Source organism: Sabethes cyaneus, chromosome 1 (assembly GCF_943734655.1).
Source record: "Sabethes cyaneus chromosome 1, idSabCyanKW18_F2, whole genome shotgun sequence".
NCBI classification, from domain to species: domain Eukaryota; kingdom Metazoa; phylum Arthropoda; class Insecta; order Diptera; family Culicidae; genus Sabethes; species Sabethes cyaneus.
Window position 1 is genome coordinate 152,062,321 of NC_071353.1, and position 72,089 is coordinate 152,134,409.

At 40.9% G+C, this 72,089-nt stretch overlaps 1 protein-coding gene across 1 annotated transcript; it reads left to right on the forward strand.

The window, feature by feature from the left end:
* Positions 1–2,145: 2,145 nt before the first annotated feature.
* On the forward strand, positions 2,146–12,271 carry LOC128732316 (uncharacterized). Its single transcript, XM_053825561.1, has 2 exons — positions 2,146–2,175; positions 9,857–12,271. Exons 1-2 carry the CDS (start codon positions 2,146–2,148, stop codon positions 12,269–12,271), a joined length of 2,445 nt encoding a protein of 814 aa, XP_053681536.1.
* Positions 12,272–72,089: the final 59,818 nt, after the last annotated feature.

A 72,089-nucleotide genomic window follows, 5' to 3' on the forward strand; every position in this document is an offset into this window, starting at 1 on the left:
TAGTTTAAAAGTTATGCTTAAAAAACCTGTTTTGACAAGGTAATAATTATCGCCTGTTTCTTAGAGACGGCCAAACCGATTTATGCGCTATTAGTCTCATTTGAAAGATAATATATCCTAATAGATCACTATTGAATGATTTTTTGATTGGACGTTTAATTTGAAAGTTATGAGCAACCGTATACACCACACCAAAATTAACAATAATATATAATGATTTTAACCAAGATAAATTACCTAATCTCAATTATTTTAATATCATACGAGAGGTTTTGACGCTACGAATATATATGCAAAATTTCATAAGAATTGGTTTTACCGGTCAAAAGATATTAATCCTCGAACACTCGCGCCAACTTTTATAACACGGTTACTCGCGCGCACAATAGCCCCAAACCAAAGAAAACGTGTGCACTGGGGTTTTGACTGGGAAAACTTGGTTTTAGGTTTATCGAACCTTTGGAAGAGTTTCTTGAAATTGAAAGCTCTATCGTCTGGTGGAATTTAAATTTTGATTAATCCCCCTAAAAGTAAAATAAAAAAATATTTTTCTTCGTTGACATTGTGATGTGTTTTGCAAAGTTATAGAGCCTATTATTACAAGAAATTTTGCTAAAGACAGGAACCTTCTATCTCTGCAGCGAAGATAAAAAATCTTATTTATTGTATATGAATTTGTAAAATCAGTTTTTCTATTTTTGCTCTTTTTGTAATTTTTCATGTTGTAGTACATGTACAATGTACAAGTAGTAAAAATACACAACTTTGCTGAAATACCTGTATGTTTGCTTGTTTACGAACTGTAGAACTTTGATTATAAAGAATACCCTAATTTTGACTCCGAATTACTTGACTACCAGCAGACAGATACATTTTAAACATTTTACATTTGTTGATAGTTTTGCTGCATACATTTTCCCAACCAGGCTTGTTATTTCCTCACTCATTGTGCAAAAAGTGCAACTTTTTTTGTTCAACACAATGAGCAGAACTGCTTTCAGAAATGAGAAATAAATCCACACAATGAGAAACAGACTAAACACAATGAGAAAAACTGACGCGCAGAAAAACTTCTTAATGCGCTCTTTAAATGAGCAACTTTCGGTTTTGCTCCCGGTCCTCTCGGTAGCTACAGCAGTAAACGTGGAAACAAAACAACCGGTGCGCGTACAGCAACTATAGACTCAGAGGCGTCAAGACAATCAAAAGTCGTTATATTTTGAATCTTAGCGGAGAATTGCCTTTGTTTATAATGGGACTTTCCTGTTGGTACGCGTCAAGAAGCAAATGTATGGGAATTCAAATGTTGCCATATCTAAATAACATTTTTCGCACTGTTGCCGTTGTGACATGCCTAACCATATGATGCAGTTGCGTTCACGGGAAGCCAAACTCAACTGAATATACTAAATGTAAGAATCAACTGTAATGTAATGTAAGATTCAACTGCATTAATGGATTAATATTTTTCTGATGGCAATGACCGCTACTGACAATCGTCGTTTTTTCTCAACGCACTACCCATGTTAAAACTACCCGTAGTTGTCATACGTCAGCGCATCGCATCAACGTATTCAAAGTGTATTAACCAGGCATTCAATTTATCCTCTCAAACGCGCGATAATCTATGAATTTTGCCTACTACGAATAAAAACTGAACAAATGTGAAACGAGAATGTTTTATACCCATGTATAGTCGTTCGTGAGCATGGGCTACCAAGACTTTCATTTATCCCAAGGAATACACGATCATGATTTGTTTAATTTTTAAATTTTCGTAACACGAGCTTATCCTCTCTTTGTGTGAGAGGATAAAGCTGTATCAGCCTTTTTCCAGAGACGAAAATGCACAGGTTGCTATTGAATTTACCAAACAACCAGCCAACAAGAGAGTGAAATAAAACAACCGAGTTTATGTATTTGAGTATCACCATGGTTTTCTGTTATATACCTATTATTGCATTAGATTTTCGCGCCAAGTCTACCTGCGATATTTATTTATCATGCCTTTAGTGAGAGAGGATAAATGTTTTTCAGGGAAAAATGAAACGAAATATTATCAACTCTCTTTCTTTAGCGGAAAAATGTTTTTCTTCCGCTTTATACGAACAGATAACTACAACATCTAGTTGTCATGTGAGAAGAATGGGTGAGCGAAATACGTTTATCCTACATGTGAGTGAAAATTTTATTCCCTGGTATTAACATTCTCCTCAATGAGTAGCACAGTGTGCGGTTGCTCATACAACTGCGTTCAGCAAGAAAGAGCACAGTTAAAATGAAACGGAGCAGAATAAATCGCGTTGAAGACTGAGCACAGTTTGAATTTTTCTCTTCTCTTTTTTTCTTCTGAGGAGGTGCCATCCCTGTTCCCAACAATTTAAATTATTAATGCATTGAATAATTATGATATTTTGCTCACAATAAGTTTGTTGAAGAATAGGGTAACGACCCCAGAATTCGCCCCTTTTATCAAGTTTTTATGCTGTAAAATGAATAAATCACCATATTATTATAAAATCAGCCCTGAACTCAGACAAGTAGGACTATATATTAATATTCTATCTATTTTGGCTATTAGGAATCGCGAAAATTGAAATTTGATAGCAAAAAAGCCAATTTTGTGCAGGAACCTCTAGTACCACATTTCGCCCATAGCGATCCAAAATTCGTCCCCCATGTGACCCAGATTTCGCCCACTTGTTATTTGTTGCAAATTTCCCAAATAACCTCAATTATTTTGTTAGAATTGTTGTTACTATTATTTAACTTTAAGATTATGTCTATCCAGTGCTTAATATGGCAATCAATTTGTATCAGGAATTCGTTAAATGTTAATCTAAATTGAAATAAACTGATCATCATCACCTCCTGATACCTGATTCAGTAAAACTAAAAAACACAGAGAAGGTGGGTTTTTACTAAATGTTTATTTTCATTGCAGTAAAATAAGGCTTTTGACACTCGTCAAAGATATTTAAAATGAATAGTGCTTTTTCTGGTCCTTTGTTGATTACTTATATCATTGTTTAGTAATTTTTTGGGAAAGAGTAAATGTTTACTGTGAACAATAAAAAATTAGTTGAACTGGAAAATCTTGATATTCGGCTATATATATTGACTAATCGAAGGTGAGACTCGAGTCCACAACCTAACCTCTTCCCCAAGAAATAACTAAGCTTAACTGCTTAATATAGTCAATAAAAAGATGAAGAAAAAAAATTGTTTAGTAAATCACTGTCTGTAACTGGGTATGTCGGTTTACAGTATTAAATATTCCTGGTAACTGGTAAGCATACCCATCTTACCTACTCAACTAGGATATTTTTTGACATAACTTGGAATTCTTAACTAGCATTTTTGGTTAGACCGGGTTTGTAATGCTAAGCTATTAGAATTTTCATGATATTATCGAAATATTCTATTTTATCAACACGATTATTTCTTTGTTGTCTGCATTGCACATTAAATACTTTTCAAAGTTTTATTCATGACAGATTTATTCTCATGACAAGAAAAATTGTGATTTTTGAGAATATTATGCGCGTCTTATTAATTCGTGCGGTTTTAATCTTATTATCAATTTCGATGTCGATTATTGCTAATTCAACAGTTCGTTTGGTAGAAACCCCATTAGCCCATGTTTAGCAGGTAATTCTTTTGTTAGACGAATTCAAATGAAGATATGATGTGCTTTCTGCATCAAAATATTATTTATTCTTTACTTTTTACTCACCATTTTGATAAACATAAATCAGCGAACAAACTAATCGATTGTGACTTGCATTTGCTTATGTGTGGCATATTTGCATATATTTGATAGATGAGGGCGAAAACTGGTTCACGCAAGTAAGTTCGGCTAAGTATATACAGATTCGACCCGGGCGAATTTTGGAACTCATATGATTTACAATACCCAGTTTTCGCCCAGTGCATTTATGTTCTATTTTCAGCAGAATTGCGATAAAATATCAAAATAAAAGCACAATTATGAAATTTGAAACAGATATAACCAAAATGATGCGAAAAAAGTGCAAAGAGATACGATTTTCCATTACTTTTCCTCAATTTTATTTTTCGTGCTCGTTCTTGAAAATGGAAAAATCGCGTCTTAAATACATTACCTATTTTTCAAACCACATTAAATCATTAAAATACATAAAACAACACAACGAATTCTATTCAAATAACTGAAAACTGAGTTAAAATGAATATAAATTAAACTAACAACTTATATTTCAACTATATATTGAGTTAAATCACGGGAATACCAATGGGAGGGCGAATTGTGGGGTTCTTACCCTATACGTTAGTTAAACAACGATTTGTAACTTTATAACAATATGGCGTTGAAAAACCTACACGTGATGTATAAAATACAACAGCGTGAGTAACCGAAAGTTAATCAAAATTAATGAAAATTATTCAAGAAAACTCTATTGATGTGATTCAAATAGAATGGCATTACAGGAAACTATGCATAGTTCAAAAACCTATAAATTAGACCTTTACTAGACAATTCATACGCTAAAGGATAAGATTTCCTCTTACAACTTACTTTTATTTGCACTTACTCAGATTAATAACAACTTACTTATCCTTACTCAGCAATTTCATGAAAAAAGATCTATCAAAATTTAAGTGTTCCTATTTTGTTCAAATTTTCTAAACTTAATCAATTTTCAAAAATTTTATGTAAACCAACGCACTACGCAACGTTAACCGATAGATGAATTATGTTCAGAAGATGTGTCGATTTCTATCTCAAATAGCAAGTAAGACCGTATAACAAAGGTTCCTTTCACCACTAGGTGGATTAAATCGGGTTTTTCCCCTTGTAAGAGACCGTCTCCCTCTTTTGTCGACCCCCCGAATAGTTTGGTGTTTGTTCACAGAACCTGTTTGTTTTGGTCAAGTAACCCAAGTAACACACAAAACAAGTTAGAAAATAATCTTCATGGAAATTAGTCGTTTAAGAGTACTATAAGCGTACTTTGAAAACATGTGTCGTTATTATTAAGGTTTTGAGATGTTTTGTGATAACATGAATTTATTTGACAGCTCATATCAAATGAATAATGTTTGTTTTTGTCAACATGTCAATACGAAGTTTTTATTATGTCTCCATTACTAAATTTAAACTACTGGAAGAACAAGATGTAGCTTATGCTATAATAACGTTTTAAAATGGTATGAAATAACTTGATACAAACTTCTTTCAATTGTTGTTTCATTAGACTTCAATTTTTTGCGTTTTTCTGGTAATAGAGAAGTGCTGATGTATGTAACGTTATACTATTCTATAACAAGCTGTGTTGCTTGGGAAAGTTCATGCTATTTTATTCTGGCAATCTTAATTAGGGTAAAATAACTAATTTTGCAGCGATTAAATGTCCTGCAATCGGAATCTACATAAAGCTAACTTTCTTCAGACGAAAAAAGATCGATTTTATCGCAGCGGGTTCCAGAGTTAGTGATCAATACATCTCTGTATTTCTAGACAAGTAGGGTAAAATTCGTTTCATTTGGCCAAAACTGCTAGATAGGCACAGATACTTTTCTTTAGACATCAAAATATTGAATGCAGTCCAGCGGCATTTGAAGATATTGAGATAAAGGACTTTTTTTTGCAAAAAAAATCCCCACTGTGCAATGGTTGTACCGAACCATTTCATCCATCTATGGTCGTACCGAACCATATATTTTAGTCAACAATGATTTGGTTTACATGCTAACACCAACCACAAGCGGAACAATGAACAACGGAAAGAATCTGAACTGCCTTCCAATATGACGGCGTTATAGTAGCGAAGTCAGTCGCAGATTTTACCGACTTTTTTTTCGCACGCATTTCGGTAGCGTTTTCTCCAATGCCGCCACAAGTAACGTTACTCGTTTAACCGTTTCCAATTTCCTGTTCAACGTTACTAGCGATGTGGTAATCTCTGCTGGGAAACATTTGAAATCCACAACTGGATGCTGTCTAGCTGGCATTCTTTTCGTAGTCATGAAACGCTTTCTAAATACTCTTGGGTTACCGTTAAAGTTTTCGATATCTCATTGACGACGGAGGTTTTTTTTCTGAGTGCTGGAAGGATTCCATTGTTTTCCCTTTGCACAAAAAGGGGGTGTAAACGATCCTTTGCTGATTACCGTGGTATTGCTGCCTAAAGTGCGGTCTCTAAATATTTGAGCTAATTGGCTGGCCGGTGTTGATTTATGCCAAAGCGCTCGATGACAACCAATTTAATCGCCTTTACATCGTTTATCATCCGTGCAATGCCTAAAAAGGGAATCAAGTTGACGCCATTTGTACGGACTTTTCTGCAGCTTTCGACCATATAAATCACGAGATGTCACTAAATGTCTCCAAGTGCTTGGCCATCTTCTTCCTTTGGTTTCCAAAATGAAATTCATTGGTACTTTTTATGAGGGAGTGTTTTTGTGAAGAACGAACATGGGAAGAACTGGGAAAATGATATGTGAACTGTGAAAAATAATCGACTGTTTAGGTAAGATTTAAAGCCACAACTCTCAATCTCGCGTCGAGTGCGATTCCAATTACAGCACCGGCCAGTTTTCATTGGATTGAAGCGGTTCAGGGTAAATTTATTCGGTTTGCTCTGCGACTCCTACGCTGGCGCGACGCACGTAACCCAACGAGTTACGAAAACTGTTACAAGCTGATTAATTTAGAACCGCTGCTACGAAATGTTTGATTTTATTGTGTCTCGTGAAAGAAATAAGCGTTGTTAGTTTAGTGCATATGTTCATATGTTTTAATTAGATAGTTATCATTGAAATCACACTTTATCTCTAGACTATAATAAATAAATAAATTGATTTCGATCGGTAAATTATTAACTTTGTTCGTACCTAGTTATTTTACTTATCAAATATTGTACCGAACCATATACTTTATTCAACAATAAATGTACCAAAATATTTGATTTGTCTATGGTTCATCCGGACCATTCAATTCAGTGGCATACAGAACTACACTCAAGTCGCTTTTTACGCGAAGGATACGTTCCGCGTAAATCAAGATCGCGTAAATTCCAAAATTCGCGTAAAAAAACCGAAAATTCGCGTAAAAAAACTTCGTGGATTACGACACTACGCGAAAAAATAGTCTAAATGAGCACATCCGCGTGAATTGCAAAAATCGCGTAAAAAACCGCGTTAATTCCGTAATTCGCATGAAAAAACGGAAAATTGCGAAAAAAAAACCGCGTAAATTCCGAAATTCGTGTAAAAAAAATCGCGTAAAAAAGCCGCGTAAAAAGCGACTTTAGTGTATTTTATTTATCAATGCAATGGTTGTACCGTACAGTTTTAATTAAATGCCATGCAGAATCATTTTATTCATCAATGGTCGAACCGAACAATTTCATCCATCTATGGTCGTGCCGAACCATATACTTCATTGAACAATAATCGTACCGATTCATTTTACTTATCAATGATCGTACGTCGTACCGAATGCTTTAATTGATCTATGGTCGTACCGAATCATATACTTCATCACCAATGATTGTACCGAATCATTTCAGTTTGTGACCATATAGGCATGTTGTGGTAACCATGGGTCGGTAAATGGGTCATACGGAATCATATCTTTTAATTTAGCTATAGTCGCAACGCACCGAGCCATTTATATTCGAAGTTTGGAGCATCTGTGGACGAATCATTTGGACGAAATATTTCGTCGAAAGGGTTGAAAAAATGAGAGAAAGCAAGGAAATAAACAAGCATTATAAAAAAGCTACTTTACAAGTTCAGTCATTCAAGTTCAAGTATGGAGCATCCTATCCCTTTTTTTTGTTGTATGGACTCATCCCTGCGAGCCAGACCTTAGATCTATTGTGATATTGCCCGGATGTTTGTTGTAACGTGCACTACATTTTTTTTGCTGCTATCACTATTGAGTGAGCGATAAGATTATAAATATTTTATGCAGGTTTGCGCGTATTGGGTTTATCCTTCTTAAATGCTTACTCTACTTTACCCATCTCGCTCCACATGCCAGTGCTGTCCTCAATTATAGCTATTCCTAGCGCAGCTAAGCAGTGCATTCCCTATAAGAGTCATTTTTGCACTGTTAATAGACTTCTTCGGGATAATAGTGTATTCAACATTGAGAAAGGGTGGTGAGGGGCCCATGCTAGCGTCACTTTGACATTCGACCTGATTCTACTATGATTCCAACCCACGACCACGCGCTCGATAAAACAGACTCGAAGCAGACTGTCCAAACAAATAAATAACTAAACGGGAAAAAAGCGAAATATATTCGTTTCTATTTTTTCACAAATTTTGACAGTTCCTAATGTGATTTCTGTAGTGCGATAAAACTTTAAATTGCATTATTGCTGTCAAGCAAGAAGGGTTGTTCTTTATTATCAAGTAACTGGAAAACTTCACACTTTTTACGCAACGATTGAAAGCTGTTTTAAGCCTCAGAACACACAGCAAAAAGACGATGAAAAGATGACTAAATTAACGGACTAAAATACGATTAAAAGTCAACGAAAACATGGCGAACGACGACTAAAATACAACGAAAATAATATGGAAATACGACAGCGTCAAAAAAATGAGCATAAAAAACGGCAAAAAACGCAAGAAGACATTTTAAAAGCGTCAAAAGGCGACAAAACGTACAAAAAAGACAATGAAGAGATGACGAATATATGACAGACAGATATCAAAACGACGACGAAAATACAATATAAACTAAACGACGAGAAAATGGCAAAAAATACATGATGAAATTGAGAGAAAAGACGACAAAATTACGACCAAAAGATATCAAAACAACAACAAAAAAAAGTATTATTTTTATGCACAAAATATTTAGCCGAAAAATATGTCAAACGATGGTAAATAGACTAATAAAATATGACAGAAATACGACAAACCAGAACAAACAAATGGCAACGACAAGACCACAAGATGACACAAAAAACAACGAAAAGACAGCAAATAGATGACAAACAAACAACGAAAATATAGCGAAAATTGGAGGAAAACATGACGTAAAGGTGCGGTAAAGTAAAACAGCGGATTTTTCTTCAGCAAAGTCTGGCAACGCTGAGTCGAGGAGTAGCTTTACTAGCCAGTAGCGTCTGTCGCCCGCTCAGGGGCGGTTTTTCACGGGTTTACATTACTCAACCTAGCTAGACGCTGCTGGTCCAAATTAGGAGCGGCGCGCGACGGCGTCTGATCCGGGCTGAACGGCTGAATTAAGAAACGTGATGTCTCAGCACTAGAGCTAAGATTCAAACATACAGGAATCGGAACCACAGCATCGACCTAAGCGACGAAACAAGGATGATAAATGGAAACTCAAAGTTTTACCAAAGCAGTGACACTACCTTCCACCCGGGAACGGGCTTTGTAGCGTTGGGCAGAAATGTTAGATCGAGTGATAGATTGAACGGCGATCAACGAGAGCCTGGGCCTGGGCTCATAACCTCCTGGGTCCATGGACCTGTTGACAAATACGGAAAATACCTCTGTCACAATTCTATTTCACAAGCCAATTTTTCTCAGTACATGATGACTTAGGTCAACGTTAGGGTGATGCAAAAATCAATATTTCAAAAAAGTTCTTCAAAATTTAAATTCATATAATTGATATTTAAGCAAATGAAATCAAATCAAAACAATATGCACAAATAGTAATAGTAAGATACAGAAAAAGTATATAAAACGAGAAGTCGCACAGCTTGTTAAAAGAAACATGAATCGTCGGCTGTGATGAATCATTAATTAAATGACACAAATCTATTTCTGATATAATACTGGCTCTTAATTTTCTTTTCTCTTTTCTTTCCCTTCACCCGAACGACAGATATCAACCCGGTTGATCATCTTCCTGATGCTGGCGACCGCCGGAACCGGGCTGAACCGGCTCGGTTCGGTGCAAGCGATAGCGGTTACGACAACGGACGAAATGCTAGAATCGACGCACACAACTCTCCCGGTCGATGTACCGGAAACCGAAGCGGACGAACCGATGAGCGTGGTAAGTGAAAAATCCGACCTCTCCGAGGCGGAAACGAAGGATCCTAAGAAGCTAGAAATTATCAAACAAATTCGGAAGATTAACAACGATGGGTCGTATACTGTGGGCTATGAAGCGGAGGATGGGACGTTTAAGATCGAGAGTCGTGACGTCTTGGGTAATATCAAAGGAACCTATGGATATATTGACGAAAATGGTGACATTCAGCGGGTGTCGTATAACGCACATAATAGCACGGGAATCAAGGGAACCCAACCGGCACCTGTCACGGAAGATGTCGTTCACATTCCACCGAAGTTCAACAGAAGCCACATCGGAGCTCCGACGACTCGACGACCTGCGTCGTACCATTCAACCTCCACCGTCACACCTCAGCGGACCAGCGTTATTCAGACCATCCCACGCAAGCGACCACATCCGACTTCCACAACGGAACGACCTGCCATGACGCGAATGACGGAAACTTCCACTTCCTCTTCAGAAGCAACCATGGCCTCCAGCCAAAGTTCGTCGGTTCAAACACCCAAACCGTTGCTGATCATCCGTCCAACTCCCTTACCGCTGATGGCGAAAACAATCGAACAACTTGCACGACCTGAGAAACTCGAGAGTAGCGATCACATCACACGGATCTACTCGAAATCCGTAACGCCAAGACAGCGCGAGCTGGAGAGAAAACCTCTGCGAGGTAATTTTCTGCGAAGACAACTGCCCCAAGATTCGGGAGAACAGTACGAGGCTCAGCAGCAGATCGTTTATGGACAATCCGCTGGGGAAGAGATTGCCAACCTGTTTTCAGCGACCCCACCTGGCCTGAGGCCGATCTACACGACAACACCGGTTCCTCGAATTCCCGTGGCAGTGCTGGCGGCTCGACAGCGCGCTGCGCAACTTCAGAATCTTTTAACCAGTGAACGACCGGAGACTACAACCGAGCGAGTGTATGCTAAACCCCCCCGTAAGCAGCAAGAACCTGCTCCGGTGATGTACGAACCAGCTACGGAGCCTACCTCGGAGAATAGTTACGTAACCGATACGCCTGGATCTGCTGTGCAGATCCCGGCTAATTCGAACCGTGAAGTGACCGAGACAGCTGAAGACGAACGACGGGTTTATCGGCAGAGACCGATAGAATTTCGACCGCGTGAAAGTTACCGATATTTACCGGCTCAAGATCGTCCCGAGCGATATCGCGTACCACTGGGTGTTCCTCCTCATGCCCGCGGGTTTCCTGCCGCTGAGGCTTCCTTCTATCGGGATCCATCCGGTCGTGGACCGGTACCTATCAACCCAGAGAACTACCCTTCGGACGACGAAGACAACAGCATAGCTTACCGGCAACAACGAAGACCACAAGGTCCGCCACCACCACCGCACTACATTCAGAATCAACAGGAAGCACCAACCGCTAACAGTGTTCCCAACGCACACAGTTACCCGCAACAATCGTACCCGGTACCGTACTCCTACAACCCTTACCGCAACCCTTACCAGGCCCCAGTAAGTCCATACTACGACTTCCCGGAACGTCCTCTAACAACCAGGGACTTCGAACGAATCCTCCAACTGCTAATCTATCGTCATCAGCAAGTACAACAACTTCAAGCATACCGTTTCGGAGGCTACACCAATCCCTACTACGGTGGTCCATCCTTAGCACCACCATTCATTCCCGGTCCCTTCGGAGCCGCCGGAGGCGGCTATCCAGCGCAAATCCCACGACCACCGTTTTTCAACGGCGGAGCCGGCTACTTCGATCCACGCTATCAAAACCCGTTGTACAGTCCTTCGACGGGAACCCGTCAGTATTCTGCAGCAGCCGGACAACAGCAAGCCGCAGCCGAGTACCCCGGTCCGGAACAGCAAGGCTACCAGCTACAACGACGTCGCCAGCAGCCACAACCACAACAGCATCAGCCTCAGTTCGCACCACGAATCGATCACCATCAGGATCACCATTACCAGGGCACTCAACCGGAGCTGATTCCACCGGAGGTGCGGGAAGATCTGCTCTACCGAATGCTGATGCTGGCGATTCAGCAGGATCCGTCGACGTCGTTCCTTGTCGGTGGTGCTGCTGCTGGTGGCGGTGGCGCTGTTGGTGTACCGGGTGTGGGCAGCGGCTTCTCGACGGGACTCGTCCCTGCCGGATCGGTGCCACGGCCGCAGACCACGTCCGCCACGTCGCCCGGCTACAGCAAGAAACCGGTGCGGAGTGTGCAGATCCTAGGCGAGGAGTGAGTCAGCAGCCAGCAGCGGTTCAGAAGAAGACTGTAAGTGTAAGTGAGTAGTAGAAACTAGCGTAATGTTTTTTGTTTCGTTTTCGTTTCCGTTCCGTTTGTTTTCAATTCAAGTTTTGTTGTTTGTTGACAGACCTCTGTGTAGATAGTGTTATTTTTTCTGTGTTCTCTGTTCGTTCTTTTCTTGTTCTGTTTACATGTCGTAGAGTAGTGAGAGATTGTTAGATTTTAGGAAGAAATTAAAGTCCAAAGATATTCGATCGAACATGAATAATGGCTTTCTTCTTTGAAGGAAATACATCAGAGTAGGCTGATGGCTTTGAAGCGTTGAATGACGTTAGCGATTGGACAAGGTAAGTATAAAAGAGAAACCATTCACATGTCCCAATATTTACATTAGATGCGAATGTTCTGTTTTTCGAGTGTTGAACGAGAACTTTAAAGAAAATTAAAGTATCTGGTAATTCGATTCAAACATAGCTGCTTTATGTTCAGTAGTCAACCATTTGAATTCCGTCAAGAGGCCCACTATTCTTTATATCCTCTTGAAGAGTCATGGCAGAAGTTCAAGTAGGTTTAATCACTCTACTGAAAGCAGTAATAAATTCTACGTTATTACGCCCCACTTATAGTAACTTATAGTTTTTAAACATTTCGATTTTCATAAATTTAACTTTTGAAATCCTCAAATTTTGGAACATTTTCCTATTCTGCGTTTTATTTTTATAAATGTTAGATTTTACGATTTTAAGGTAAAAAACTTTTGGACTTTTCTAGTAAATATTCGAAGTTGTCTAATTGTTTTCCGACTTTTGGCATTCATCTTTCTATTTTGATAATTTTATTTTTCGATTTCTCGAATCTCTTTCTTTTCAATTTTTCGGCTTCAAATATCAACGTTTTACTGTTTTTGTTTATCTTCAGGTTTTTCATCAATATTTTCTGAATTTTTGAATTATGACCTTTTCTACTTCTCGATTTTTGGTATTTAAATTTTTTGAATTTCACCGCTTTTTTGCAGTTTTTCTGCTTCTGTACTTCTAAACCTTTTGACTCTCCTACTTACCGTTCATTCGACTGTTAGGTTTTTGACTTTTAGATTCAGCAAGTCTTCGGTCTATTCTTCGTTTTCTATTTTTCAAATTGTTTATTCTTTGTTGTGACCGGTTTTCAGACCTTTCCTCATTTTCGAAACATCAAAACGTGAGCATTTCCACTGTTATAATTTTCAGAGCTCTAAATCTTCAGAGTTCTACGACTTTTTGATTTAAACATGTTTTAGACTTTTACTCTTTGCGCTCTTAATGAATATTCGACTTTTTGACTTCCTGATTTTCTGCTTTTCGGCCTCTCAATACAAATAATTCTGAAGTTGTTCTGAATTGCATATTATTTATGGTTCGTTTTTTAATATCAGCGGGCCACTAGGGAAGGGCTGGTACCGAATGGCCGAAACACAAATGGCCGAAATCCAAATGGCCGAATTCTAACAACAGTCACAGAAGGCCGAATTTTGCCGGAATGCCTAAATTAACAAAATTTTTATTGCTCAGTTTGTGAGACTTTACACATTTTGAATAAATTTTTTCATCTATTTCTCTCCGCGAATTTGATCCCCCAGAAAAACCTTTAAAATTTTCCCCTCTATTGCCTTTTGTTCCACTCACAGCTCTGTGATGATCCGCATCATTGATTAATGAAGGCCGAATATGACGTTCGGCCATTCGTGTTTCAGCCTTTTGCGATTCGGCTATTCAGGATTCGGCCATTTGTGATTCAGCTGTTCGTGATTCGGCCGTTAGATACTTTATGCCATTTGTTATTTCGGTCATTTGTGTTTCGGCCATTCGTGATTCGGCCATTTGTAGGTAATCCACTAGAGAACACTAGTTTAACGAGTACTCAACAACTAATTCTTTGTATTCTTCGATTTTCCATCTTTTCAACTTTTCAAGTATCATGCCCTTCGACTGATTACTTTTTTGCTCAACACCTTTTCGGTTTTCGAGTTTTCGTTTTCAGTGCTGTTGAAGTGTCAAGGGTTCGAATTTTAAACTTTACGACTTTCCAGCGTTCATAGTTTTCAGCTTTGTTTTTCACGATATTGCCGTTCGATTTTTCAACCTTCCAACTTGCCGCACCATATTTCGTTTTTTTTTTCAAGTTTTTGCAATCCAGTTGTCCAATCAATTTTTCCAGTTTTCTACCTTTCTACTTGAGTATTTTCAACAATGATCGTACAAAGCCATTTTATTTATCAATGGTTGTATCAAGCAACTTCATTCGTCTAATGGTATTACCAATCCATAGCTTTCCATTAAACTACGATCGTATCGAACAATACACTTCATTCAATAATGATCGCATCGAATCATTCCACCTATAAATGGTCGTACCAAACCTTTTAATTCATCAATGGTCGTACCGAACCATATATTCGATTCACCAATTAAGTTTCCGAATCTTCTTACTTATGGTTGTACCGAACCATTTAGTTCATCTATGGTCGTACCGAACCAGTTACTTCATTCCATAATGAACGTACCGGAACTTTTGCTCATATTTGGTGGTATCAAAGTTTTTTTTCACACAACTAGCTCAACGTATGGATATATGGATAAAATATTTCAAGTTTACTCATTCAAGTTCAATTTCTTTTCCTTTCTGGCATAATAAATCATGATACAACAAGAGAATTGAACAAAAAGTCTGCAAAATTTCACAAAAAAACCAAGGAAATCATCCAATATTACGACGAAATCATACAACGTCTCAATATCTGCAGTTTACTTGACGTGGTTCGAAATCTATAAGTCCACATTGACGGCGAACCAAAGAAACAATTCTTTTTTCCCTTTTGTTCCCGTCAGCGGACGCGGCGGAATGACGCTGACGAAGATCAGCGAACTATGACCATTCGCCTTCTTTCCGATTCCAATTTTACATTTACCGTAACACACTACACATAATGGCGGAGATAAGCACATGACTGCAAGAGACGACATACGACACACACTTCTCACTCTCGTTATCATCGGCAGTTTTTTGGCCTAATCGAAGTGAAGAGTTTTTATTTTCACTTACACACTTTTGAGATATTCCAAATATGGCACGGAAAAACGTATTCCGAATGTAAAAAAGACAACCAATCCCGAAAAAAAATACGAATTTCATAGTCTTGGCACTATTTTTTGCTCGTTAGTGGCATGATTTCTTGGACAATTCCTTTGCAGATAATACAAGAAACAAATTTTAAACTCTTTATTTTTCAAATTTTCGGACCTTTCGTAGTTTCGAACAATTTTAAAATAGCAGAATTCAATGGAATTGCTCCAAATTTTTTTCGATTATCCGTGCATTCTGCTTAGACGCTCGAAAATAATCTATAATTATTCTGAACTAACTGATTGCCCGGTCTTACTCGGAGCTCCTTTGTCTCTCAGCTACTTGTATATTTGTTATTGTAACGAAAATTCGAAAATGCAAGAAACAAAACCCTTTTTCTTCATTTAAATGCATCTACATTTTGTCAGCTCCCCCTCCGGCAGCCCCCAACGACTTGTAAATCTGTTTTCTTTTCGGTAATCCCTATTAAGCGAAACAAAACCTTTTTTACATTTTTGACCCTCCGTCTTGTTAATGGCCACCATATCCCCCCCCCCTTTCAGAAATCCCTTCTTGTCGTCCTGCCACTAGTTTATTTGTTAAATGTACAAATTCTATCGTTCCAATTGTAAGAGAAACGCGACCTCTTTTACTTATTTAAATCTCCCCTCCTTATTAGCGACCATCCTCCTTTTGTTAACCCCTTGCGAGGATTCTTTTATGTCAAGGAATATATGTGGCAAGTTGGACGAAGAACCGTCCCGACGTTTCGGAGTTATGGCACAACATACATTAATACTAACGTTCCACTGCGCAACAACCCCCCTCCCCCCACCCCTGCTAGGTCTGTCCTAGTTAACTCCCCCTTCTGTCACGTAGCCAATTATGCATATGTTTGCTATCTGAAAATACCCACTCCTAATAATCCGAATCCTAATCCGAATGCTTCGCTTCTCTTCTTTTCGATTATTCGATATCTCGACATTTGGATTGTTTCACTTTTTGCTTCACGATTTTTCGCTCTTCGAACTTTCAGTTTTTTCACTATATAACCTTTCAAGTTTTCGTCTCTACGACTGTGCTTTTAAACTCGACCTTTCCGACTTTTTTACCTTACAAATTGTCAACTCTTCGCTTTTCAATTATAAGACTCTGACTCTAGAACAAGTTCCAAATGTTTGACTTTTCTCCTTAATGATTTTTTTGATTTTCCTATATTTTTTCCATTCAACTTTCACCCTCTTTTCTTTACAACTCTTCTCGTTTACACTTCTAGGGTTTTCAACTGTTAGACTCGCTTTCCGTCTTTACAACTAGATTTTTTTTTTACTTTTCAACTTTTTGAATTTTCCGCTTTTTGACCGCTCCTGCATTGAATGTCAAAACTTAACTGTGCCCTTCAGAAAGTTGTACCCATTAGCCGTCATTATCGTTAGATACTTTTTTGTCTTTTAACTTCTCTACTTTCGACTCTGGACTATTCAATTTCATCTGTTTAGATTTACCGTTTTAAGCCGTCTTTATTGTCATTTTTTGACTATTTTTCGGTGTCTTATTGCCGTTTTTGTTATCTTTTGTGTTGTTGGTTTTGGTTCTGTTTTATCGCCTTTTTGTCATCTTTTTTGTCGTCTTTGAATCATCATTTCGGAGTATTTATCACGCTTTTGTCAATCAAGTTTTGGTGGCTTTTTTTGTCATCTTTTCGCTATCCTCTTGACTGTTCTTTCGTCTCTCAGACATATTTTTGTCGTGTTTACATCGTCTTTCGTCGCCAATTTGGTTTCTTCGACGTCTTTTTAGTATCTTTCCGGCGACTCTATAACATTTTCAGTGGTCTTTTTGTCGTCAATTGTCATCTTTTATAGCGTTATTGATAGTGTTTTTGGCATTTTCATTGCCTTTTTTGGCATTGTCGCCATTTTCTCAGTGTCTTTTTGCGGTTTATTTGCTGTTTAATTTTTTCATCGTTTTTTTTCGTATTGTAATCGTTTTTTTTGCTGTCTTTAAGTATCATTTCGGGGCATTTCTGTTAGCTTTTTGTCGAATTATTTTGTTACCTTTTCGTTACCCTTTCCTTGTCCTTTCGCTGTCATTTCTTCCTGCTTTCGTGGTTTTTGTGTACGAAAAGGTAGCTTTTTGATGTAACTTCGTCGTCTTTTTACCTTCATTTCCTTACTACCTTTTCGTCGTCATATTTATTATGTTTGTCACTTTTAAGCGTTTTTCGACCTCTTTCGTGTTTTACTTAATTTTTTTGGCTGTTCTATCTTCGTTTTGGTGTTCGTATCTTTTCACATGACTCTTTGGTGCTCTTCTGTCATATATTTACCGTCTTTTTGTCACATTTAATCATCTGTTAATGTTTTACCACCATTTTCAATATCTCTTACGTTTTTGTCGCTTTTTTTTTGCATTTCTTGTCGCTGTTGTCCAGTATCTTTCTGCCGTTTTCACCATCTTTTTTGTTACTATTTTGACTTTCTTTTCGCTGACCTCTCGTCGGCTGTTAGTCCTGTTTTCGTCGCTTTTTCGTTGTCTTTTTGCTGTTCTTTCGCTGTATCTTCATGTGTTTCAGCATCTTTTTGACGTAGTTTTCTTTTTGGATTTTTGTCACTGTTTGGTATCTTTTTGTCGTCTTTCCATCAGCCTTTTGTCGGCGTTTTATCACATTGTTGTGGTATTTTCTTCGTATTTTTTGGTCCTTTAACTTCGTCTTTTCGTCTTGAAGATGACGAACTTTTTTGGTATTGGTTTTGTGCAGCGTATTTTTACTGTTTGTGTTATTTTTAATATCTTTTCGCCGTCTTTTATCGTTTTTTTGTGGTTTCGTTAAATTTGATTTGCGTCATTTTTTCATCGTCTTTTTGTCTTCTTTTTGTTGTTTTCTCATCGTCTCTTTTAATAATGTTTTTCGCTATTTTTGGCGGATTTTCGATGTTTTTTACCGTTTTGGCAGTTTTTTGTTGCTATTTTGAATGGTGGTGTCTTTCCGTGTTACTTTCATCGTATTTTTGTCATTTTTAACGTTTTTTTGACGCTTTTTGGCATTTGTTGTTTTCTATGGTGTCTTCCTGCTTTTTTGTTATCGTTTTTATCGCTGTTTAGCTTTCTTTGATCGATTTTGCGTTATTGTTCATCGTCTTTCCGTCATCTTTCTATCGTCTTTTGTCGTCTTTCCTTCATCTTTTTATTGTCTTTTTGTCGTCGTTTCATAGCATTTTTGGAGGTTTTGTCATTTTGTCATTTTGTCATTTTTTTTCTAGGCATTTTCGTCATCTTTTCACTACTCTTTCGTCGTCTCTTGGTGTTGCTTTTTAGCGCTATTTCGCCGTCTCTCCATGGTATTCTTTTCGAGTTTTCATTGTTTTTTGGCTTCTTCTGGGTATTTTTTTGTTTCTCTTTCTAGTATCTTTTAAGTATCAAACATTTGAACGTCTTTCAAGTTCTTCTGTCCTTGTTTGATATCTTGTTGTTGTCTTTCCAACGCCATTTTGTGGCTTTTTCATTGGATTTGTGTTGTACTGTCTCCGTATTCTTCGGCCTCGTTTTTGATAATTTACCTTTATATCCAACTTTACATACTTAGTTTTTCCAAAATTGGTGCAACCTAATTTTTGGAAAGGGCTCATTTTGTTCTCATTTTTTTTATAAAAAATATAACTCGAAAAGAGATTTAATGGGAAAAAGTTTTTCTAACAAAAACTTTTGCAGGTACCGAAAAAAAGGTATTTTGGTTAAAGCCCTGGGTACGATACGACCAGAGCTGAAATAAATGGTTTGGTACGACCATTGATAAGTAAGAAGATTCGGTATGTTCATTGGTGAATCAAGTACACGGTTAGGTGCAACCATAGATGAATTAAATGGTTTGGTACGACCATTTAAATGTAAAATGATTCGGTGCGTTTTTCATGAAGTACCCTTACCAGTAGATTGTATTCCTAACGGTGTCGATTTCAAACGAATTTTAAATTTGCAATTGCGTGAAACTATTGTACCTTCTGGGCGATCAGCTACAGGGATTAACCTTCATCACAAACTCTGTCGCAGTTTCGTCAAGAAGAGCCATCTTCAGGACTTCGTTAACTTGGAAGATACTAGTTGAATGTATCACAAAGTCGGGTTTTGTCCTAAAATAAGTAGAGTAACGTGGGGTGTTTGAGTTGCTTGGAGTCATTCTCAATAAATTGATTTTTTTTTAATTTTTGACTTCAAAACTTTGAAATTTAATTCTCCATCTTTTCAACTTTTCACTATTTGACTCCGTGTCGATTAATTGTGTTTGACTTTTCGACGTTTCGAAAATTTAGTTAATTAATAAAAAAAATAGACAAGAAAACCTTAAAAGTAAAATAATTGCGAATTCAACAAGTCAAATTGAGAGAACATTAAGCTGGAAAATAAACAGTTGACACATCGAAGGAGTTAAAAAGATCAGCATCCAAGAAAAATGTTACGATTCTCGGACATTTCGATTTTCCTCTTCGGTGTTCCGCTTGGCAATTTTCGACTTGGCAAGTTTTCGGTTTTGAACTTACAACTTTACTGTCTTTTGTCTTTTCAGCTTCCAGTTCAGAGTCCAGTTGAAATTTCCAATTTTTGACCTTTCAACTTTGTTTTTTTTCTTCACGTTTAATACGCTTTCGTCACTGTTTTTCGACTTTATGGCTTTTAATTTTTTCGACCTCAGAAGTTTTCAAAAAATGTAAACTTATCGAAACATATTGAGAAATTGCATTAAAAATAAAATCAGTCTATGGAAGGAGCTCCTGATGAGTTTGTCCGCTAGCCTCAGACATACTTGAATCCTCAGTTCCCCATAGAATTGTCACTGAACGGGAACCCGTAATTTCTGTTATTAGTCGGATGTTCCACAGGGAAGTAAGTTGGGATCATTGCTTTTCCTCCTAGACGTTTCTGAAACGACGCTTTGTGGTCCCACTGGGATGCGAAGGATTGAAAAATAATATTTGCTTTGCGATCGGTAAGGAATACAAATATGTAATAACTTTTGTAAAAATGCAATATTAATATTGAATATCTATTAGTTAGCATAGTTAGATCGCAGATTAATAGCAGATAGTAACTACGTAATCGCGGAGTTCTCATTTATTTATGCATTTAGTCTTAGTCTTCTAAATCTTCTTCCTTGTTCCAATAAAATAACTAAACTAAGAGAATGAAAGTAAAAGGGATCGATCGAGCAAAACAAAGAAACACAACCTTAATTAATTAAACTCATCGAACAAATAAAGCAGTCAAACTGTATCACGGCTGAGTCTTACCCAGGTAGTCAGATACTACCGGACCGGACTGGGTGAGTAAAATTTACCCATTAAGGTTGCGATAGGGCCAGTTGCAAGCAACGCGCCCGTGCGCGCGTGGGGCTTTTCTTTTCCTGCCTACCTTTAGAGACCTCTAGAGAAGCAATCGGCCAACACAAATTGTGCTGCGGCTTAAGTCTTACAAACATATGTACGTGAAGCTAACAATCGACTACTTACTTTACACTATAGATAACGTATAAATTTCCAGTCTCCCGCAGTCGGTCCAATTGTGGGAAAACTTTAATTGCGATTTGTCCATTATTCTGAGCAAGGGCTGCTTGCGGGTTTTTCGTTCCGCGCGATTTGCATGCGGCGGTTCTTGTCGACAACGGCGGAGGGAGTACCCAACGCAAGATCGGATTGTTTCACGCGTTTTACCCGTTGACAGTTTGTGCCCGTGGCACTTGCACAATCGCCACTACTCTCGGGTTGGTCATTAAAAGTTTTCCCCCAACCCGAACCAACAATTTCTTTAGCTCCAGACGGTTGCAACCGGATTTATGGTTCGAAAAGGACCATTCGCCATTCTCTTCCGGCAGCAGCGATTTGATTGACCAAATGATATCGCCTCAACCTCGAGGGGGGGTTGTTCTAAACCGTCCGAAATGTCCCTGCTGTCAATTGGCGATAAATCGTCGGGGCATTGCGAGATCATTTTGTCTACCCCTTTCGAAGGCTGTGGGAGTTTTTCCCACCCAACCAGTAGAATTTCATAATTTTGACGAGCACTTCTGCTGTGCTGCGTTGTCGGTCGGTCGGTCGGCCGGGGATTGTTTTCCGCGTACACTCACTCACTCCGTTAGGTCGGTCGGTGGACAGACGGACAGCAATCTGTCCTTCTGCGTTACACTATGTAAGAGATGGGACAGATTTTGTTTTCTTACGCTTCTAGATTTTATCGTCTGCTGCTGCTGCGGGCACTGCATCCATTGCAATGGTAAGTTTTGGTGTGAAATTCTCTACCCCCGACCTCCCGCGACTGTGACACGCAGCACGGCACCGGCTGTGGTGAGGCACAATTGTTTGGTGACCACACCACCGTCACCTCGTGTGGGACGCACTAAGTACTGACCGGCTGGCTGGCTGATTGGTGCAAGTTTCACATGATTTGAATTTTCCTTGCATCATACGAATAACATTTATTGTAGGCAGGTAGGACTGTTTTTGACGCGGAAATCATACTCGGCTCTACCGAGGCGTTTGCAATCATGTTGCATTTAAAGTTTTATGCGAATTGTTTGGTCAATTTTGAATTTATATGTTGACGGATTAAGCTATTGTAACGCTAGGTTCTCAAGGAATGATTGATGCCGTAGGCATCATGTTTACTGTAATTAGTGATGTCTTCTAAAGTTTTTTTTAGTTTAATTTTTTTTACATTAATTTTAATTTTTTTAACCAAATCATACCTGGGAGATGAGAAGATACAAAAAACTATACAAAAACTGCCAAAAAGAATCCGAATTCTATCCAACTCTAGGTAACAATTTGTCACCAAAACTTTGAAAAAAGCTGCAACTGTTTGGACAAATTGGACTTTTTTCGGTGCTAATTGAAAGGTGATTTTGCATTTCTGGGAGGAATAAAAAATATGAAATACAGCCGCAATTATTCTAAGAGCGAGTAATATTATCCTGGTTTATAATCCGAATGTCCAAGTCTTCAGTGGGTGTATTGTGTTATCGTGTGTTTGTTTTATGGGAAGTTCTTTCCTAGGAAATTCTATACTATTCACTCAAGTTGATTGTGGGATCAGAAAAGCACAATGACAGGCTGGTTAAAAATACATAGAAAATAGTGACTACGAATTTTGAATCAACCCGCCATAATGCAAAACAAAGTGGAAGGTTGCATCAGAGACCCTACCGCCTATTAACATAGGACCACACAGAGCTGTTATTTATCAATCTACTTTTACTACGTTTTTCGGGTGCAGTTTATGATACGAAAAATAAATGATTACATAACGGAAAGTGGATTAACCATTGGTTATGTGAGAACCTTAGTAATATGTTTTCCTTCTACAAAAACTAACATTAAGGTGAAGTTAGTCGTCATTGATGCTGCAAATTTCAAAAGCAGCTTTTTTGTTTGAAACATGATTTTTGTTTGTTCATGAAAATATATACACTGTGTTCAGATTGGCAAGAAGAATGCATTGAATACATTTCAATAGACAAAACCCCGCTTTTGGGCCCACAAACTGCTTCCGAAATGGGGCTCTTCGACGAAAATTTAATGACTGCTAATTTCCCGTTAACCGATCAAAAAAGATACCGTCATCCGGGGATACTTGCAACGCCGGGGTTACTTGCAACACTTCTGCGTATCGCGCTTTTGACAGTTCTAATGCATTTAATTGTTAACATAACCATTTGTAAGCAATGCCGTTTTAAAGAAAGGACGTTTACCTATTGTTTAGTTAAGTTTAATCCATTATATCATTGTTTTGCTTGTTTTTATACGATTGGAAAGTAAGATCACTTTCAGAGTATGAAAAATTGATGTGCTAAGTTGCGTCAGTTCATTGACATGAAATTATTTTTTATCGGTTAGTTCCTGTACACAATTAGTGCATGATATAAGCTAACAAATAGCAACTTTGAGCTTTGTTTACATTTTGAACTTGGAGAAGAAACGATGAATACGTGTTGTAAGTTCCAATATGGTGCGGCTTGCAGTTTTTGTAAAAAGGAAAATTATCGTAATAGACAGTATGTACAAAGTAATTTTGCATCTGTACGATGTTATTCTGTCTACTGTCATCTCCAGAAAAATTAAAACTGTGAAAATTCCACGTGCCGTGAAACGGCAATTTGAAGTTTGCCGACATGCTGCATTTTCACCGAATATCTTTAAAAAAGCGATAGTCGAAATTGAGAAACAAAATATGCTTCCAGTATTTCTTATTTTACTAGAAATACACTCAAAATATCTAAAAATAGTCATTCGCGGTTTAAAATCATATTTAAAATCATAAGAAATGCAAAACCAGAAAGTGTTGCTTGTAACCCCGTTTACTGGCTAACTTGCAACGCCCCTATTTTCGGTTCATTCTACAGATTCATTTTGTTGATATTTTTTCTCATAATTATAAATCAAAAGTACTGACCACTATACAAGTTTTGGATCCTTACCCTTGGACCTAAACGGTACACTTCGAAAGTTACGGTACAGTTCAAAAGTGTTGCAAGTATCCCCGTATGACGGTACTCATTTCATTTCAAGAATTACCAGTGTAAAAGCCGACCTTCGACATATCAATCCCCGACTTGTCGACCTGTTTCTTATTCCGGAAAGGACCCTCACTCCGCAGCTAGTCCAGCAAACTGGTCTTCCCGATACCCTGCACACCCACCACCATCAGTTTCATCCGAGCGTACGGCCGGGCATCCTCGTACACCGACTTCAAATACCCGATAATATCCATGGTTTTGTACTTCTTACTATCGATCATCGACCGCAGCGGATCCTGCAGCGAACACCCACGGGTATTCAAATTCAACAGCCGCGAAAGCAGACCCATATGGGGCGGTAGCTCCGTTACGTCCATGTTTCCACTGATGTTCAGCACGCTCAGGTTGGTCAGTTCGTGAATCGAGGGGGGAATCTCCTTCAGCGAGTTGTTACTAACATCCAACATCAAAAGGTTCGGGAAAATCAGCCTGGATTTGGCGACCCCAATCAAACTCCACTCGGCATCTTCCGATTCCCCCAGGGTGGTTACATCGTCCGTTGAAAGCTGGATTCGCGTGAGCGAATTGTCCGCTAGGACCAACGTACGCAGGTGGCGCCTGTGAACGCAAACGCTCTTTAGGACGGCCGTCCGGAGGGAGGTTATGTTGTTCGAGCTGGTTGAGGACTTCACGACGGTCACCTCGTTGGCGTACGGCGTCCCGGTGCTTCCGGAAGCGCTGCTTCCGCTGCTGACTAGCGAACTTTTGCTGGAGTTCTTCTTCGGTTCCTGCGGGTTGTAGCACATTAGGAGCGGATCGGAGGCGGCGATCCGCGGCAAACTGGGCCAGCAGCTGATCTCGTTGTGGCCGAGATCGAACTGCTTCAGCGAAGCAGGATAGCTGGTGACGTGACCCATCGAGCGGAGGCTGTTGTAGGACATGTTCAAGCGGGTGAGGTTAACGGCCAGGCAGGGTAGGGCCAGTGGAATGCTGGTGAAGAGATTGTTTGCGAGGTTTAGAGCGCTCAGCTGCGAGACGGTGTGGTCGTTCTTCGAGTCGGGAAGGCGCAGTTCCTGGTCAGTCACTTCCAGCGACTTGGACCAGATGTGATGCTTGACGATTTCCAAACTGGCGACATTGCGGTTTCGGCTGAGGAAGTCGATGTTTTCGTCGTAGGAATAGGCGTGGAAGAGACAAGTCTTGGTGACGGGGGATGGAGGTTCGGTTGTTGAAGGCAACGTTTAGTTCTTCCAGTTTAGGGGATTTTCAGAGCTCGAATGGCTGTTGGAGCTTGTTGTTCGAGACATCGTGATTGGTCAGACTTGGAAGCAGGAATATGCGAGGCGGAACTGTTTTAAGGCGGTTATCTTGCAGATAGAGTTCTTCCAACACGGGACAGTTGTACTTTTGATGGGGGACCTTCTAATGGCGACGTTTTTGGGGGTGGAAAGACGGATCGATGTCTTCCGGATTAGGAAGATGCTCAAGCAGATTTTGGGCGGCATTCAAGTAGCGTAAACTTCGAGGATGGCTTCGCTAAGCCAGGACATTTTAATTTCCGACAGTCGGCAATTGCTACTGTGCCAGTTGATCATTGTGGCGGTGCTTGGGAACAGCGAGCTGTACGTGAAATTCCCCACAGTCGGTAAAGAAGAGCTGTATTCCGCGTCCTGGGCAAGTGCTTTTTTGTTGATTTTATAGTCCGGATCGGCGTGCGCTTTGATGGAAAGCAACCGGAAAACGATTTGTTCGTCGGCATTTTGAACAGCAATTCCCAGCACAATAGATAGATCGTCTTTGGCGTCATATTTGAGGAGTAGATCTACCATTGCGAGTGATTTCTGACAGGTAGCTTCCGCCAGAGGAATGTTGGAGAAGCCGAAAATTTCATCCGATGACATGCAAAACAAAAAATAGTTCGTAAAAACGATCCTATATTGTCTATTCCACAGCAAGGAACACTAACTTCGGATCATTCTGATCCTCCGCAGCCCTAGCTACCACATTCGGATTGGCTCCATTCTGCAGCAGCAACGGTATCACATCGAGAAAGCTTCCTCGAATGGCTGCGAGCAGTGCCGTCTCCCGTAGCAGTGCCGTCTCCCGTGCGGCTCCGCACAGAATATTCAAATCCAGTGGACATCTCGACTCCACATTCTCACCACGATCATCGGACGCACCATCACGTCCCAAACTCAACCGGGACATAATACATTGGATGCCGAACGAAATTCGACGGTTCGAGGGACTCAGTTCGGATTCGCCGACGGGCTTAGAGCGTCCATCCTACATTCATCGTCAAACCAATCGTTCCGTTGATTCCGGGCCACATGCCCGATGGAGCTCTCCGCTACACTGCTGATGGCTGTTTTGATAGTGTTCCAACAGCCCTCGAGAGGGGCTTCGTCCAGCTCGTCCTCTTCCGGCAGTGCAGCTTCGAGTGAATGCGCGTAGTTTGCGGCGTCGTCTGGCTGCTTCAGCCGCGCGAGATCTAACCGAGGCTGGCGTCGGTACCGAATGTTGTTCACAACGGAGAGTCTTGGGCGCATCTTAACCATCACTTGGTAGTGGTTCGAGTCAACGTTAGCGCTTCGATAAGATCTGACGTCGATAATGTCTGAGAAGTGCCGACTGTCGATCAAAACGTGGTCGATCTGTGATTCTGTCTGATTTGGTGACCTCCAGGTGTACTTGTGATGGATTTTGTGCTGGAAAAAGGTACTACGTACGGCCATATTCTTGGAAGCGGCAAGGTCGATAAGTCTTAGGCCCATTTTATTGGTTCGCTGGTGTGCACTGAACCTTCCAGTCACCGGTTTGTATTCCTCCTCCTGGCCGACCTGAGCATTGAAATTCCCGATGACGGTCTTGATATCATGTTTTGGGCAGCGGTCGTATTCACTCTACAACTGCGCATAGAACTCATCCTTGTCGTCATCGGTACTTCTGAGGTGAGGGCTGTGCACGTTGATGATGCTTATATTGGAGAATCGGCCCTTGATTCTCAACCTGCACATTCGAGGATTGATTGGCCACCACCCAATCACCCGTTTCCGCATCTCGCCCATCACTATGAAAGCTGTACCCAGCTCGTGTGTGTTGCCGCAGCTCTGGTAGATGGTATGTCCATCTCTGATCGTACGTACCATTGAGCTCTTCCAGCACACCTCCTGCAGCGCTACGACGTCGAACTTGCGGCTCTCCAATACGTCGGAGAGCACTCGAGTGCTCCCTTGGAAGTTGAGAGATCGGCAGTTCCACGTCCCGAGTTTCCAATCCATAGTCCTTTTTCGTCGCGTGGGTCTATTCCGATTGTTCCAGTGAGAATTTATTTATTCTTCGTTCCGTGCTTTAGTATTTTTGGTAGTGACGGCTTGCAAAGCCTGCCACACCAACCCCCTGTTTCGCCGGAGGACCAACGAAGCTCGAAAGAGCCCTCCTTTCCTGTCAGCATACGCCCTTGGCTTCCACCGGGGTTGGTTACCCGATCTCCACCAAAGTTGCTCGTATCCCGGCTGGTACCACGAGAAGGTAGGAATAGCAGTTGCTGAATAAGAGACTATGAACCACTGTGGGGTCTATTTTATGCCTACACGTGCACAAGGCACCAACGGTATGCATTATTCAGCCGTTTACCAGCTCTTATTGGCTATACGGAGTCGCGCAAAGTCGAATGCGACTTTGTTCGGCGCCTTAACCTCGCTGGGTTAAGGCCTTAACCGGCTAGGGCTAGGGCTAGGGCTAGAGCTAGGGCTAGGGCTAGGGCTAGGGCTAGGGCTAGAGCTAGAGCTAGAGCTAGGGCTAGGGCTAGGGCTAGGGCTAGGGCTAGGGCTAGGGCTAGGGCTAGGGCTAGGGCTAGGGCTAGGGCTAGGGCTAGGGCTAGGGCTAGGGCTAGGGCTAGGGCTAGGGCTAGGGCTAGGGCTAGGGCTAGGGCTAGGGCTAGGGCTAGGGCTAGGGCTAGGGCTAGGGCTAGGGCTAGGGCTAGGGCTAGGGCTAGGGCTAGGGCTAGGGCTAGGGCTAGGGCTAGGGCTAGGGCTAGGGCTAGGGCTAGGGCTAGGGCTAGGGCTAGGGCTAGGGCTAGGGCTAGGGCTAGGGCTAGGGCTAGGGCTAGGGCTAGGGCTAGGGCTAGGGCTAGGGCTAGGGCTAGAGCTAGAGCTAGGGCTAGGGCTAGGGCTAGGGCTAGGGCTAGGGCTAGAGCTAGAGCTAGGGCTAGGGCTAGGGCTAGGGCTAGGGCTAGGGCTAGGGCTAGGGCTAGGGCTAGGGCTAGGGCTAGGGCTAGGGCTAGGGCTAGGGCTAGGGCTAGGGCTAGGGCTAGAGCTAGAGCTAGGGCTAGGGCTAGGGCTAGGGCTAGGGCTAGGGCTAGGGCTAGGGCTAGGGCTAGGGCTAGGGCTAGGGCTAGGGCTAGGGCTAGGGCTAGGGCTAGGGCTAGGGCTAGGGCTAGGGCTAGGGCTAGGGCTAGGGCTAGGGCTAGGGCTAGGGCTAGGGCTAGGGCTAGGGCTAGGGCTAGGGCTAGGGCTAGGGTTAGGGCTAGGGCTAGGGCTAGGGCTAGGGCTAGGGCTAGGGCTAGGGCTAGGGCTAGGGCTAGGGCTAGGGCTAGGGCTAGGGCTAGGGCTAGGGCTAGGGCTAGGGCTAGGGCTAGGGCTAGGGCTAGGGCTAGGGCTAGGGCTAGGGCTAGGGCTAGGGCTAGGGCTAGGGCTAGGGCTAGGGCTAGGGCTAGGGCTAGGGCTAGGGCTAGGGCTAGGGCTAGGGCTAGGGCTAGGGCTAGGGCTAGGGCTAGGGCTAGGGCTAGGGCTAGGGCTAGGGCTAGGGCTAGGGCTAGGGCTAGGGCTAGGGCTAGGGCTAGGGCTAGGGCTAGGGCTAGGGCTAGGGCTAGGGCTAGGGCTAGGGCTAGGGCTAGGGCTAGGGCTAGGGCTAGGGCTAGGGCTAGGGCTAGGGCTAGGGCTAGGGCTAGGGCTAGGGCTAGGGCTAGGGCTAGGGCTAGGGCTAGGGCTAGGGCTAGGGCTAGGGCTAGGGCTAGGGCTAGGGCTAGGGCTAGGGCTAGGGCTAGGGCTAGGGCTAGGGCTAGGGCTAGGGCTAGGGCTAGGGCCTGGATATTGATTGGAATTATGGATTGGAATGGTAAATCCATTTGATTTGAATTGAATTTTATTAGGATTTGTTGTTGTTGTTGAGTTTATTATAGAGTGGATATTTAGATTTGATTTGGATTAGAATTAGATTGGAGTGGATTTTAGTAGGATTTTATCGGAACTTTGGATTACGATTAAACTTAGGTTGGATTCGGAATGTGCCTGGAGTCGGACTGGATTTCGATTGGATTTGGATTAGCTTTGGGTTTCATTTTGATCGGATTTGCTTGGTTTTGCTAGACTGGACTAGGATTTGACCTAGACTTAGATTGGATTTGAATATGATTTGACTTGACTTTGATTAGATTTTCAATTTGATGTAGATCAAATAAGATTTTGACTGAATTTATATTGCATTTGAATTGAATTCGGATTGGACTTTGATTAGGTTTCAACTGGCAGACCCAACAGATTTTGATTTTAATTTGGATTTTGTTTGGACTGCAATCGGATTTCGGATAGGATTTAGGCTGGATTCGAAATGAATTCCGATTTGACTAGAATCAGCTTGCATTTATACTATTTGGATTAGTTTCGGGGAGTGACTGGATCTTGGATTGGATTTTGACAGGATTTTAACTGGATTTCGAATTGATTTGGGTTGGAATAGAATTTGACTACATTTAGGTTGGAATTGGATTGGCTTTGGAGTGGGTTATTTGATTACAGGACGATGGGTTTGGTTTTGTACTGGATTTGGATTTGCCCGGGAGTTGGAAGAGCGTTTGATTGGATTTGGAACGGATTTTCAGGAGATTTTGATTAGTTTTGGATTGGTTATGAATTTGGATTGAATTTCAATTGGATTTGATATAGCTTTCGAAAGGATTTTGATTGAATTGATTGAATTTTTATTATATTTGAGTTGGATTCGTGTCTGGCTATTTGAAATTTGATTGGAGATAGATTGGATTTGAATGGGATTTCATTTGGAGTTGAATTGGATTGGAATTGGAGTTGATTTTGGCTGGATTTGAACTGGACCTTGATTGGATTTTTATCAAACTTGGATTGGATTCGAAATATGCCTGGAGTCGGACTGGATGTCGATTGTATTTGCATTGGATTTAGTTTAGGTTTGGATTGTATTTTGATTGCATTTTTCTTGGTTTTGGATTAGATTTTGATTGAATTTAGGTTGGATTTGGAATGAATTCGGATTGTATTTGAATTAGATTTTGAATGATTTTTTTAAACTTTGTTTCAATTTGGATTAGGTGTAGGCTGAATTCAGATTATGCTTAGTTGTAGATTAGATTATGCTTTTTTTGGATTGGAATTTGATTTAAAAAAGACTGATTTGAGTAGGATGAAGAACGGATATGGTTTTATATTGGATTAGGATTTTGGATTTGGATTTGTATTTGGATTAAACATCGATTGGGTTTTGATTTTTTTAGTATTTATTGGGTATGGTCTGGAATCTGGATTCGGGGTAGGCCGGAGTTTGTACTGCGGATTACCTGGATTTGAACGAAACTTTGGATTTTGATTAAACTTGGATTGAGTCAGGAATGTGCCTTCAGGTTTGCATTGGATTTGGATTGGAGTTGGATCAGAATTGAACTTGATTTTGATTGGCTTTTTCTTGGTTGTGGATTGGCTCGGATTAGGCCTGGATTAGGATTAGATTTTTACTTTTGTTTATTGGATTTGGATGGGTTTCGTGCCTGGATTTCGTTCGAAAATCGATTGGTTTCGGAATGGATTTTATTTTGATTTAAATTGGATTGAAATTGGGTTGGATTGGAGTGAATTTGGAGTTGACTGGATTCGAACAGGACTTTGAATGGATTTTGATTTAATTTGGATTGAAGTCGAAACAGGCCTGAGGGCGGACTGGATTTCGATGGGACGTGTTAGATTTGGATTAGTTTTGGACTGAATTCTGGTACGGTTTAGTTTCGATTTGAATCAGATGTAAGTCAGTTTTGGATCGAATTAAAAACCAGTTTTGGAAAAGTAAATAAAAATCCGCAAAATCCCAACAAAATTAAAAAGAAAGGCAAAGGATGCGTTCCGCATAAATCCAAACCGCGTAAAAATGAATCGCTTAAATTCCGCAATTCGCGTAAAAACCGCATAAATTCCAAAATACTCGTAAAAGTCGCGTAAATTCCGAAAATTGCTTAAAAGCGCCTTCAGTGATTTGATACGCATCGCTCCTGAAAGATTTCATCGTTAAATTTGCACATTTAGGTGTCTTGAACAAGATTTGTTTTCTCTATGCCTGAATATAGACAATACCGTTAAGTCAAAAAGCAAAAGCTCTAAACCTTCCTCTAGATAAAAAAGAAGCTTTTCTCTAAGCCAGAACTAGATCGGCTCGAGATCGCTTTCGGAACTACCAACTGCAGCAAACAAACAAAACAAACAAACGAAACGACTTGAGGAGGCTCGGTTTTTAAAGTGCAACTGTAAACAAAAACCAGTTTTTCTTCCAGCAGTGTTGTTTGTGTGTTGTGTGTGTGCGTGTGATGCATGTTTTGCGTCTTTTGGCACACAGCAGGCTCTTGTTCCAAACCAACTCAAATCAAAGCCCAAAGCGCACGGCATGGCATGGCATGCCATGCTTTTGCGAGCGTCTCATCTCAGTCTCTATGTATTTGAGTCATTTGCGTTGAGGTTAGTTTAGTTAGAGCGCACGTTTTCTTTGCTTTTTACAACACGATCACATCACCAGCGCGCGGTGAACGGCGAGCAAGCAAACACACCGTACGGTGTGCGAAAGAGACAAACCGAAGCAATAAGAGAGACGAGCGGAGCGAGAGACTTAAGTCGCTACTTTTTATTTGAAAAGTTGTACGCTCAAACGGTCGGTCGGTTTCGAACGGGCAACAGGTCCTCAGGCGGTCGTCGTCTTCGTCGTCTCCGTGGTGTTCGAGTTCGAGTGTCCAAATGCAATAATAATTATTTTTCAGTTCATTTTGTTTTGGTTTCGATCGAGAGTGATGAATCGTTTAGTTTAGTGTAAGGCGTTGTTCCTTTATTTTGGGTTCTTTTAAGGCATTAAACTACAAACCAAACCAAGAAGCCTACCGAGAAATGATTGTGTGACTGCTTTACACACGAAACGTTCGAAAGGAAAGGTTTGCGGTCAGGTTCGTGTTCTGTCGGGCCGTTTAAAATACTGACGGACCAGACCAGTGGCAGTGTCGAACGCAAGTTTATGATTTGAAAAACTTCAAACTGCGCATACGATCAAAGCAAACCGGGGTCTGAAAAAGAACCATCCTTTTTCGTGACGTGAAAAAACAACATAATACGAGTGTTGAAAATAATTAAATTTTGTACTGAAACCCGAAGTGTTTCTGTGTGCTGAAGCTGGGCTGGAGCTGTGGAGTGTTATTTCCTGCTGGTGTTTGTGCTCGAACGGGAGAAGCAGATAAGCCCGCATTAACCCGGAGGAAGAAGAAATTTTCAGCAACGTGCCTGGCTTAGCGCCTCCGTCTCCGACGGGTTGGTTTTGGTTACCGTGAAAGATGCGGGAAGAAAGGAGGAAATAAAGAAAAGCGAATCAAGTGAGTTGAATAGGTACGAGTGAAAAGAAGAAAAAATAAGTGAAAGATTGAAGTTTGTCAAATCGTGCGAAACGCCTAATCGGTGCGTTAAAGTGGATGGAAGTAGTGTACGGGAATCGGTTGGTTACACGTGTCGATTAGTTGGTGCGGTTAGTTCTCGTAGAAAAGGGTGCATTCGAGCCCAATACCAGTACCACGAGCGTGCTGCTTAATTGGATTAAATCAGCTTGGATTGGAGCAGACAAAAGCAGCAGCGGCAGCAACAGTACGGGCAAGCAGCAGCGCCGTGCTCTTAAATGTGCGGTAGAAAGGCAACATAAAAGCGCTAAAGGTCAGTCGGTTTCTCTGTTTCTAATACTGTTGCGGGTTTGCTGATTGATGTGGAAGAGGTAGGAGAGGGTACGGGGACTAGAGGAAGGATGCGGGACGTCTTTAAATGGGATTGGCTAAGTGTAGTTTATTTTACGGCTGAACGCGGGAGAGTGTTTGCCGTGCCTTACTGGTTGGTTGGTGTCTTGTTGGAAGTCAAGAATATCGAACCGATCGAGCGCCCTGGGTTAGATTGATCAACCCGCAGTTTAGAAGGGAGAGTAATTTACGATTATTGAACTGTCCGCAGCGCGGTCTGCGCACAGGACATTGACCGAATTATGGACGAACAAAAAACTCATTGCATGAGTTAACGTTTGGAGAAACTCCACCGATTTAAAACCGTACACCAAATGTGCTCCGCAACCCGGAAAACCGGGTTGCATCATCACGACGACGCTCGTCGTCGTCGTCGTCGTCGTCGCATCAACAACATCGAATCGAACCGGTTTCGCGTCGTACGAGAGGTTTTGGTGGATAAAGACTTCCGTGGAACCGCAATTTGCCCCAGCCCAAGCCCAGCCGGCCGTATGGAAAAGATGCATCAACTTGTTTCAAACAAGTCCAGCAGCGCCAAAGTGAATGGAAGAAAACCGTCTTGGTACTCACGTGTGTACCGATGCAGTGCGAGTGCAGTCGGTCATCTGTCGGACGAGGACGACGACGAAATTACTGCCGTAGCCCGGCACATGCGTTTGTTGATGTTTTCTGTGCTCTCTTTGGTGCTGTTGTCGATTTGTGTACGGCCGTAACAAAAATATTCCGTCGAGGATACAGACTGGATCGGATTTAAATGCTCGCTCACCCTCCTTGTTTTGGTTATGGAGGCATTCAGAGACGTTTGCCTACCGTTATTTAAATCCAAAATGTCATACGTAACTCGTCGGTGCGGAAATGAAATCTCAAGATATGGTCAATCGTTAATATGACGTTTGATCAACGTGATAAGTTACTTTGCCACAACTACAACCGTTGTGGTTTTATTCCCAAACGAAAACTTTTGTTCGGAGGAGAAAATTAAGGTTGTATTTCGTAACAACGGATTGTGCAAAACAGTAACTCAAGAGTGCATTGCTTTTCTTTTTATCGGTGAGATTTTATGGGACCGATTCAATTTCAATGGATACTATTGGAGCATCCATCCAATGCATGCGTTTGAAGGCATAGAGATCCATTGTAACAAATCCGATACGCTCGAATGGAGATTTTGCCATAAAATACACTTCCAAGAGCACAAGAAAGTTTTTACGAAGTTTACGAAGTACCAGGGATGCTTCCTTATGGACGACGAATCGTTTGTGAAGATGGATTTCGTGGCAGCTTCCCGGGTGGTTTTTGCTAATTAATTTGCTAGAAAACTCCTGATCTGGCAAGGAGGGATCAGCTGCTGGAGCCAGAAACCAATTTCAAACAAAATGAGCCGAAGCTATCACCGTACGGAAAGTTAGCCGTCAAATGATCGAACCCTCCAGAAGATCGCAGTCTGTCTTGGTAGATCAAAAACATTCGTTTTCAATGCTCTCCGTGACCCAAAACCTCGTCAGGCAACTAAACGTACCAGGAAAGCCACAGCTAAGAATGACGATTACATCAAACGGATATCCAACTTTGATCCATTCAAAACAGCATCGAAGAACAGGGATGAGCTGAGTTGGCCAGTGAGTTTCGGAACAATTCAGAGGCGGCTAGTTTTATTTATTTATTTATTAAGTCGACATCAACAGACTATAGTCCCAATGATGGATAAGTAGCTTAATCTAATAATAATCACAGTCAAGAAATTACAATTACAAACATTAACAATTTTCTTAGTCGTCATTTGTTGAAAAAAACATAGAGAAGTTACGACGGACCGTTTCACGTGACAAATTAAAATCAAAAGCGAATGCAACCCGATTGAAAACTCGCTGTATACCAGTCAATGAGCTGTTTCGTCCGTAGTTGGTTCGTTGAAATGGTATCCTCAGCATTGAGTTGTTCCGCAGTGCCCTGGGACGCACGCTTAGATCAATCACCCCAAGAATAGCAGGATAATCAATTCTTTCCTGCAACGTGTCGACAGCAAACAGAGCGATGTTCCTTCGTGTCTGTAGTGTCTCCAAATGTATTAATCGGCAACAACTTTCATAACTCGGCAACTGGAACGGACTTCGCCATGGTAGACGACGGAGAGCAAAGCGTAAGAAGCGGCGTTGAACTGATTCAATCCTTTGCATCCCGTTTTGGTAATATGGATGCCAGACAACGGAGCCGTACTCAAGAGTCGAACGGACGAGTCCACAGTATAATGCCTTGAGGCAATAGACGTCAGTGAAGCTCTTAGCGATACGGAAGACAAATCCTAATGTTCTGGATGCCTTGTCCACAATGTAAGAAATATGCCGTTTAAACGATAACTGGTTATCTAAAATCTAAAAAAAAAAAAAAAAAAAATAACGCCGAGATCCTTTACCTGGTTGACACGTTGGATTTCTGTACCGCGTAGCTTGTAGTTAAAAATGACGGGTTCTCTGATCCGGGCAAAAGAAATAATGGAACACTTCTCAGAATTGACGAGCATGCAGTTCAGATTGCACCAATTCGTAAAAGTCTCAAGCTCTTGTTGAAGACAAATTGCATCGTCCTTGGAACGTATCTTCAAGTACATCTTCAAATCGTCGGCGAAGGATAAACGAGGACCTCTGAGTACATAGTTGACATCATTGAAGTACAATAGGAAGATTAACGGTCCCAAATGAATACCTTGTGGGATTCCAGATGAGGCCGGAAACGCATTTGATTCAAAACCTGCAACAGTCGCAATCAGTTGGCGACCTACGAGGTACGAACTGAACCAATGCAACATACTGCCGCTGATACCGAGTCTCTCCTATTTAGCAATCGCAATAGCATGATTGATTTTGTCAAACGCCGCAGACAAATCAGTATAAATGACATCCGTTTGAGCACGATCCGCTAGACTTTCGGCAACATATGTTGTGAGACAAAGGAGGTTCGTAGTGGTTGATCTGCCTGCGATGAATCCATGTTGGTCGTCACTCAAGTAATTTTTACAGTGCGACAGCAGCGGAGTCATGACTAAAAGCTCAAATAAATTGGAAATGGCACACAATGACGAAATTCCTCGGTAGTTGTTGACATCTTTCTGATCCCCTTTTTTATGCACAGGGAACATTTGGGCGGTTTTCCATGCAAGCGGAAATACTCCGCTTGTGATTGATAGACCAAACACGAGTCGGAAAGGGATTAACAGGTCTTCAATGTGCTTCTTTAAAAACACAGACGGAATACCATCTGGGCCGGATTTAGTCGATGATTTTAACGTTGATGCGGCTCGAGAGATCATTTCTTCGTCGATGTTGAGCGTACACAGAGTATTCACAGTCACTAGTGGAACATTGCAAGCAGCTTGGGAGATTTGGTCGATCGGGATGATTTCGTCGGAAAAGGTTCTGGCGAATTTATCGGCAAAGAGCTGGCAGACATACTGGGGCTCCGAAGCAACCTGTCCATTGAGGATCATAGTTGATGGAAGGCCTGATTCCTTGCGCTGATCGCTAACATACTTCCAGAACGTTTTTGGTTTCACCTTCAGATTGCGCTGGATTCTCTGCAGGTGTCGTCTAAAGCATGTCCGGCTGGTTCTTTTGTATACGGTGTTTAATTTTATGTATTGATCACGCAGTGAGCGGGTACGAAACTTGGAATATATCCTAAGTGCAGCCCTTTTTTCAGTCTTCAACATGCGAAGCTCGCGGGTCAACCAGGGCTTGCTGTTTGACGAATGTACTACCTTGGGTACGTGACGATCGATTGCGTGCACAATTATGTGCGAAAGAGTCAAGGCGGCGTTGTCGGCATCGTTTCCGTCGAGAACATCAAACCAGTTGAAAGTGGCGAAGAATTCGGCAATGCTTCGGTGATCACCATTTCGAAAGTCATACGAAACAGAGGGGATAGTTTTTGTTAGATTCGAGTGGTGATTGCTGAGGGTAAGCACTAGTGGAGGGTGATGCCTCACTTGCTTAACTAGTGGCGACGGAGCGAGCGAAACGACTGGAGCAACATCCTGTGCGCTGGTGAAGCAGAGATCCAGACAGCGGATGTTATCGTTGGTCACGTGGTTGATCTGTCGCAAAATGGCAGAACTGTAGCAGTCTACAAGCCGTAATGCTGCACTGTGCACAATGGAGTGATCGGGATCCGGATGGAGAAAACCATTACTGGATGGTTGCCATAAAAGACCTGATAGGTTAAAATCACCAATAATAATGAGCTCGTCGGTTGCTGTTGCCAAGTCGATCACTGACATAACCGAGCGGGAGTGAACGTCGATCAGACCTTCGTCTCGTACTCGATCGGGGGGATGTAAATTCCACACAGGAACAACCTGCAGTTAGTGAACTCGATACACACCCACACTTGCTCAATACTGCTCCATTGATCATTTTCGATCAGTTTTGCTTTCAGTCTCTGATTAACCGCGACAAGCACGCCACCGCCCATTAGCTTCCGACTATTTCTGGGCCCACGGTCGCATCGAAAAACTTCATATTCGGGACCAAACACCTGACACGAGAGAGTTCGAGAATCGAGCCAGGTTTCGGTTATTACAATGATATCGTAGCAGCCATCAGATGCAGCCAGGAGGTACTCGTTCACGTCACAGTTCATCCCTCCAGCGTTTTGGTAGGAGATGAGCACATCGCCATTGGCACCATCACCGCGCGCAAGGTCCGATTGCATATTGAACGAACTAAAAATCGGAGTATCAGGTACCGGAAGTTCATTACTTGGGTTGCAAGCGTACTCGCCTGAGGCTACGGATTGGAAGACTCCCACACTACAACCAACCGCAGGACCGGGACGACTGTGATGAGCGCAGGCTGCGATTAGCTCGACTGGGTTGGGAGGGCCGGGGGCTTCCATGGTGCTGTCCACAGTGCGGCCCGGTTGGAGAGTAGGACGAAGAGGAGACTCGTTGCGATCAGGATCCACTAATTGTTTATTGTACGGACTTGTAGACGGAACGAGGCTAAAAATGTTGGGCTCATCGACGAGAGAAAAATTTGTATTCCACGCATACTTGCCTGGAAGTGTACTTCCAAACCACTGTGAACAGGACCAGGACGACTGAGATGGCAGCAATCAGATAAACAAGCGTTGTTTGTAAAGTTAACTGAGGAACAAGACGAGGTTGTTACGGGGTCAGAAGGAGCTCCCATTATGCCTCGTTGCGTGCGTCCTGGCAAACCAGTAGATCATCTACTTCCATGCTCGACAAACTCGTAGCTGATGAAGTTGTCGTTCCAGGGGATTCCGCTAGAGATAGACTGACCACCCTCGGTAAGTTTTTTGCACGATTGTCTTCGAATTGCCGAAACCGGATATGTTCGGGCCATGAGTCGCAAGATAGCGCTTTTTCTTTAAATCGCCCGCTTAATCCAATTTTAAAGGAGACGTAATTAAGCGTATTTAAATCCTTTCCTCTAGGGACCAGCTTGAACACTTTGAGTTTTACGTTTGCTGGCAGTTCCAGGCACTCAGAGACAAATGAAGCTATCTGCGTTTCTGTCGTGTTCGGATGGAAAGCTGATAAGTAGATCAATGTTAGGTCATCTTCGGGGCGGGGTTCCAAGCGAATTGAAGAAATTGCACTAGTCACTTTTGTTCCCACCTTGATCGGATCATCAACTATGGTAATCGAATTTCCATTGGAATCACGGAGACGTTTAGCTGATTTCATAGCGCGATTTGAACGATGAATGGCGGGCCAAGGATTCGGCGAGGAGAATGGTGTAGGTGTAGTGGGGATTCCATCTACTTTAGCAGACAAAACTTTCATGTTGCTGTTCAGCTTTTCTATTTCCTCCTGCACAGATTGGACATAGCGGAAATTTGTTCATCAAATCCAGTCGAAAGTGTGCGTTGGTAAACAGCATCGCGCATCCGTCGCATAACCAAAACAGATTATTGTGGTACTGTTCCAGATTCTGTCGAAGAGGTACATCAACATTAACACAGATTGCATGGAACGTGGCGCCACAATATCCACGACTGACTACGGTATCAGCCTTGGACACCTTTTTTTGACAACGCTTGCAGGTCATGGTAACGTGAAAAACCAAAAACGGTCACTCTCCCAAATCAATTTTTTTTCTTTTAATCCGCAATCCGAACAAAAAAAAAATATCAAAGAAAATCTTGCAACTCGAACACCGCGTCGTGAAGAGTCAATGGTTCACACTACACAGTTGCGTCTGTACACAATAACGAGCGACGGGCACTACAGCACAGCAGACTCACTATGCCTTACCGTACATACGGCAAACAATGCGATGGCGTTGGACAGTTGATATAGCAGCGATGCAAATAAAGCACTTTAATCACTCTGATTCCAGTATATCTTTGTCGATTTCAATCGGGTTTCCGTGTTTGTCACTTAAAATCAGTTAGCACTTTTGGATAAATAGCATTAATAACCAATTCACTTGCGAAAACACTCATAAAATCGATATTATTCGGAGCGCGTAAAGCCACTTGCTACAGTAAGTAACGGTGTTTTCAAGTTAAAGTTCAAGTTGAGAAGCAACTTGTCGGAAGGAGGCTCACGTGAAAGCATCTTCAAGCTCGACTTCGCTAAGGAACATCTACACTGGATTGGACCCGAAAAGGGCAAGAATTGGCGGAATATTCTAGGGTCTGGTAAAACAAAAGTGAATTTGATTATATCCGATGGAAAACGCTGGGTTCACCGTCCTACGCACTCTGCTTTCCTCAGTACGCAATAAAAAATTCAAACATGGGCGAGCAAATACCATGGTCTGGGGACTGGGGAAGTTTCCTCTGGCACAGGTCAGGTGGGTTAAATGCCATTAAAATTGTAGTTTTATGCAAAATAATGACCTCAAACATACTTCTCGCTCGATCAAAAAATGGTTTGAAGATAACAAAATCGATCTCATGCAATAGCCGGCACAGTCGTCTGATCTGAACCCAATAGACAACCTATTGCAGATCGTTAAAACGTCCGTGAGTCCTGTAAAACAAGAGGGAACAGTGGGCCAAAATCCAGGAAGCATGTTACGCTATCCCTGATGACAGCACATGTCGAAGCCTTGTCTGTGAAGTTATTCGGAACAACGGTTATAACACAAAATATTACTTATAGGGGCCAACAGAAACGTTTCACCACAGAGAGTGATTTTTGGTCTTATTGTTTTGTCCGCCACTGCATGTTTCCAATCATTCTTTCCAACGTGACTACTTTCCTGATTGTTGACCGGCTCATCACACCAATCGGCACACCATCTTCTACTGAGTCAACTGAGCAGGATCATTCGCTGGAATTTTCGAAATAGTTAGAAGTATTGGTTAATTACATCATCGATGATTGCTGGGGAAGGTTGCTCAAGCAATATCCCCTAATAATTGCCCAGAAACGCAAGTGGTTCGAGGGCGTGAAGAATTTACTACTGGATGGCGAATTGGTGCTGATGGTTGACGAAAAGGCGAGGACCTAGTGGACTTAGAGGGGCTTGAGCTACCAGAACATCATCGGGGATCCTGCGTATACCAATGTTAACCCTTTAACTGGTAAGGCCGTCTATAGACGACATTCGCTTTTTGAACTTCAGAGCCACATACTAAGTTTGTTTTAAATATTCCTTTTTTACATCTGAAGAAAAAGGACATATAGAATAAAATTATTGAACTCAAAAAATTTCTGTAGGTAATTTAAATGCTATATTTAAATTTTGCAGATATCTTGAAAAAATGAATTGAAAAAATATCTGGGAATAGCGTTAGATATGAAAAAAGGAAAAAGAGAAACAGTACTTTTTTTTATTTGGCGATAACTGTTTTTGCATAAAATGCAAAACTTGAGCTTCTTTTGAGAGTACTTCCATGAAAAAGTTGTCAGCTTGATCGCCTCGTTTTTACGATATTGTTCGTTAAAGGGGCAAATTTGACTCTACTGGACGTCCTCGCGTCGGATTAGTTGGCTACTCTTGCTGAAGATCGTTCCTCTCGTTTCCAGGCCCGCTCGCCGAATCACACATTAAATAGCGATGTTAAATAACATAGGACAGTCTATCCGTTTGCCGCAACCCTCTGCGCGATTCGAAGGGACTGAAAAGTGCCACCAAATTACGCAAGTAGCACATCACTCGGTAGCTTTGATCAGCCGCGTCAGTTTGTCCGGAAAACCGTAGTCGTGCATTATCTGCCATAGCTGTTGGCGTTCAACTGTATCGTATACTGTCCTGAAATCCACGAAAATATTGTGCGTAGGCACGTTGTACTCCGGACATTTCTGGAGGATTTGTCGGAGAGCAAAAATATGATCCGTAATTAGCACCTTTTTGTAGATGGGATTGACTACACGTTCCATCCACTTCTCCGGTAGTTTCTCCTCCTCCCAAATCCTTGAAATTATCCAGTGAAGTGCCGTTGCTAGTAGTTCTTAGCCATTTTTGTAAAGTTCTACCGAAAGTTGGTGCTTTCCGGTGGTTCTATTACTCTTCAACTGACCAATTTCTCGTAAGGAATTATCGAGGAATCACTAGCCTTTTCGTAGCTTCTAAACTGTTCGAGATAATTGTGAGTGGTGTAATACTGTCCTGCACTAAGAACTATATTTCCACGGTGCAGCACGGTAGATCTGTTTGCATTAATTTGCTGGAGTTTACATCGATGTGTATCTCGCATATGGAGGACAAGAAGCAAGTTGATGTTATCTATACTGACTTGAAAGCAACTTTCGATCGAATTGACCATACAATACTATTACGGAAACTGTCTCGACTTAATGCCTTCCAACAGATGGTTGAATGGCTGAACTCTTACCTCAGTGGTAGAGTACTTCGTGTGAAACTGGGTACCAGTGTTTATCAATCGGTGTTTATCAATAAGTCTGGAGTCCCTCAAGGAAGCAACATGGGACCACTGCTTTTCTTGCTATTCTTTAACGATGTTGCGTTGCTGCTGGGTGTTGGCTGCAAGTTCGTGTACACCGGTGACCTGAAATTGTTTGCTTCGATAGGAAATATAGTCGACCAAATGTGGTTCTAACTCTCCATTCACAGGTCCGGATCCATTCTGCGGTATCTCGGACTGTGTGATGAAGAGTGGGTTGAAACAATGGGAGAGCCGAATGATTATGGCCAATTGGATGGCTGTACAGTCGCTCAAACAATCAAAGAAATTTATAATGCCTAGTATTAAGGTTACTCAGAAGCTGCTGAGTCTCAATAAGCGACACCTCAGCACGTTTACCGGTCTGGTGACAGGACATTGTCCGAGTAAATATCATCTTCGGAATCTCGGTTTCGTGCAAGATGATATTTGTCGCCTCTGCAATACCGAGAGCGAAACCTCGGAACACTTACTCTGCACTTGTGGAGCACTAGTAGGACGCAGACTGCAGTATCTCAAAAAGGCCCTACTAGAGCCTAGGGAGATCTGGTTTGCGTCGCCGATCAGGACCATAAGGTTTATAAACCAAGTCATCCCTGATTGGCACCTGTCTCGCTCCAGCTACCAGCCTACCACTTCTTCAATAAGTGATAGGTAAGCCTGAAGCGTACAGCAAAAGAAACAATGGGGCATACCACAATAGTTCAAAATAATGGACGCAGTGGTGAGAGTACCCAACAGAAGAAGAAGAAAATATAGATGACTGGCGCCGCTTGCAAGTTTGCTTGATTTATTCACTGGTCCAAATAGTGCAAACATTAATTTTAGCAAGATAAACAACTTTCTGGAACACTATGAGCACGTAAAAGTTGACCAGAATAAGTCAGAGTTTAAAAACTGTCTACGAATAACACTTTATAATTTCCATGAAGAGATACAAGTATGGTGTTTTTGACAAAGTTGTTTGTATTGATATTTACTACAACTTTGCTGAAAGTACCAAACGTATTTCTCGAATATACAAGAAAATAAATTTCGTATCTCACTTTTAAAGGAATTAATCATCCAAAGGTTCCTGTCAAAAGAAGGTGCTTCTTACACCAAGAAATATTTCTAAAGACACTAACGGGTGGAATTTTTTCCCGACCCTCATGATCAACAACAAACGAGCTCAGAGAGAAATAAGAGTATGTATGTGTTAGCTCTCTCTCTCTCTCTCTCTCTCTCTCTCTTCTCTTTTTGTCAATATTTTTTGTTTTGTTTATGCTTGCCTTGTTTTGCTTAAAATGACGTCAAAACAAGAAGCATTTCGGGAGCGCGTTGTACACTTCTACGAACTGCCACAGAAATCTCGCCAAAAAGTATACGGTACAACATTTAAAAAGCAAATATGTTGCGACTTCGAGTGTTTACCATATCCTCAGATGCCCAACAACTATTCGCAAGCAAGCTAGTGGAAGACCAGCCAAAATTATGGACGCAGAAGGACAACGTTCTCTTTCTCGTTTCTTCAATAACAAGCCCTCTGGTTTGGCTATCAATTAAGATGCACCAGACGAATGTTTGAAGAAAATGTTGATCCCGTTTCTACGCATTACGCCAAAAAAACACTATCGGTCCTGAATACCCATTCGATTACCCAAAAACCGCTACCCGAAAAATCTATCTCAGTGCGCTCAATCGAAGATTTCTTCTGGATTTTGAGTTCCTTGGTGTACAAAAATAACTGGAGTGCCACGAATGGCAAGCAGTTGATTGGTAGAATAAGAGATGTATTCGTAAAGTTGACATAACGGCCGTACAACGCTCCTGTTTCGACGTCAAACGAAAGCTTCGCCGATCAGCCGATTACGGACCGTTCTCAAATGTACACTAATTTTTTTTCAACAATGGATAATGTATCTTTAATTTCGGTAAATCAGATTTTCTTTATGTATCTTTGTCTTTTTTTTGACAGCTTAAGAAAAAAATTCCAAAATTTTAGTTGCCGCCTGTTACCATTAAAAAAATGTACCAATTTGAGATAGATTTTCTACGAATTGTGCAAATTGTGTGAATCAAATTGTTTTTGACGCTCAAACATCACGATTTACTTCCATAAAAGTGACTCCCAAGACATTGTCAGAACATTGTCAGAACTCACTTACTTTTACCAGCAGAGAGAACCGAGGTGGCCTACACCCCTCTCCGCTTCCTGTTTGTACTCAGCCAAAAATACCTTTCGTTCAAATTGAGTGCTTGAATGCGTCGTTGGATCTCCTTACTCGTGCTATTGTCAGCGGTGACCAGACATCCCTAATATACGAACTCATCAACCATTTCCAGTTCATCGCTGTCAATAGTCACTGTCGGTGGGAGGCAAAACATTGCTTTCTCTGGAGCCTCTTCTTACCATATATTTGGTCTTCGACGCATTGATTTGTAACCCAATCCTCCTAGCCTCTGTTTTAGTCTGACTTAGATTACCTGTGCCGTCTCAAGGTTTCTAGTAATGATATCGAGGTCGTTTGCGAAGGCAAGGGGTTGGCTACTCTTGCTGAAGATCGTTCCTCTCGTTTCGATGCCCGCTCGCCGGATCACACCAAATATATTATATTAACAATATAGTTCACTTCGCAAAATCCCATTTATATCCAAAGAGACGCAAAAGTAACAAGTGGACAAAAAGGTGATTAAAAGCTTTTTGTAATAAAAATTTTTAAGCGTGCAACCAATGCATAAGAAAAAGGTGCGGTAGATAGAATGTGCTATCTCTAACGCTATGACGTCATTCTTCTAGATTGTAACGTTAGGTATAAAATTAATTGTGTTACTATCCTTATTCTTGTTTGCATAACAAACTACTGAGTCCAACAAAGATCCAGCTGTTTAAACGGCAGCATAACCTACCACATTACCATATTATACCTGTAAACTGTTAAACACACACGCTTCATTCGATATAAATGAAAAAGATAATAGTCCAAAATGTAAACAAGGGCGCCGGTATCTGTCAATTGACGGCTTGATGATTTGGTCTATTCTATGAGTGCAAAAAGGATGATAGAGCTCCTTAGTCGTGAATTGAAGATAGAACCAACGTAACGGCGAATGTCGCAAGCGCAAACAAACTGTGCGAGAACTAATTTTCTTATGATGGTCCCTCTCCCGTTTTGTTTACATTTACGACTTTCGCCTTTTTGTTAATTCTATCTAGAATTGGCTAAACTCTATTCTGAAAGTTGAGTTGTTTCCGAGAGACGTGTCGAATTTGCGGGGTATGTTGGTAACCTTTTATGCCACTATGGCGCTAGTATTCGTGTCTTCAGGATTGTAGAAGAGTGAACTATATTGTTAATATAATATATTTGATCACACCTTCAATAGCTATATTGAATAACATTCAGGACAGTCCATCCCTTTACCGTAGCCCTCTCGAGATCGAGATCGAGATCACATTATATCAGGTAATTAGTTACAATAAATCATTCGACGAATCCATCCAAAACAAATCCTAAATCCAAAATCAAAAATCCAAGATCCACAATCAAAATTGTCAATCGAAAATAGGCAATCGAAAACTATTTATCGAGAATCGAAAATTAAATAACGAGAATCGAGAATCGTGAATTGAGAACGGAGCACCGAGAATCGATAATCGAGAAGAGAAAATCAATAATCGAGAATCGAAATGCAAAGATCAAGAATTGAGCATAGAGAATCAAGCGAATTGAGAACCAATTAGAGAATTGTCGAAACTCGGGAATTTAGAAGAATCGAGAATCAAGAATCGAGTGCCGAGAATCATAAGTCGAATATCGAAAATCAGGAATCGAGAATTGAAAATCGAGAACTGAAAATAAAAAATTAAGAATCAAAAGTCGGGAATTAAGCATCGAGAATCGAGAACCGAGAATCAAAAATCTAGAACGAAGAATCGAGAATCTAGTATCGAAATCGTGAAGCGAGAAACGAGTTTTGACAATTAATAATCGAGAATCGAAAATCAAGAATGGAGAATCAAAAAACTTAAATAATCAAAAATCGGGAATTGAGAATTTTTAATCGAGAATCGCACTACGAGAATTAAGAATTGAGAAATGAGAATCGAGTATCGAGAGCCGAGAACAGAGAATCAGGAATCCACAATCGAGAATCGGGATACGATAATGGAGAATGGAGAACTGAGAATTAAAAATTATGAATCAAGAAGCAGGAATTGTGAATCAAGAATCAAGAATTAAGAACCGAGCAGTTTGATGAGCTTCCTGGGGACGCTGCTCTCGTCCATGATTTTCCATAGCACTTTCCGATGGTCGATGGTATCATATGCGGCTTTGAAGTCAACGAAGTGCGTGGGAATTCTGTATTTACGGCCCTTTTGGAGGGTCTGGAACTGTCGCCTATCGTTGGGGCTGTCACCTCTTCCCCGTGTGTTGCGCCGTCAAAATCGCTTTACCCGCCGCCATGATTCCTCACCATTTAGGTGTTCGTTGAAGTGCTGCTTCCACCTATCGGTCACCTCACGATCTTCCGTCAAAATACTGTCATTCTTATCCGGACATATTTCGGTACGCGTCACAAAGCCTTTGTGGGATCCGTTCAGTCAGTTTCTGGTTGAACTTTCGCGTTTCGTAAGAACGATACAGCCACTCCAACTCTGCATATTCCTTCTCTTCCAGGAAGCGCTTTTTCTCCCGGAAGAGTTAGTTTCGCTGCATCTTCTTCTGTTTGTGCCTTTCTACGTTCTGACGCTTCCTAGATGGAGCTCTCCGCTACACTGCTAATGGCTGACTGTTTTAATAGTGTTCCGACAGTCCTCGGGAGGGGCTTTATGCAGCTCATTTTCTTCCGGCAGCGCAGCTTCGAGTGAGTGCGCGTAGTTTGCGGAGACGCCTGGCTGCTTCAGGCGCGCGAGATTTAACCGTCGCTGGCGTCGGTACCGAATGTTGTTCACAACGGAGAGTTTTGGACGCATCTTAGCCATCACTAGGTAGTGGTCCGAACCAACGTTAGCGCTTCGATAGGATCTGACGTCAATAATGTTTGAGAAGTGCCGACTGCCTATTTCGAAGATACTAGTAATCCCATCAGCGGCACCCCGTACGGGATGTGCATGGAAGAGAGTCGTCCACTCGGTGAAAGTGGCGTTAAGAGTTTGGAGCAGCCTAAACGACCCGCGTAAAATTGCTATCGTAACAAGCATTCGAGACTATATTTTTGATTGCCGAGGGAATGATCAACTTCAGACTGCTCGCGTTTCTTTTGTTCGATAAAAGAACTCTGTCAATCGAGAATCGTTAAAACCTATAGTTTCTTCTGGAAAGTTACATGCCAACTAACCTCTAAGCAGGTTCATTCGCTCGACTTTTTGAAACAGTTAGAAGTATTAGTTAAGTACGGGGTTGCTCGTGCAATATCTCCTAATTGGGAAACGCTGATCTACTGGATGACGAATGGTTGCTGATTGTTGACGGAAAGACGAGGACCTAGTGACTAGAGAGAAGGATTGAGTGTATGATACCAGAATATCGGGGATCCTGTGTGGACCAGATCCTTTATCTGGTAAGGCCGTCTGCAGATGGTATTCACTTTTGGAGCTTCGTAGCTACAAACAAGGTTTGATCTAAATATTTCCTTTTTTAGTTCTGAAGGAAAAGGACATCTAGAACAAAATGATTGATTTCAAAACTTTTATTTCAATCAGTTTTCGCATACATGCTTTAAATGACGAAAAAATGATGCCCTCAGTGTGTTCTTGAAAAAAATGGGGTTATAGAAGGTTTCGAACACAAATATATTTATTGCCGTAAGACTACGCCTTACCGCAGGTTGCCAAAATCGTTAATTAATGATATTTAGTCGATTTCTAACGTATTTACAGTCAATTTTTTCATATCAAAAAAGGGTCTCGATTTTAGCACGGTTTAGATTTTGGCAACATAGGCGACACGCATTTGTTGCCAAATTCGAAATCCTACTGTAGGGTAAGGAACGAGTTAAGCAGTGTTACCTATTTTAATCAGTTGAACATAAATGATCCGAAAATGCACTTTTTTATTCATATTTTCAAAATCTTTTGATAGGATCATCTTCACAAATCACTTAACCATACATTTGATTCAAACAAACACAATTTACTGGGTTTCCGACAAGAAATATGATGAATTAAAAATTGTTGTCCAAAAACGTAAATTTTTCAGTTGCTCTTCAGCAATCGCCACCTCGCTACTAACGAATTCATCAAATTTTCAGCACTGATTACAACCACTCTGAAAGTCAACACTCAATTGTCACATACCATATTATTCACTCTCTTTTTTTCTATTATCTAAGGCTTTGTCACTAGCCAAAAGTTTTATTATTTTCTAACAAAACTAAAAACAAATTCTGAATTGACGGAACCTGTTCACCACTAGCAGCAGCTGCAGCACAACTGATGAACTATCGTGTTGCCAAGACACTGTTTCTGTTCTGGAAATAAGAATTTTAAGTTTGAAATTAACTGAAACCTCCTATGGTGAAAACGTGGTTCAATACTTTCAAGAGAAATGTATGTTCATAATTAATTTTTCTTTATTAAAAACAACACAAAAGACAGCTTTTTCAATAATTTTCAAAGATTTTCTCAGTGATATAATAAAGCAACGATGTGTTTCAATGTTATTTGCTTTGACAACACTGTTCTGATCGTTTGTACTCGGATCGTTTGTACTGCTATATGTTTACCTCTTTTCCCCCACCATCCTTATGAACAGCGAGTGAGACGTCAAACTCGCAGTTTCCCATAAGAACACCAGAGAATAAAAGAGACGACGAATACCGTTTGCCGAACGGTGCGGTGAGTGTATGCCCCGATAAACAATTTAGACAGATGGCATTTTACGCATCTATGCCGATACGCTATGCCGATTACGCATCAGATGCCGATTAGTAGGTCGCGGATAGGAACGCGAACTTACTGAATAGAGGGAAAAGTTCGAGGGATTTTTTAAGGGGACGTAAAAAAATTCAGATTTCAGGATTGCTTAAAATAGCACCTTGCGGGTGAAAATGGGTTCGGTGTGTTCAAAATTAGTTCCGCCGCTCCAACTTTTAAAGCGAAAAATCAAAAGTTTAGCTCAACAATAGTGTCTTCCAATGGTAACAGCTTGAAGAACTAAAGATAGCAAGAAGATTGGTATGCTGATATCCCCCACTTAGTCAACCCATCGCTTGTAATAAGGTAAAACAATCAGTGACCCGCTTAGACTGCTTAAAACTAGTTCTTTACCCTATATCTGAATTCAAAAAATATCTTGGAAGAGTGTTGGACAAACAAAAACATGAAAAAATGTCATTAGCTTGATCGCATCATTTTTACGGTGTTGTTCGTTAGAGGGGTAAAATTGACTGAAGTGGAAGTCGTCGTGACGGATAGTGATCCCAGATTCGGCACGTGCTGTTCTAAGGTTTGGGATAAATTAAAGCCAAAACAATGGCAAATGGCAACTATCACTGCCCGGCAAGCTCACAAATATCGGTGGTGACATTTTCTTATATATTTGCGCCGTTTTGAGGATGAATCTGCCTAATCCATCGGCCCTTAACAGAACGTTACCATTCAAAAATGTACCAATTAGATGTATTTTCTACGAATTGTGCGAACTGTACGCATGAAATTGTTTTTGACGCTCAAACATCACGATTTACTTCCATAAAAGTGACTCCCAAGGCATTGTCAGAACTCACTTACTTTTACCAGTATAGAACCGGGGTGGCCTACACCCCTCTCCGCTTTCTGTTTGTACTCAGCCAAAAATAACCCGCATCACCTTTCGTTCAAATACGGCTAGTGCACGTGTGTCTTCCGTAAGCAAAGTTACTGTCTCAAGTCCGTAGAGGACTGCCAGTCTGATTAGCGTTTTGTAAATCATCAGCTTTATGTGGCGGCGTATGCTGTTTGATCGAAGCGTCTTACAGAGGGAAAAGTTGGCTCGATTTCCAGCTTGAATGCGTCGTTGGATCTCCTTACTCGTACTATTGTCGGCGGTGACCAGAGATCTCAAATATACGAACTCATCAACCACTTCCAGTTCATCACCATCAATAGTCACTGTCCGTGGGAGGCAAAACATTGCTTTCTCTGGAGCCTCTTCTTACCATATATTTGGTCTTCGACGCACAGATTGTAACCCAATCCTCCTAGCCTCTGTTTCAGTCTGACTTAGATTACCTCTGCCGTCTCACGGTTTCTAGTAATGAAGATCGTTTGTGGAGGCTAGGAGTTGGCTACTCTTGTTGAAGATCGTTCCTCTCGTTTCGATGCCCGCTCGCCGGATCACACCTTCATTAGTGATATTGAATAACATACAGGACAGTCCATCCCCTTGCCGCAACCCTCTGCGCGATTCAAAATGACTCGAGAGTGTCCCCGGAACGAGCACGTATCACATCACTCGCTCCAGGATAGCTTTGATCAACTGCGATTATCTGCCATAGCTGTTCTCGTTCAACCGTATCGTATGCTGCCTTGAAATCCACGAAAATATGATGCGTGGACACGTTGTACTCTCGACATTTCTGGAGGATTTGTTCCGTAGTAGCACGGGCCTCCATAAAACCCGCCTGATACTGCCCTGTGAATTCTGTTGCTATTGGGAATAGATGACGCAACAAAATCTGGGAGAGCACCTTGTAGGCGGCGTTGACCGACGTGATGCCGCGGTAGTTATAGCAATCTAGCCAATGCTTCCACCCGTCGACCACCTTGCGCTCGTTTGTGATTAGATCCCCTCTCTCGTACCTACACATATCAGAATTAGGTATAAGTCCGGTGTGGTGCCGTCAGAAAAGGTTTGCATGGACGATCTACTTTCTATTTAGTCACTTTTTTGATGATGAAAATAGCTTCGTGATTTGTTGAATGTTGCGAATTCTTTTTGTTCGATTAAAATTAGCCTTCTACCAGCAAGCAAGTCAGACGAAATCAGCCTTTCTATTCTATATAGAATGATATGCAAAACCATTCGAATTAATTCAGAAACGGCTGAGTGGCTCTTACATTGTAAAAGTACCGCACCAAGGCAGCCGATCGAACGTAAATGATGAAGCAACCTTCCCGAGGCGGTGGCAAAATTATCACGCAATCAGATTAATATGCATTTCGAAAGGCAATTTCCAGCTAATTCATCTGTCATTGCTTCTTCATTGGCAAATTCCGTAACGTCGTCGACCTTCTCGACTCGACTCGACTCTCGGCTTTCTTTCGCAACAACGATAAACGCTCGATTAGTGCGCGCCCATCGGCCGCCGGCGGCGGCGGCGGAAAATGCCCACTTCATGGCCCATCATCTTCATCATCATCATGATCATCACCATGGGGCTTCAAGGTCTTCGAAGTCAAAGATCCAAAACCGGAGCATCGGAAAATTGCACTCAACCGACCGACGGACCGACCGACCGATTTCAAGTTCAACTTTCACAAACGGCGGTGTGACGACGACGCGTTCCCACCCATCTGCCATGATGTCGGTGATAATAAAGTTGACGATCGAGTGAGTGAGCGAGCGATCGAGCGAGGATGCGCCGCCAATGTCGTTCGGTAATTTTTATTGGCCAGAAAGCAGTTCAATCGCACGCGCGAAACTGCCTGCCGGTAAGACACCGACCCGCTTCATCACGGATCGGTGATTGGTGATCCGTAACCGATCCGTCCGTCCGCGATTCGCGAGCACATCGGGCCCCCGGCCCGGAATGAAAAGTGATAGTGAAATCGATTCGCTCGCGCGAAAACAATCCAACAGCCTGGCTGTGGCTGGCAGCAGGAGGGGTGAAGCGCGAGCAGTGAGGTTCCGCCGTCGTCAGTGGAGCATTTGTCAAGGCCTTCTCGGATGTTGTTATATCGTCGGATGCGTTTATGATAATTATGTGAAACGGAACTTTCATCAAGCGGCGCTCGGCGCCGCACAGCACAGCACAGGTTTACAGGTGAGAGACGAAAAAAAAACAAAAAAAAAGTTTAAAAGTAGGCTCCGAACCACTCACTGACTGAATTCACTTTCGTTTGCATGAGCCATGAACGTAATTTTTAATTTCATCAAAGATGAAATTTTATTTGATGATGGTGAAAAGAAAAACAAAAATAAAACTGTCGATTTTGAAGTGTGAAAAGGTCTACAAAGTGACGAGATAGATCGGAGCCCAAACCAGTTAAGCCCCCGATTACGTAAACAGAGAAGAAATTATGATAACATGTAAACCTGTCTGCCCTCCTCCGGAGTCTACTAAAAAGTCAAATCCGAATCAAAACTTGCCCATCCTCCTGCTCTTCCAGTGAATCGATGTTTGGCATTATCCGATTCAGTAATCTCTCGAAATCCATACTCATCTCAGCAACCATTTGTGTGCCTGTGCCGCTGCCAGACACAGACAGGGGGCAGGTATTAGTTAAGCATTAACATCACCTTCGTTGCGTTGTTGTATTGGTTCAGGCTGCTCGGCCTGCTTCAGCAGCGGGCACACTGCCCGTAACCGTAGCCGTAGCCGTAGAGGTAGAGGTAGGCCGGTTGCAATGTTTATGTTTACGACAGCACGGCGTTGTATACACCCGTTTCGTTTTTATTTTGCTCAATTTCTTCACGAAGCGAGGAGTTTCTCCTTTTCGCTTTGTGCCATCGAACGTCGTTTCGATCGTTTGTTTTCACCTCTAAACCGTATTCTTCTCGCGTGTATTCTTTTTATGACCCTTTTGCCCACCTTTCCTCCATCTGACTGACTGTACGACAAACGGGACAAATGGCGTTGTTGGTGTTGTGTCTGGATCAGTAAGCGTAAACCATCGTTGGTTGGTTTGTTGTTTGGGACAAACACACATGGGACACATCTTTGTTTTCCTTTCTTTCATTTCGTAGCCAAACAGACCTGGAGGCGATGTTTGTACCAAACTTCCCGGTTTGCTTTTGCAAAACAAAACAAAAATGTTATAATTCTACACTGCGTCTTCTGTGGTGTCAGTCGATCGACGATCGCCCAACAAATTTGCCTGATCGCATTACTAGCCGAAAAAACAGAAACCCCGTAAATGGTCAGGAAATGAATTTTCAAGTCACTTCAGCAGACCATTCCATTCGTAAATTACCCCAGAAGGAAATCACTTACGAACGGTTCGTACAGAACCCTTTTCCTCGAATCATTTCGTCGAGGGCTGACCGTTTCCACGGTTTCCTCACTGTACGCTGCGCTGCGCTGCGCCAAATCGTACGTATGGTAATGATCGTGATGGTTTACCTCACCACATCCTCAGTCCGCAATCCTCAGGTTTCCTCCGAACCGTACCCCGAACTCCGAACAGTGGAGTGGACGCGAAGTAAAAGTTCTGTACAGCGTCAGCATCAGCAAACCAAGGTGGCTAGCTTTCGCGCAGGTAGCTGCACTTCAACCACTTCACCGGCCAAAGGCTTGAAGTGGTCTCTCGTAGCGTAGCGTAGCTCGATCAGTGCCTACCATGATCAATGAACCGAGTAAGAGAGTCCGAGCATAAGTAAGTAGTGCGGACGGAGTGCTGTCCGTTTGTCTGTGTGCGCATTATTTGTTGTGTGCTTCATTATGTACTCACCGACATAATGTGTACGGTTTTTGTGTTCCATTTAAAAGAGCAATTTTCCTCATCCTGTGTAGCTCTACACTGGGACTTGCGTTTGGGTTCGATTAAGAAGGTACTTTGGAAGCAAAACGTTGCTTGTTTTAGCGTTCAATTGTTGTAGACTCGTCGATTCGGGATTGGATTTTTGGTAGGCTGCTCTTCTCGTTTATTATCATACGATAATGCTGCGCAATACCAAGTGAACGAACAAATATCTAACAAGAAAGCATATCAGCAAATGAAAAATATCTTCACTGAGTTCCGCTGATTTTTCCGCGACTTTTGGTATAAGAGCCCAACTTTAAAATATCAGTATTGCAAACGATAGCTTGTTGGATTTATTCCAATTAAAGTATTACACTCAAAAATACTCTTTGAAGTGTTAACAAAAATTGACCACTGAAAATTTTAGCAGCCAGTCGCCGCTTCATATTCTAGAAAATAAAACACATCTTCAACATTAAACGAAGAGGGTAAATTTGGCGATTGACCAATGAATGTAAACTTGCAGGCGGAGCGACTTGTATCAAGAAATTTAGAAAGCTTTAAATTTAGATAGCTGATAATAACAGATAAAATAAGGGTTGGGGAAGACGGGGTAAGACGGCCCCCCTAAACAATTAAATTGTTAAGTAGCATAAAATGCGTTCGAAAGTTCGCTTTTTCTTGTATCACACATGAATAAGCATTTATTTACCTATCATTAAAAATTATGCAATTATTTGTTTTGTGTATTTTTATATGATTTTTCGTCAATTTTTGAACAGTTTAAATATCACGCGTCAATTTTCAGGCGGTGTAAGACGGACCATGATGGAGTTAGACGAATCGTGGCAGTTTTTATGCGTTTTTAGAGTTGCAAAACTAACTACAACAGTATTTACTCAACAGAAACAAATTTTTTAAAGATTTTTCATAAAATAGCATAAAATTAGCTTGTAACTAACATAAAACTAAGTTGTTCCACTCAGCCAATTCAAATGCCAATTCTTTGATCATACTGAGCCCATAGAACCGCTTCTCCAGTTCTAGCAAATGCTGAACAAGTTCAAGATCTGAGCCTCATTGTTGGCGTATCGTTACATACTTTAATCTGCCGACGAAGAGTTGTCTTGGGAATTCCGAATGTGGTAAATGCGTGTCCTGATGGACATACCTTTATCAATGGCTAATTTGGCCTGATTCATCTGATCCGCCGTCTACTGCATCCGCGATGTTTTTCTAATATACTTTCGAGGCATCCACGCAAACAAAAACGAACGAACACACAGAAAAACCTTTAAACATTATTAGCGCTACAACGCATGGCCCTTTTACCCCGTGAAAAATAGTCCGTCTTACCCCTAGTTTACAATCTTCACCAATTTGCATTTTTCACTTAAGTCGTACTATTTTACATACTTATTTCGACACACATAAAACAGGAATCGTTTTACAAACGTCAGCGATAAGGAGAAACGTCGAAATATTCCGTTGTTCTGCAAAAATCCCTTAAATTTGTTGCTGCTAAAATTAGATCACTAAGTCACGACGAGCGAATAGTTTGTTTTGATTCCAATTTTAACGTTTCGTGTGGCCGGTCACCACAGAGTGTTTCAAAAGTATTCAAATACACTACCAAAGAAGGTACGGTAGCGTAATTGCAAAAAATTTTAGGATTTCTATTCAAAATCGATGTGGTCCGTCTTACCCCGCTGGGCCTTCTTACCCCGTCTCACCCTTTACTTTGCGTGACAAATCAGTCTCTGACATTGGAGGTTAACGTCAGCGTGCCTCACGTGATACGTGAAATTCCCCAAAAACGGTTCTTTGTTTTTTATTCAGCAGACTCCATAGCTATAGCTGTTAGAGTAGGGTAAAGTAGTGCAGAACGCACCGCTTAAGCAAAACATCATTTTGCAGAGCAACGGTGTGTTTGTTCCACGTTTTTCAACTTCTGGAAGGCTTTGGAATCTTCTTTACACTTACTCCTGGTGTAATTCCCTAACAAAAACCGGTATTTTTTGTTATTTTTGACGATTTTTAGCAAGAGCCAAAGTCATTATGTGGGGCAAAACGCCAAAACGCACCAAGTTTGCCCAGCCAGGCGTTAAACGCAACCAGAAAATTTACATATAATCACGTGTTGTATACACTCCTAAAACTAGGCTTCCAAAATGGCGGAAGCATTTGTTATAGCCTTTGTTACATACGTTTGTTTACTCGGATATAATGGGTTTATATCTCAACATAATTGGCAATAAAATTTAATCATCTACTTTTCTCCAACTGATGTGTGATGAAATATTGTAAGTTAAACAATGTAAAATTAGGTTTAAGGCAAGTCCTAAGTCCTATACAATACATAATATTGCTACATTTTTAATAAATAATCCGAAGTAAAAGATGTACTGCAAATTAAAAATATTTTATAACTGTTCGATCCCGCTGTGGTGCATTCTACCCCTGTTTTGTATTTGTAAGTTTTTTGCAATTTACATATGTGAAAAACATGCCTAGTTTTTGTGATGAAACATCGAGTATGACAGTATATCAATTAGATAGACTGTATTAATTATGAAATTTGCATACCGACTAGTGGTAAAAGCTTAAGAGAAAACCGTGATTTCTTACATGTGGAATGAGATCGCGGATAATCGCTTGATTTTATTGGATGTGGCTATGTTTGATGCTTTTACATGCTACACAATCATGAATTAGCTTGTTTTACACCAACATAAAATGCGCATTCATAATTTTACAAAATAGTTTCCGCGTTTTTAAACAATTAATAGCATGGGCCATTATACCCCACCGGTGCGTTCTGGACAGTTTTCCCCTACATTACAATTCCTATTGGCTCTTACAGCCTAGTAAAATTAAAAAAAAAACCTAAAACTTCAGTCTTACAGCCTCTCGCAGTCAAGATTCGAGCCTCAGACGACTAATTTCCAGAATCGTACCTCGACTCGAGGCCAACTAAGCCTAAAAAGCCAAATTAAGGCAGAAAACGGCCAAAAAGCACTTCATAAGGCTCAAAACTGTCAAATAACGTTTCTAAAAACCCGCAACTGGTCGAAAAGCGCTTCTTAACTCCAGAAAACAGTCGGAAAAGATTTTCGAAAATCCAAAAACCGCCGAGAAGCCGAACAGAAAATGGCCGAAAATTCGGGCAAAAAAGGGGACCAGTAGTAGTAGTAGTAGTAGTAGTAGTAGTAGTAGGGGAAAGCCACCATCATTTCAAGGACTTGCCAATGTATGTGGGTAGAATTACAGTAGATCCAAATTTGATTATCAAATGAATTTCACACTAATGCTGTTACAGAAGGGCCAAAAGGGATTGGGCGGACCCACAAGCAGAGGCACTTGTGCGCATTCCGGGGTTATAAGAGTCGCCTTCCAGCATTAGGATCCTTCCATGTAATAATCAATTTCGCTGTACCAACTTTAACCCACGTGATGATTTGTTTGTTTTGAATTGAGAAGTGCCATATTTGCTTCAGACCTTAAGGATTCAGGTTGGCAATCCACTCCGTCATCCAGCCTTTCACATTTATGATATCAATAATAATACTGTTAATATATGATATGATATTAAGATGAAATGTGGTATAAATGATAAAAATAGAACAATCTCACCAGCAGTCCTTCGTATGGAATAGAGTAGCGTCCTTTGGGTTCCATAAATGCTTCTTATTTAATTTTAATTTTTAAAAGTTAGTTTAATTTTTCATTCTGGTATCCATGTGCAGTATTAAAACTCGTTTTGGCCAGTTTTTACTATATAGCAGGAGATGCTTCATAAGCTAAAACGAAAAAAAATAATTAAAATAACTTATTAGGCTTACCTATTAGCTAGGCCGTGTGGCTCCGCCGTCTGCCCAAAACCGCGGTTTTGAGACCAGGCAGCCGGGAACCACCCAGCAACGCACCTCCTAGCTTGGCTACTCAATAGAGCATTACCAGGTATGGCCACGTGGAGGCGCTAGGTAGGGGCTTGGGATGGCTAGAGCTATATTGGACGCTCATTTGCCTTCCCCATTTCATACCCAATTCGGGCAAAAAAGGGGACCACTCCAAAAAATGGCTATGGGGTTAGAAAATGGCTAAAAAGCATTTGTGAAAGCCGTAAAATGGCCTGAAAGCGCCTCTAAAAGCTACCAAATAGTCGAACAACGTTTATAAAATACAGAAAATGCTTCTAAAAGTCTGAAAATGACTAAAACACGCTTTTAGAGATTAGAAACCAGGGGCGATAAACGTTTTTAAAAGTCTGAGAAATGCTTAAAGGCCGAGAATATAATCGAAAAACTCATTTTAAAACCAGAAAATAACCGAAAAGCGCTTCTGTTGCTAGAAAGTAGCCAAAGACGCTTCTATTGACTAAAAAGTAGTCGAAAACGTTCTGAAAACCAGAAAAGCTTCTGTAAACAGACCGAAAACGTTTCTACTAGTCAGAAAATGGCCAAAAACGCTTTTAATGGTAAGAAAATGCTCGACAAACGCTTCTGAAAACCAAAAAAAAAGCTTTTGAAGGCTAAAAAACGCTTCTGAAGATCAGAAATACTCCAAAACGCGCATCCAAAAGCCAGCAAATTGCCGAAAACTAGAAAAAAAACCGTACAACGCTTTTGAAGGCTAGAAAGCCGTCGAAAAACCTTCCTGAAAGCCGGAAAATGGCCAAAAACGCTTCGGAAAGTCTGAAAATGAAAATATAATGAATGCAAATCGGAGACCAGGAAATAAATTAAATCTAAAATGACAGATAAATGCTTCTCAATGCCAGAAAATAGTCAAAAATAGTTATGAATTTTCGAAAAACGCTTGAAGGCTGAGAAAAACCGAACGACTTTAGGCTAGTCATAAAATGGTCAAAGAATACTTCCAGAATATGGCCGAAACATACTTCTATATGCTAGAAAATGGCCGAAAAACGCTTCTGGTAGTCAGAAAATGAGCGAAAAACGCTTCTAAAAGCTAGCAATTGACCGAGAAGCGCCTTAGAAGGTTACCGAATGGCCAATGAACGCTTTTGAAAGTTATAAAATGGACAAAATGCTCTTCTAAGGGACAAAAAGTGGCCCAAAGATGCCATTCTGTAAGCCAGGAAATGGTTGAAAAGTGCTTTCTGAAGGTTATGAAACAGCCTAAATTGCTTCTGATGACCAGCAAACAACCGAAAATTTTTTCTAGAACCCAAAAAATGACCCAAAAAGATGGTGAAAACGTTTTCAAATGCCAAAAAATACTTCCGAAAGTAGGAAAAATGTCGTAATGGTTGAACGGCATCTAAAAAAGAGAAAATAAGGTCAATAAATGCTCTGAAAACCAGAGAAATGTTAAAAAGCGCTTCTTAAAACTAGAAAATGTTTGAAAAGTGCCGAAGCCGAAAAATGGCCAAAAAATGTTTCTAAATGTCCGAAAGTAACCGAAAATAGCCACCGAAAGCTATAAAATGGCCGAATAACACCTATAAAGGCCAGAAAATGGTCCAAAACCGTTTGTAAAAGCAATAAAATGGCCGAAAAACGTCGAAAAAGGTGCCTTTTAAGGCCAGGAAAGACCGAATAATCTCTAATTAATCATAAAATGGCCAATAAATATTCTTGAAAGCTAAAAAATAGCTGAAAACGCCAGGGAACAGAAAATGGCCAAAATGTGCTGCTGATGGTTAGAAAAAAGCCGAAAAACGTTTCCAAAATCCTAAAAATAAACAAACCAAACTTATTAAGGCTATAAGATAACAAAAATGTTTTTGAAAGCATTGGTGAAACTAATGGTCGGAAAACGCTTTTAACCCTTTATAAGGCACTATATTACCACCAGCAAAAATTTTTTATTTTGCTTCTATAATTATATTGATGTCATTATAGACGCAAAACAAATATTTTTCGTTGGTAGCAATATAATTGCCACGGCCTTATAAAGGGTTAAAGGCCTGAAAATTGCCAAGAAGCGTTTCTGAAGGTTTTGAAATATGCAAAAAATGCATGTAACCGCCTAGTTAGCTTCGAGGAACGATGCTGGTCTAACAAGCCAGTCGTCTTTTGTTCGTATCTCGGCTAGGCGGTGCTGCTAAATAGAGTCAGTAGGATTGTTGCATTAGCCCCGTAGCTGTGAAGTCTGTCGATAAAGAAGGGTCAAGTCTTAGAAAGACGTTTAAGCCCAAGACTTTTCTTTGCATGCAACAGGCCATGAAATGAATAATAATCACTTCCGAAACGCAGAGTATGACCTATGTAAACATCTTTTAGAGGCTGGAAAATGGTCGGAAGTGCTTCCGATGGTCAGAAAATGGTCACAAAACGCTTCTAAAAGCTAGATAATGGCCGAAAAGTGCTTCAGAAGGTTAGGAAATGACCGAAGAACGCATCTGAAGGCTAGAAGATGGTCGAAAGCAGAAAATAGTTGTAAAAGGCCAAAAATGCTTTTGAAAGTCGAAAAAATACTGAAAAGCGTTTCTGAAGTCCATAAAATGGTCAAAACGCGCTTTTGGAAGATGACCGAAAGGCGCTTCTGAAGACTAGAAAATGACCCGAAACCGTGTCTAACGGCCAAAACATGACTAGAAAACACGATATAGGATTTAAAAACGCTTAAGATAACCAAAAATGGTCGAAAAGTGCTTCTGATTCAGAAAAAATGATCAAAAATACAGTTACAGAAAAACAGTTCTTAAAATTAGAAAGTGACCAAAAAACGCTTCTGAAGCCCAGAAAAAGGGATAAAAATGGTCAAAATGAAATATTTTTAAATTGAGCCTTCCTTCCTTCATTCATTTTTTCCAACTACTCAAAATGCTAATATATGGCGATTTTTTCGAAAATAAAAAATGTAGACGACATCAATGTATTCCAGAATGAAATATAGTTATTCTACATAAGCTGTTTTCTCCCCGGTCTGGATTATAATTGTTTAAGGCTTGTTCGCGACAAAATGTGGACACCCCTAATCTCACAGCATCGGAAATACATTAACAATGAGTGAAATATTTTGCAGAGTGGTAGACGTATGTCTGTTCTTTCTGAAAATATAACACTTGTTTTTATTACAAGCGCTCAGCGTTAAATGGCGTCGAAAGAAGAGCAGGTGCGAAAAGCAATTGTGTGCGGACGCAATGAAAATCCGGATCTCTCGTTAAGAAAACTTACCAAAAAGCTTGGATATCCTCCAAGCACTGTTCACAGCAGTGTTTTAAAATCGTTCGATACCCGCTTGACAACAGCTAGGAAGAAGGGAAACGGAACAAAAAGGGATCTGAGAAACCACCACAAGGATGCGAAGGTAAAACAAATATTACGGAGGAGACCAGATCTTTCTGTACGTACCATTGCTCGTAAAATAAAAATGTCGCCAACATTCGTGCACACTTCTAAGCAACGACAAGGCATGAATTCTTTCACGGTGAGGACTGTGCCAAACCTTAATGATAAGCGGTATTGAGCTTTGGTGAAGAGAGAGCTGTCCCAGCACATACAACAAGCAACAACTATAGATAAATTTCGAAAATATTGGACAAATGCTAAATTGGTTGCCAACAAGTCTGCACTGACCCTCATGGCAAGGGTAAACTCCAAAGTTCGCAAATGTTTCATGCAGACCAAATAAGTAATGTTAATTTGTTTGATAATTATTAACGATACACACATAAATGATATAAAATTGTTTCATCGATTAAACTTCTAGCAAATTTGTTTTATTGTAAAATTGAGGTGTCCAGATTTTGTCGCGAACAAGCCTTATAAACCAAAAAAAAGCCAAAAACGTTTATAACCGGAAAACGGCAGAGAACACTTTCTCAAGGCTACAAAATGGTAGTAAAATGCTTCTATGGGCTGAAAATTGGCCAAATTGGTGCTCTTCGGAAGGCTAGAAAATGTTCAAAAACCGTTCGCTATGACCAAAAAATTGTCTAAAGCCGCTTCCGAAAGCCAGAAAATGGCTACGAATTCACTTCTACAGGGCAGAAAATGGTCGAAAAGCGCTTCTAAAAGCTAAATCATGGCAAAAAACACGCTTCGGAAACCCAGAAATTGCTGAAGACCGCTTACGAAAGCCGAAAAATTGCAAGAAACCTTTCCTGAAGACAGAAAAATAACCGCAAAATGCTTCTGAAAGCCACAAAGTGTCTGAAAAGCACAGCATTACAGGGCTAGGAAATGGTCACAAACTGGCCGAAAACTTCTTCTGAATGGTAGAAAATGGCTGAAAGCCACTTCCAAATGCCAGAAAACAGCCAAAGTGTGCTTCGAACGCTTCTTAAAGCCCGAAAATGTCTAAAAAAAGGCTATAGCAGGCTGGAAAAAAGCAGATTTTTTTTCTGAAATCCGTAAAGGCTTTTAAGGGATTCTGAAAGGGCTTCTAGAAAATGACCGAAAACTACTTTTGAAGGTGGTTAGGAAAAGGTTTAAAAACGCTCCTGAAGGTCAGAAAGTAATCAAGAAATGCTTTTGTAGGCAAGCAATTTGCCGGAAAGGATCTCGGGGAGCCTAAGAATGACCGAAGAGCGTTTCAGAAGGTTAGAAATTGATCGTAAAATAATTCTAAAAGCCTGAAAATGGCCGAAAAAAAAAACGCTCCAAAAAGCCGGAAATGACCGAGGGTTGAAAAATGGTCGAAAACGCTTCCATAAACCAAAGAATGGCTTAAAGACGCTATTGAAAGTTATGAAGAAATGATCAAAAAGCGCTTCTTGGTCAAAATCGCCCCCAAAGACCAGAAAATGGCCAAAAAACACTTCTGAAGGCCTTGAAATAGTCGAAAAAGGCTCCAAAAAAACAAAAAATGACTAAAAGCACATCCAAATATAAAAAAAAAAAATCTGAAAATCGAAAAAGTGCTTTTGAAGCCTAGAGTATAGGGCAAAACGCTTCTAATGGTCAGAAATCGGTCAAAACAACGCCCTAAAGATGGCCCAGAAATGACCGAAAAGCACTTATGAAAGCCATAAAGTTGCCAAGAAGCTCTACTGAAAAGCAGAAAATGACCGGAAAACGCTTCTGAAAGCCAAAAAATGGTTGACAAGGGTTTTATCAGGCTTTAAAATGGTCAAATAATATGGTCGAAAAACGCTTCTGAAAGCTTCCAGTCTATCCAGGCCAGAAAATGGCCGAAAAGCGCTTCTGATGGCTAGCAAATGGAGAAAGAACGTTCCGTCAGAAAATAACCAAAAAGCGCCTCTAGCGGTCATAAAAAGATCAAAAATGCTTCTGATAACAAAAAATGTCGAAAAACGCTTCTGAAGACAAGAAATTTGACGAAACATGCTACTGAAGACACAAGGACGGCCGAAGAATGCTTTTACCCAAGCAACATTTCTGTTGCTTAACAGCTTTTTAAACTATTGTATAGCTAATTCCCGTGGAACAAGTGCTTGATAAGCTATTATTCAACAAAAATGTTACTTGGGTAAAGACCAGAAATATTTAAAAACGCTTCTGAAGAAAAAAATTGCCGGGGGAACGCTTGCAAAGGTCAGAAAATGGTAGTTAAACGCTTCCATAGGCTAGAAAGTAACCGACAAGGGATTCTGCAGGTAGTGGCGTGGCCGACAAGGGTTCAGGGGAGGAAACAAATGGCTGAAGAGTGCTTCTGAAAGCCAGAAAATGATCGTAGCACGCTTCCAAAGGCAAGAAAATGGCTGGAAAACGCTTCTAAAAGCAGGAAAATGACCGAAAAATGTTTCTCAAAGCTAAAAATAGCCAAAAAGGTTATAAAAGGAATGATAAAAAATGGCTAAAACAGGCAAAACCCTGTCTCTTGATGTGAGAAAATGACCAAAGATACCGCTACTAAATATTAGTTAAAAGTAGAATAAAACAATCCAAAATTAAGTTGTAAAGCGCTCCTGAAGGTCAGATTAAAATGGACCTAAATTGAGCTCGAAATGGCCCCAAAATGTTTATGTAGACCAGAAATGGTCAGAAGTCGCTTCTGAAACCTAGAAAAAATTTAAATAAAATAACGGCCTGAAACGATCGTAAAACACTTTGAGAGGTTAAAAATGTTTAATATTTAGTTGATCGATAACAAATAATTAAATTTGCCGTGAAGAACTTGAATCCAATTTAAGTCACTTCTGATGTCCCTCAAGGCTCTCATATGGAACCTTTATTATTTTATATGTAAACGATATTTTCTTCATTCTGGAAGCGTTAATCTATGCTGTTAATCGTAGTGTTTTCCTGAATCGTTAATTTTCAATGACTTTCCCTTGCCTAATTTTCCGCTCTTTTCCCTTCAGGCTTTGTCCCACCCTGTTTGGATACTGTAAACATCGTTGATTTCCTTGCTTTCTTCTACCGTTCCCTTCGTCTAATGGAAAGACTACCGTCACAGAAGTGTTGATTGATATAAAAACAAGCACTAAAATTAATGAAACACACAATTTGACACATTTTTCTCAAATCGTTTCAACTTCACAAATGCACCAACTTGTGAAGTGATATCTCTCTTGCTGTTCATACAGGAAAGTAACTGTTTCCGCATACCGACACTCAGTCAGTCAGTAGCACTCGCTTAAGCTTTTCATTTGGGCTTGAAACAAAAAGAAAACTCCTTCAAAACAATTACCACTTGGGACCGATTGAAGAACTTTTAGCATGTGGTGTTGATTCCAGCCCAGCGCTAATGTTGCAATTCGTCAGCAGCCAGCCAGCCAGCCAGCCAGCAGCAGTGTGAACGACTTGACAAGTGCCACCCATTTCTTCCCGTTTATTTTTTGTCGGAAAAATTTTGAAGTATTTTGCTTTGGTTTTAATTGTTGTTGGATACGTAGAAAGGCAGGCAACAAGTGCCTGAACGAATGACGCCTAGCGTCGGTCGGTCGTCGGGGATAGGCGGAGAAAGGCGGAAGCTGCGCTGCAGCGCAGCACTCAGTTTTTCTGTTCGTTTTCTAAGGAAAAGTTTTTAGGTGAAAATGTTTATGCTTATTTATCACAAGTACCAGAAAGTAGCGGGCTCGGTGGTAGAAAACTGTCTGAAAAATATGTTTCGTTTCACTCGAGATGTATTCCCATCATCATCATCAACCAACCAATTCTTCAGATTAGAAAGTCCAAAAAAGCAACGTTTTTTTTCGAACAAGGACTAAATACTTGGTACAATTAAAGATCGTAGGCCGTTGAAAGACCTTCTCGGATCAAGGTACGCACAATGACGCCTAGGATAACCTTGGTCAGCCCGACAATTCGGCACGGTATTTTTTTTAACGTTTTCTCTTGTTCGGTCGGAGTAATTTTAAATTTCAATTTCACTCTCGCGTTTTTTGAAGGCAGTAGCGTGCGGCCGTGCGGCCATCAACCAGACCGTTTTTTACCCATTTTTTTCTCGCCCGCTATTGAGGTGCGGTTAAGTTGGTTAGCCTCTTCAGAAGGCAACAACCGCCTGGCTATTTTCGCTCGGTTTCTTCGGTTTCTGCTTACATTTTTCACCTGCTGTTTTAAGCCATTTTTGGAGCATACTTTACAGCAGCAGAGCAGTGCAGTACAGTAGTAGGTATTAATTACTCGCATAAATGTTGCTTGTTATATGTTGGTTTTGTTACGACGCTGGTGCTGATTTGTTTCTCCGCCTAACCGACGGACCGACGAGCAAATCATACGAGTGAAACCATTAGAAAAGGGGGCCTTGCACCAGGAACTGCCAGCACCGGCGGTCCGTGAACGGTGCCGAGGACAATCCGGGGGCCGCCTGTTACGTGTGCTGCACGGCACATGTACCGTAGCTGGTAGTACAACGTTTTCCACCCCGAAGAAACAAGGAAAATGCGTTCCATATTGCACACACGGACCGGCACACATGCCGGCACTGTTTGTTCGATCCGTCGATTTCCGTGTTGGTTCGGAGCGGCCAAACCTTTCCCTCCGTGGCCGTCCGTGGTGGAAACATCGGTGTAACGCAAAACTGTTGAGTGGGTGTGCGAACGAACTTACTACCGACCGACCACCGTTACGCTTTCCTCACACACCGGCAGGCAGCGAGGATTTGGTCCGCGTAATCGCGCTGGGTCCAACTGACCGTCTCGGAACAACAAGCCGGTGAAGTTGATGTTGTACCATTTCACCGAAATCGTTCGTTGGTCGGTCGGCTTGTGGTGTGTGTTTTTTTTTATTAATGTTGCTCGTTGATGTTACCAGCAGCCAACCGGACTATCAACAGCACTACAGTAGTAAGTAGTCGAAGGGTAACCACCGAATCACTGCCTGGCGGTCTAATAATGGTAATGTAGCTGATTTCGAAAATTTCATTACACTAGTCTTCCGCTTGTCTACCGTGGTCGATCGTGAAACACGGTAGAGAATTAATGTCTGGTTTTTTCGCTTGAAGTGTTGGTTTTTTCTGCAACATATTAATCGAGCGATCAACTCACTAGTTTTCATAATTGATTTCACGGAATATTAGTAATAACTTTGGACTTATTCACTCGTTTGTCGTTTTGGTTCCACTTGAAGCTAAATTCGGGATATTTTTCTATTTCCATCTGATCTTCAGTGAATCTAGACTAGTTGTTGACTAGATTTCTTGACTTTTCGATTATTAGCTATTTCTATCTTTCGACTTCAAATTCTTCGAACTGTTTACCCTACTACTTTTTCGTGGCCTTTCTTCTCTACGATTTGCTAGTTTTAGATTTCGTCGCCCTATAAATTCTTTTTTCTATCCATCTTTTCAATTTAGCGACTTTCTCGGCCTTTCAACTTTTCAACTCTTCTTCCTCAGACAAACTGATAGATTTCTCACTATTTATTCCTATTTGGAAACCGGAAGCCGTGGTGTCTCGTACCGTATCAAAAACTCGGTTTCACTCCACTCGATTCTCGACACTCGCAAGGCAGAGCTTCAATCTGGTCGAGTTGGTTAGCTCGTTGCGCTCATTTAACGACTAAAAACGACGAAAAACTCCGTAAAGATGACGAAAAGACAAGTAAAGTAAAAACAAGATTATGAAAAAAACATTATAGTGCCACTATAACGCCAAACAGACAACGAAAATTAAGGAAAACCACCGCAAACAACGAAGAGACGGCGAAAAATAACAAAAAAATAACATAAATACAACGGAGCAACAGTGGAAAGAAAAACGACAGCAAAAAAAGACAATAAGGCGAGGAATAAACGAGAAAAAAGCTGTGAAAAAGCGAATGAAAAGTGACATAAAGGTAAAACGCTGAAAATATGCCGGAAAGATGGTGAAAGACAACAAAAATACAATAAAAATGTACCGAAATGATAACAATAAGAGGCCAAAACAGCAACAAACAGGACAAAAGTGATGACGAAAACAGTGAAAATTATGCAACAGAAACGACAAAAATATGACAAACATGCTGAAAGAAGAAGCAAAAAGATGACAGACAAAAAACTAAGGAGAAACGACGAAAAGACAACAGAGCAATTCTCGCTGAAACGGGACCACTACTGACACGAGGTCTTCAAATATTGGAACTTTTGCCAACTTAAATGGTTGAAAATGGATAAAAAAAATAAGAATTATACTTATGATACCTCGAAATAGTGGACCCCTCGTGCGCCAAGGGGTCTAACAGGTTAAAAAAAAGTTGAATTTTGAGCAAACCTTGAGATCTATAACATGTGATATTTCATAAATTTGCCATGAAACAACTAACAAAATGGCCCGGTACTGTAAAGAAGAAGAACAGGGCTTTCAAATGGAGTACAAAGGAGGCCATCTTGGATTTGGCCGTCATATTGAATTTTATCAAAAAATCGCCGTTTTCACCATGATCGCCCCAACCAATTTTCATTTGAAGACCACCATTGGAAAACTGAGAAAAAGTGCTATAAGAAACATTCATAAAATTAGGTGTGCAATGGCATTTCTGAATAAAACAATCAGTTATTTGTAGTAAGGCTTACAATTTTCATATAATTATTGTGATATTTCCAAAATTTGCTATGAAACAAACTACAAACGACACGGTTTTGTAAAGAAGAGAGATAGGGTTTATAAACAAAGCAAAAAAAATTGGCGGCCATCTTGGATTTGGTCGCCATGTTGGATTTTATCAAAAAATCCCCGTTTTCGCCATGATCCCACCAACCGATTTTAATTTCATGACCACCATCGAAAAGCTGAGAAAAAATGCTATAAGAAAAATTCATCATGCTATTGCACACCTAATTTTATGAATGTTTCTTGTAGCATTTTTCCTCAGCTCCTCCAATGGTGGTCTTAAAATAAAAATCGGTTGGGGGGCTCATAGTGAAAACGGCGATTTTTTGATAAAATCTAATATGGCGACCAAATCCCAGATGGCAACCCAATTTTTTTTTTACTCCATTTGAAAGCCCTGTTCTTCTTCTTTACAGAACCGGGCTATTTGTTAGTTGTTTCATGGCAAATTTATAAAATATCACATGATATAGATCTCAAGGTTTGCTCAAAATTCAACTTTTTTTAAACCTGTTAGGTCCCTTGGCGCACGAGGGGTCAACTATTTCGAGGTATTAAAAGTGTAATTCTTATTTTTTAACCATTTTCCACCAATTAAGAGCCAAACACTATTTAAAGACCTCGTGTCAGTAGTGGCCCCGTTTCAGCGAGAATTACTCAACAGTAAGAAGATATAAAGATAAAAGTGGTAAAGCGATGATGAAATGACGAAACTGGTACGAAAAAACAATAAAAAGTTTTTGAAAAAACAACAAAAATATGCCGAAAAGACGGCGAAAGACCACAAAAATACATCAAAAACGACAATAAGGCTACGAAAAGACGATGATAAACTATAAAATGCCAAAACAGCAACAAAAAATCAAGTAGGTGACGGAAATATAACAAAAGTTGGGGGAATAGACAAAAAACTGACGAAAAAAATAACGAAAAGGCGATGAAAAATAGATGGCAAAATTACGAGTAAATTAAAATCCAAAGCGAAAAGAATAACGATACAAAAGCAACGAGAAAGACTTTGCAAAAACGCAACAAACGATGAAGAAACTACGAGAAATTAACAAAAACATGGCGAAAAAAATGACGGAAAGGCGACAAAAATATGATGAAAAAATAATGCAAAAAGGCGAGCAAAATATGACGCAAAAACCGCGAGAAATACGCCAGCAATACGACGAAGAGACGTCAACAAATTTAGAAAAAGTTTCAAAAACGCCAAACAGTGACGAAAAGACGACGGAAATGCGACCAAAAGACAGCAAAAAATGGCCAAAAGGCGGTGAAAACATTAAAGACAACGAAAAGGCGGCGAGAGAAAAATGCAATAAAAACACGATAAAGAGACGATTAAAAGGCGACGAAAAGACATGCAAAGCTGACAATATGATGGATGAAAAGGTGACCAAACATGAGTAAAATATAAAGAAAAATAAATAACGAAACATTCCATTTCCAAAAAAAACAACCATGACCTAGAGACGATGAAAGAGCGTCAAAAAAACGAATGAACGTCAACATTTTTGACAACATGGCGGAAAAGCGATGAAAAGACAACAATAGATGACTAAAATACAGCAAAATTTTTTGATATATTCAAAAAGGAATCAAAAAGACGATGAAGGAATGATAAGATGACCCAAAGCAGAAATGGTGAAAGGCAACGGTAAGATGCGGGAAATTCGAAGAAAAGACAACGAAGAGAGACGACGGTAAAACACCAAAAGACGACGGAAATACGGCGGAGTGATGACAAAATAATAATAATATAATGACAACGAAACTGTCATGAAAATAAATGAAGCAAAAAGACGATGAAGAAACGACAAACGGAGAGCAAAAAGACGGCAAACCAGCAATGAGAATACAATAAATAGTCTGCAGACTGGTCGAGACTTTTATACTGTCCGAGTTTCCTATACAACAGTGTTCCTCTTTTTTGACTTTGCAAGTTTTTAATTGGACTCGTTAAATTTTTTTAAGTTATCGTCTTTGACTCTGATTAAATTTTGAGTCTCTTAAAGTTGCAAAGACGAAAAATCCTCTTTCGAACTCTATAGCTTTTTCGGCTTTAAAATTTTTCTATTTTTCGACCTTTGGATTTTTCGACTTCGAAAATATTCGGCCTTTTAATTTTTTAACTTTTTAACTTTTCAGACTTATAATTTTTCAACTTTTTGACTTTCCAACTTTTTGATCGTTCGTAACTTCGTAATTCCCAAGCTCTTCGTAATTTCGACTTTCTCATCAGATCAGATCAGGAATAATTAAATTGAGGCATGTCGTTTACGTTTCAGCTTTTTGTATTCAGTCATCCTCAGAAAACAATACTAAACAAATTATGTATATTCAAATTTAAACTAAGTGATTGGGAGATAGAATTAGGAGCATAAAACAAAACTAGGCATTAGACTACCTAGAACAACGGGTGGTAGTAGTTTAGTGAGTAAAACATTCGGGTACCAACCGAAAGAGCGTGGGTGCGAACCCCAACGCACCTGTTACATCCCAATTTTGCAGGTCAGCCAATTCAACATTCTTCGCATCAGACGCTTCCTCCCATTCCAAAATAATTTACGTCATGACCGCGTATGGAGTCAATTATGAGTAAATAAAAACAAAAAATTTGTTAATTCGTAAGACCGACAATTTTTGAAGACTAAAAGTCCAAAAATCAAACACTCGAAATGTGGAAAAACTTTGCTGGCCTTCAGAAGTGTTTTCACAGCCATTTTAAGCTCGCTTTTGTGGCCTTTTCCTATCTTTAGAAACGTTTTTCGACCACCCAAGCTTAATTCGGAATATTTTTTCAGCCTTTACTGGCCCTGTAAAGGCGTGTTTCGTTCATTTTTGGCTGGATTTGGGACCATTTTGTTTTAAATCTAGTCTATGTTTTAAAGCTTTTGTCGACTACCGCGAACGTCCATGTCATGCTGCTTTGTAGACCTATCTTGGCACAGTGCATAAATTCCAGGGGGGAATGAGAGATGAAATTTACCCTGATAAGTTGATAACCACTGATCGCCGGAGATTTGTCTTCCTATTGCTTAATTGGTGGTTGTTTGTGTTGGAAAATTGATGGTGGGTGCGCGGTTGTGGACCGGTGACAGTCGGGGCTGACGAGATCTCCAATTTTTCACTATACTCAAGTAGGAAAATAAGGCCAGTACGGGGATCTCTGATAACTAATAGTTCTAAATTAATCGAAAACTAGAATATCTTCAATTCTCATAAAAATTTCTTGAAAATTCTTTGAATAGAGGCGGTCGCTAGGAATTTATTGTCACCAAGGGATAATGTGCAAAGGCACCAGATTCAGTTAGATATCGAAGAAAAATCTTACAATCAATTTAATTAATGATTAAAATACAAATATTAGGCGATGCAAAAATTTATCTTGATTTTACCCTTATATTTTAAATAATTCATTCTAATTATATTCCCATTCAGGTCTAGTAAGATTTATGCTAATGTTGATTGAAGTGTCTAGATTGTATAAAGTCATCTCGATATGCTAGGAAATTTAGGTACAGCTAACCAGAGATAGGATGAGAAGAGGTAAAGTGAACCACTGAAGAAAGGTAGGAGCAAAATATTAAAAATTTTAGTTAATTTTATAAGTTTAGAAGGGAGAGAAACACGCTTCAATGCCTTTACGTCGACAGAATCAGGTAGAATCAAGCCATTCGGTGTCAAGTGACTTTAGCATGAGTTTATTTTCAGGCCCCTCATTTACCCTTCCTTCATGCTGAATTCTATATTTACCCACTGAAGCCTCTTGACAGTACAAAAGTCCCTCCTATAGTTAAGTGTACTGGTCAGAGGAACGAATGAGTCCTCGACAGGGACGGCTTTAATATGGGATAGTGCTGGCAGCGATGAATAAGTGGGTAAAGTAGATCAAGCTTTGAGGGAAGGGTAAACCCCAATACACACATGCTCGCATAAAATTTGATAAGCATATCGCTCATTCAATAGTGATTATAGCAAAAAGAAACCTGCAGTGCAGGTTATACAGCAAACACCCGGGTGATATCACAATAGATCAACTATACTGGTCGCAGTGATGAGTCCACACAGGAAACAAAAACCTCGACATGATTGGTCATTCACCCGTATTACGCAGTTGCAAACTTATAACATATGCAGGCTTCGGCGACAGCAGCGGGGCGCTTGGTAGCTAAGTCGGTTTTTGGGCTGTGTGGTCCGACGGGTTGAAAGGCGCGTCTCTATGCTTTAAAGCTTCTGTCGACTACCGCGAACGTCATGCTGCGCTCAACTTACTTTACTTACTTGTTCTTCGTATGTTCGTCGGCAGAACGGAGAAACGACAAAAAGCCGACGAACATACGAAGAAAAAGTAGTAAAAAGTTGGCAAGAGATGACAAAATATAGGGATGAGGAGACGCCAAAAAAGCGTGAAAACGAAAAAAACGACTTCGAAAACATATTTTTCGGCATTATTTTTGGCGTTTTCATCATCTTTTCATCGTATTTATGGCGTCTTCGTATTTAATCCGCTGTCTCTTTGCCTTCTCTTCACTACATTTTCTTTGTCTATTTGTTATCGTTCTGTTGTTCTTTTGCTGACTTTTAGTCGTCCTTTGGGTTGCATTTGTGTCGTCTTTCTGCCGTGTTTTTGTAAAATTTTTGTCGTCCTTTTCGTCTTCTCTTTCATTTTCTACTTTTTCCTACTTTTTTTCTTTTTTCGGCTTTTCGCTACCAATTTCACCGTGTCTTTATCGCTTTTACACCGTGTTTTCATTATCTTCGCATTGTA

Excerpts from the sequence above, each read along its gene's own strand:
- LOC128732316 (XM_053825561.1), top strand. The coding sequence starts at position 2,146 with ATGGGTGAGCGAAATACGTTTATCCTACAT. Across the intron at positions 2,176-9,856 it reads GAAATACGTTTATCCTACAT|ATATCAACCCGGTTGATCAT; the intron begins GTGAGTGAAAAT and ends CCCGAACGACAG.